This window comes from Cryptomeria japonica, chromosome 4 (assembly GCF_030272615.1).
Source record: "Cryptomeria japonica chromosome 4, Sugi_1.0, whole genome shotgun sequence".
NCBI lineage: Eukaryota > Viridiplantae > Streptophyta > Pinopsida > Cupressales > Cupressaceae > Cryptomeria > Cryptomeria japonica.
This window is the reverse complement of record NC_081408.1, coordinates 162,125,247-162,197,335: the sequence shown is the minus strand read 5'-3', so window position 1 is coordinate 162,197,335 and position 72,089 is coordinate 162,125,247. Positions and strand designations below refer to the sequence as shown.

General features: G+C 36.2%; 1 protein-coding gene and 1 long non-coding RNA gene across 8 annotated transcripts; both read right to left on the bottom strand.

The window, feature by feature from the left end:
• Positions 1–740: 740 nt before the first annotated feature.
• LOC131068548 (putative disease resistance protein At5g47280) lies at positions 741–5,367 on the bottom strand. Its single transcript, XM_058003754.2, has 5 exons — positions 3,992–5,367; positions 3,250–3,659; positions 2,597–2,952; positions 2,293–2,501; positions 741–2,156 (listed from the first exon to the last, which is right to left on the bottom strand). The coding sequence occupies exons 1-5, from the start codon at positions 4,674–4,676 to the stop codon at positions 1,318–1,320; spliced, it is 2,499 nt and encodes an 832-aa protein (XP_057859737.2). The 5' UTR covers positions 4,677–5,367; the 3' UTR covers positions 741–1,317.
• A 41,049-nt stretch (positions 5,368–46,416) lies between these two features.
• LOC131068549 (uncharacterized) lies at positions 46,417–51,918 on the bottom strand. 7 transcript variants are annotated; one of them, XR_009372272.1, is made up of 3 exons: positions 51,774–51,918; positions 50,573–51,695; positions 46,417–50,259 (listed from the first exon to the last, which is right to left on the bottom strand). It is a non-coding gene; the product is annotated as an uncharacterized LOC131068549 (long non-coding RNA). The 7 variants fall into 7 exon arrangements; XR_009372273.1 differs by lacking the exon at positions 51,774–51,918 and having other exon boundaries at positions 46,417–48,718; positions 48,807–50,259; positions 50,573–51,750; XR_009372274.1 differs by lacking the exon at positions 51,774–51,918 and having other exon boundaries at positions 46,417–48,897; positions 48,969–50,259; positions 50,573–51,750.
• Positions 51,919–72,089: the final 20,171 nt, after the last annotated feature.

The window sequence follows — 72,089 nt, the reverse complement described above, 5'->3', positions numbered from 1 at the left end:
CAATGTGGATCATCCTTAGTTCGGTTTAGAATGATCCACTTTCTATGCATTGAAACATGACAAATATTTGTCCTCTTGTTGAAGCTCTAAAAGATTGTGCCTAATCTCAAATACCTGGGTATGCTCACTATCCATTGCAGAAGGTTTTGTAATAAAGATTGATTATTTTGTAAATCAAAGGTTCTGCAACTCAAGCTTATTTTTGTAACTTTATCCATATCCTACTAAAAACTAATTAACAGAACTATGATGATTATGTAAAATCCAAATGACCAAATATTTAAAAATTGTTCAGATAGTTGAATGAAATTTTCATTATACACTTAAAACCAATGATTAACATCAAATAAATTTCAATCCAAAAGGAACATCAATATATCTTCCGAATGAGATGACACATAGCCAATCACTTGTTACCTGCAATTTGTCATAGGTCAGTTATTATTGGTCAACATATTGTGCACAAAATTGAATATTCAAGGAAAGGTTTTGTCTTCAAGTCATAAAACCAAGAATCTTAGTTGTCATAGTCTAGTTTGCAAAAATGGAGCTGATTTTATTGTTTGTTATTTCTCTTTTTGGATTAATGAAAATTAGAAAAGAAAGAAGTCATCAAGAGTTTTTAAGTTTTGCTGATAACTAATTCCATGAGTTTTTAACTACCTTCCTATTGTACTCACATATAACTTCTAAGCTAAAATATGTAGCAAAAATATTAATGAAAAACTCAACACCAAAACAACACAAACTTATAGCTTTTATATTATATAAAGATCACACATACAAATATTGTCTGTCGCAGTTCATTTGGCAAACCATAGCCCTGTTCTTCCTTTGTAAAGCCATTTAGATCCCTACTCCCATAGATGAAGTGACCTCCCGTGATTCTTAATAGTGTTTTACCAAGGGTGGAACTGGACACATCACACAGGACAAGACTCGAAGGTATGAGGTTTACCTGAACAGGACAAGACTCCAAGGTGAACAGACTAACAAGCAAACTACAGTTATTCGATAAAGCTTCACTGTCAAAGCCACATCACACAAACCAAACATGATAGAAAGTAGGTCTACTTCACTGTCATAGCCACATCATACACACTAAACCTGATAGGAAAATAGGTCTACTACCATGCTATGGATCTCGGGACACATACCTTTCTGCATTATAGACTATAGTATGTCTTACTATATAGTAGATAGCAACCAAAAAGCAAGAGAAACCTTGGGAATCCAATGGTCTTGCCAATTATTTATGTTATAACTATATAAGTTTAATATAATAATAGTACTAGTAGAAATATGGACTATTACTGCTCAATCATCAAGCCAATCCAAATTAAAGTTTTCTTCCACCACTTCAACTGTAAGACTTGGGATAGCAGATTTCTTGATGTACATCCATTCCTTTGCAATCTTTTCATCGCAGATAACAAGCTTTAAAGTTTTCAGATCTTGAAAAGATTTGGGCAGCTTCTTCATACGAGAACACTCTCTCATGTCTATCTCCTTCAAATTCGATAGCTTCCCCATACATTCTGGAAATTGGCTCAAACACTCGCACAACGAAATATCAAGATATTCCAGTTGCTTAAGTTTGCAGATAGATGCTGGGAGCTCTTTCAAACCTGGACATGCAGACAACCTCAACATTCTCAAAGAGGTGAGCTTACCAAAATCATCTGGTAACTTGAGGACAAGATGGCAGTTAGTGATTGAACACTTTTGAACAGTGGCCATGTTGAAAATGCCAAGGGGTAGCTCCTCTAAATCACTGCAGTGATCAAGGTTAACATCTTGCATTATGGGAAGATTTACGTTAGGCTTAATATTAAACATGGTTAAGTTTCCCAGCCCTTCACATAAACTCAAAGATAACTTCTCCAAGTTCGATGCTGTGGCTTTCTTGAGCTCTTGAAAAGGGGGCACAATCAACTTCTCCAAGCGTATACTCTTGAGCTTAATGGGTGAAGATAACGCAGCTACTCCATTTACTGTTGTCCTGTTTGAACCACAATTGATTATCAAGAGAACTTTCAGTTTCCTCATAGTTTTCATAAAACTGGGAAGAAAGTATTTGCTTGCATCAAAGACTAAAACCAAAGCTTCTACTTCAGGAAAATTCATCTTGGCCCACTGGCATTCGTCCATACTACCTGCATACATAAAGCACAACTAAGATATCAATCAAAACATTATATATGTTTTAGTAGTTACTTGGAAATGATTTCTCGTCACTAGACACACAAATGGTTTTTTCACAAGCAGACCCCGAACATCGATATGGCTTACCTGTGTTAATGGATACAATTCGTGCTTTGGATGTTTGATTACTTAGCTCTTCCCATTTTCCAGGTAAATTGTTCTCTCTTTTTGGCATGAACAACCTCTTGCAATTAACAATACTGTCTTGGCAAGCCAAATAAAGTGCCAAATCTCGCATTACATCATGCTGAAAAAAGTATAGCTCTGAGGCACTTCCATAAGAGATGGCTTGGCTCCTAGCAAAATTCACCCATGTTAGCTCAGAATAGGAAATAATGACAAATGAAAATCAATAATCTTGAGAACAACAAATACAAGCATAGGCAGCTACCCGAGATTGTTTGTCAAATTCAAGAGGCTTTTACTAGCAAGTTCCAATAAGATGACAAAGGCATCCTGCCACTCCAGCTTTCTCACATAGACCCAAATGTCCAACAATGCATCTGCAGAGACTTTTTTCCCCTTTGGAAATGCTCCCAAGTCTAGGAAGCATTCCCTTGCTTCTTCATCCAAGAAATCGATACTGGTTTCCAAACACCTGAAAACTCCATCTTTATGATAATCTGATATTGGTTCTGCTTTCGAAAGCTTGTTCTTTGCTCTCTCCCATATTGGCTGGGGCTCACCATGCAACGAACTCCCAATCACCTTCAGAGCAAGTGGTAGGCCTCTACATTCTGCTTGCACCTGTGATTCATTGGTCAGTAGAAATACGGGAAAAAAAATTGCTCTAATTCCAATCATATATGTCATGCTAGAAACACATGAGAAGATAAAAGCACGTTCACGAGTTCTATATATTATTTATGCAAGATGAATTACCATTTTTAAGGTGATCCTGCAAAGTTACTCTTGCATCATGTCTGGAAATTCTTTTATATTCCAGTGAATTAAATGACATAATAAAACGTCCACTGATGACCAAACTAAGTGAACGGGACTGCAAAGTGCTAACATGTATAAACCCTGTTTGAAATAGTATACCTGCTTTACTAGATTTTCATCTGCAGTAGTCGGGATTGAAGTCTGCCCAAATGCCCAGAAGCAGAAAAGAGATAGTGCATCATTCGGCTCTAGCAATGGCAATCGATAAAGTCGAGTAGACGAACTTTTCGGAACTATGGAATAATTCCTGGTTGTCAAAAGGGTTTTGCATCCTTCTGCTTCAAATAACAATTTGTCCAGATCTGCTCTAGACCAGACATCATCCAACACCAACAGAGTTGGCTTGGATTGCCTCGAGAGCTGCTCCTTTAGCTGTATATGAGCATCCTCAGCATTCTGAAATTCAGGTTTCCTACTTCGGATAATTTTTTCCCACATAGTCTCTAAAACGCCCTTTAAATTTGGTGATTGTGAAACTGTGATGAAAACCACATTGTTTCCGAAAAACTCTATATTCATAAACAAGAAGGATTCATATCAGTCTTCCCAGTACATGTATTAGAAGCCAAAAAAAAGCATCCTAAAACTTGATTAAAAGATTGGCAAAGATAACTTGAGAACAAGAACATAACAAAGCCCTGAAGAAAAAAGCTTTGGGCGTGATGCCAAAGTGACGCGCAAAGAATATTTGAGGCAATTATATGACTTCAGAAAACGAATTCTCTTTCCTAAATATAACCCAATATAATCTAGGTTTTCAGCATCATATGGGTTTCCAAGATTAAATTCCCTTATGAGGGAGAGAGTGTTAGCAAAATCAGATAATCCACAACCCAATCACCTTTAATTTCAGAATCATCACAAAGAGCCAACGACAGAGTTGTTTTCCCACCGCCTCCCATGCACTGCACACCAACGAGTGACACATCCTTCTCCAACAGAATTTCCTTCAAATTCCATATAGATTTCTCTAGTCCTACTAAAACTTTAGGCTTTTCTGGGCTACCCTCACAGCTTGGATTACAACTAGCAGTGTAATCAACATATCCTTCAGAACAATAAAGCATCCGAGCATTCACATGAGGGTCATTGGTAAGCTTGGATGCTTGTTTGAAAATTGTTTCATTCATCATCAACCTCAGGTCTGATGCTGATCCCACCAGCTTACTCTGTACATCACAAGCATCTTTCAGGTCTGCTGCAAGCTTCTTCATATCCAGCATTATAGCTGCTGGAATATAGTGGTGAATGTAGTCATTGATGTCCTTCTCCAGCTTAAGCATCTGAGAAGCATATCTCCACCTCAGGAACACATTCAAGGGACTTACATCCTCACATATTTTCACCAATTCGGTAGCTCTTTTAAGGTTGCCTAAAAATTTTTGGAATGAGGGATCCTTTGGCTGTTTGGGTGCTTGCGAATCAAGTACACAAATCTGCTTAACTAGAGGATTGAGCTCTTTGACAAGGGCATCCAATCTATCACACAAGCTTTTGCAGAATAAACTATCCATCATCCTCTCCATAGTGTTTCCAACTTTCTCTCTGTGTTGAGTTCCTACGCACTTATAGAAGCCGCCGATAAATTAAAATTGGAAGATGATTTGCCCCTTCTAAGCAACTGCAACGAAAGTGAATCCACCAATTATTCTTACAAATTGTCTGGTACATGCTGGAGCGATGTGATATAATTTAAAAGAAAGTTCACAGTGGGGCATCAGAAAGGTACATTCACACTAATTTGATTCTTGATTTCCAATTTCCTGGTTGTTTCCATAGTAGAAAAGTATTATCTACACAATTTCATGTGATCTGTCCAGTAACTTGCTTGACAACAGAAATAGCATAGAGATTCTGATCATCCATAAATTTCAAAGTAAGTTACCAAACTCGAAATTGTTGGGGAATTTCTATGATCTTTCTCCTGTTATTAAAAACAATCTTCATAGAAATCAGGCGTTATAAATATGAGTGCTACCTACAACTTTCGGGGCTGCTTCTGCTATATGGCCAAAGTAGACAAGCAACCGAAACAATGTCAATTATTTCTGCTGGACTTGGCCCGAAGTGACAAAGCTTACCTCTCACGATATGGCGTGCCTGAGAAACTGCACAAAGTTTTGGCGGTGATGTGACAATGCATTATGGATTCATGTCCCTGAAATGTCTCAGAAGTCAGGAAAAGCGGCTAAGATGGAAAGATATGATTTTTTTTTTCGTTGGACATGACAACAGCACCGGGACTAAAATAGTTTTGAAATATAGTGGACGGACGGTCACATGCGAAAGAAGTGGGGAGGAAGTTGCATTCCGACTCTGTATGGAGCCAGCAAAATGTCCCGTCTTGCTGGCGCATAGACAATTCCGTGAACTTGAAGGTCACGTGAACTTATTCGCATGGACAATTCCGTGAATTGAAGGTCACGTGAACTTATTTATAATTTCTGTAAAATAGTACTTTCGTAAACATAAGGTCTCTTGTTGTGGTTCATCAGAATTGAAAGGAAAGTTTTGGGAATTTTCTTTTTAACTAGGTAATGCAAAAACAAAACAAAGCTTTTAGAAGAAAATATAATTTTTTTTATAGTTCATAATTGTGTGGAGAGTTTTAGAAAATTTGAGTGCTTTTTCAATTGTTTTAAAATTTTCTAATAAAGGTTTCATAATTTTTTTAATCTATGAGTGCAACTTAATTGTTTATAGCTTTTGTTTTGGCTTCTAGGTAGTAACAACTCATGCATTAGGATCTATTATGTGTGCAAATGTCAAAAAATGGCCATTTCAAAGTGTCTTATGATACCTACTTAAAGATATCCCAATAAATGTACACTATGAGCAGCTCAAAAATGGTCAACACTTATGCACACATGTCCAAGTGGACATGTCCTATGTGTACGATTTAATGTCCAGCTTTTGTACAACACTGCACCAATAGTTGTATGATAAGTACCAATAATTGAGTGAAATATACCATTTGTTGTGAAAAGTAACCAATCATTTGATGCCACATCAATGGCACAAGTATTGGGGCTCTTTTGCACACCTATTGGTCTCACTTTTTGGGGGGGCTGTTTTAGACACCTTGGCAAAAAGCATGCTGATGTGGCATCATATTTGATGTTGTGGCCTTGAAACCTTAGTTATAAGCAGGGGACTTGCCAAGTAAGTTGCTTTAAAAAATTCGGAGTGATTTGAAATTTCCACGTAGGGCACGACTACTGGGTCCTCTCCCCTACTAGGGATAAATTGGGCAGCTATTAGTACATGTGAAATTTATTAATGGACTTTTAGTTATCATGTTAGTTTTTGTTTAAGTTAGTAATTGAGGGTTGAGTGAGAAAGAATGAATAGTAATTGGAAAACATGGGGTCACTAGAGTGAAATTAGTTTCAGAATTCAATTGTGATACAAAAAGCTCATATACAATTGAATCCAAGAACCAATTTCACTCTATTCTATGTATTGTGGAAATATCTTAGCATTGAAGGGGTAACTAATACTCTTCCCTTATTGATTTCGAATTAAATTTGATTGTCATATGAAATTTACTTAATTGTAATTTTTATTTTATTTTATTATAAACGATATTAAAACTATTAAGTTAGATGAATCAACAAGTTTAGTTTAAATTATAGGTACAATTTGAATTTATGTACTTAAAAGATGGCTAACTCCAGTCCTAGTTTCAGTGAACTTAGTAAAATAAGTAAAGTAGGAGTCTTAAAATAATTAAAATCGTTGAATATTAAAGTTGAAGGATAAAAGAGTATAACTATCTAAAAGAGTATAGTTATCTATTGGAATCAACTAAATAGCTTATTTAAAATATTTTGGAACGTCAAGAATCATTTAGAAAGAGCTTGGCTCACTAGACCCTTATTATCTAATTCATGAGATCTCCCAATAAAGTCAAGGCTTTTCATCCTAAAATGTTCTCTAAATTTAATTTTTTAAGTTTGAATAATATTTAATTGTTATGTCTTTGATTTTTTATTAATGTATTAAGTAGAGGCTAAATTTGGTGGTTAAACATATCTATCAAGTGGTTAAACATATCTATCAAGTTTTTTTCTTTTAATGAGACTTGAAAAGATATTGAAATCCTTAGAATAAATGTATGAATAAGTCTTTTTCTCTTTTTCTATATATATCTCTCTCACACACACTTCGTGTTTCTCCCTATCTATTTATGTATCTCTCTATCTTTATCTCTCCCTCAACCTCTTCCTCTTTATTTGTTTATATTTTTATCTCTATTTTTCTATTTTTATATATCCCTATATCTCTTTATATCTCTCCATCTAAAACTTTCCCCCTTCCCTCTATCTTCATCTCTACTTGTATCTTCTCTACTTGTATCTTCTATAATATATTATTTTATTGAAATAATAATTTAATATCCTTACGATATATTAATTTCAAATGAAGACATTAGGGTGATCTAGCCGTGCTCAAAATTAACAAGAGTAAAAGACTCAAAAACCTTTTTTAACAATGGAGGGGAAAAAAAGGATAGCGATCAAATTAAAACTCCAATGAAATGGACGTTTAGAAACTAAAACTACAAATTTAAGTGCTTTGGGGTCCGTGTTTAACAACTTTTTTATTGATTAAAAAATTATCTAAAATCAACCTATTTAAAAAACAAAAAATTTAGTGATCGGCGGGCACATCCACCTGAAAACACAAAAACGGCATAAATAATATTTTATTAAATTATAAATAATTTTTTTGAAATGTGGCGCTCAATTGTATCGTTTTCTTCTCCAATTATTAATATTTTTATTTGTTGTGGGTCCAGTTTTCTTGTCAATATAAATTATTTGAGATTTAGCATTTTTTTTGGTACGCAGCCAAATCGGATAAAATTAAGAAAACACTAAAATATATATTTAAATCACATCAAGAAGTTTATCCAAAATAATGATTAAAAAACAAGGCATTGGAAGTCACAATCTAGTGGAGGATGGGTAAAATAAAAATAATTTTACATCTTTAAAAGGTTTTGTCCCCAAGGTACGCTCCATAATGATTCCTTCCTATTCGTAGGTAATTCATTCAATTTTTTTTATCGTGGGGTGGGTATTACTCATAATCGTACTTTAATGTGTGAAGAGTATATTGAATGGTAATATGTATAGTAGTTGTAGTAATTCTTGTTTAATGTGAAGTTAGTTGAGAGGTTTGTATAAATACATCCCATGTGAGGATATTCCTCTACAAACATTATTCATAGAAATATGGGTTGCACAAGCATGAAGACTTTGATAGAATGGCTTCATGCACATTTATGTAAGCATCAATTTTAATAATTTTGTGAAAGTCAATGTATGATGCTTGTGGGCATGCTCTTTAGTCACGTTACACATTTTAAAAGTCTATATATCAATGTCAACAATAGCCTCGTCAATTCCTACAACTTTTTTCAATGTGTGCAGCCTGAACATGGGTGCACACACATATGCTCAAAATAAACCAATTCAATAGCATATGCATCAAATACATGTCAATGAGCACCATATGAGTATGATACCTATCACTCAAACATTCACATGTAATTTATACCATACACACACAATATCATCAACATTCACATGTAATTTATACCGTACACACACAATATCATCAACATTCACATGTAATTTATACCATACACACACAATATCATCAACATTCGCATGTAATTTATTCTATACACACACAATATCATCAACATTCTACTTGTTTTTTATATTAAAAGTGGCAAAAACAGGGTGCCAACCCTTTACACTAACAACCCACCAACAACATTAACATTAACAGCACAAAAACTAACAACAACTTAACAACAAATATCAAAAGCCATACTAGATAGCATAATGAAATGAAGTCTTAACAACATAAACCAAAAGGCCTAGAAAAATAAAACCAACCAACCAATGGCTATTTGAGCACATGTCTCCAATCATCAGTAAGGAACTTAAAGAGTTCCTTGTAATTCCCTTCCTTGTCAGCATCATTGCCCAAGACTTTTCTCAGCATCAGGCACAACGAAGTAGCAGAGTTGTGCATTACCTTCATACTGAACTTGGAGACGTTGGCCATCTTCTACTCTATCTCCAACACCTTCTTCCTTGAGGCCTCTAAATCCTCAGTTGTGGTCATACAATTGACACAATTGTGTTCGCTCTCCTCCTATCGACTATCAACCTCTTCCGACATTGCATCTTAGGTCAGGTCTAAGGGTTCATTCTGTTCAGAGTTGTCATTGGTTGGTCTACTCAAACTTTCCACCTTCCACATGTCGTCGTCGTCCTCATCTTCATCCTAAACTACATCCTCATTGTCGGTTACTTCCTCCTCCTCTGATTCTTCATCATAATCAACTAATATTTTGCCTCCAATTTTATTCACCATGTAGTCGACAGACCTATTCGAGTGCTTATGCTCTTACCATCATCTTTGACACCCTCCTCCTCCTCATCACTAACCACTTCTTGAATTATAATTTTGTGCTTTTTAGCTAGGGGTGAGGGACTCTAGCATTTCCTTTTCTTCTCCATGTCAGAGATAGAAGCCAAGAATTTATCTTTGGCCACCAAGTCCAGGGTGGGGTAAGTCAAGGAACTAGGGCAAGAAAGGGCTTTTAATAGCAAAATGAATTTGTTGTTGTTTCATTTTGATAGTCCCCGGGGAGTTAAGAATTGTAGTTGTGGGGAGAGGGTCAGAGCATGGGGCTTTAGAAATTGAGAGCAATCTAAGCGGGTAGAGGGCCATGTAAGGAAGTTAAGTAGCGGAAACAACTTCCTACGCTAACCTTGAGAGGAGGGTAATGCAAAACTTTTTCAGATCGTTACAACAGTTACAGAAAACAGAAATAGATATAATAGCATTCATACCACAACACAGTGATTTACGTGGGGAAAACCCTTTCGAGAGAAAAACCCCACCCTCCAAAAGCAGCTCAATATTTTATTCAGCAATCAAAAACAGATTACAACATACTTGCAGAGCAAGCTCTTCACAGGAGTACCACTAATCAGAGATTCAGAGGCAACTCAATAGCCATGAGACTCTTACACACAACCTCTATCTCACACACCTCATAAATAGGAGATACAATACAAGAAACCGTCAAACGGTATTACAAAACCATGGGCTAAAACCACCCAATAAGGTGTAGCCGACCTTATCTCCCTTCTATGACATGTTAAAGCACACATCAACACGTGTCGCTCCCTTTTACAGCTCATTTATGTATCCGATACAAATTATTTTTCCTATTTCAGGAGTACAAACTTCCGGAGGCCATAACTTGAGAACCGGGTGTCCGATTAACGAACCGTTTGAAGCGCCGGAAAGCTCGCGAAGTGCTCTATCACCTCGAACCCGCTTCGCCGGTTACGGCCACTTTTCAGGGCGTTTCGGAGCCTCTAAAGTCCCCAAAATTAAGTTTAAACATTTTATTGCACCCCTCCAAGATGAAAACTTTAATATCTTCAAAACTAGCTGTGACCTTGCGACGCAACTTTACCGGAATGCTTATCTAGCCAACCAGAAGCTTCAGGGAGAGTTTCGCACCATTTCGTGCTCAAATGAAAACTTACTATAAATAGTAACCTCACATAAATGCAAGGTTGAGACACCATTTTTCCCAACAAATCTCCCACTTGTCGAACACCTTGCATGAGCGGAAGGGAATGTCAACACAATGAATCAATTGCTAGGGGCCATAAGGCCCATAGACTCTGAACACCATCTGAACTTCTCTGTGCTCACAGCCTTAGTTAAAGCATCTGCAACATTCATCAAAGTTTCCACCTTAACCAGCTTCACCCTACCATCTTCGACCATATCTCTAACAAAATGATACTGAACATCAATATGTTTGGTCCGAGCATGAAATGTCGGGTTCTTAGCTAGGCTAATTGCACTCTGACTGTCACAGTAAATTGTCACTGTACCTTGTTTTATTCCAATATCTGAACACAGTCTCTTAAGCCAAATGGCCTCTTTACAAGCATGAGTAGCTACCATATACTCTGCTTCAGTAGTGGATAAAGCAACCACAGCCTGCCGCTTACTCATCCAACTAATTGCACCACCAAACAAAGTAAACACATAAGCACTGGTGGATCTTCTGCTATCAATATCACCTGCCCAATCTGAATCCACATAACCATGGATATCAAGGGAAGTTATGTCTCCAACTGAATTACCATGATAACACAAAGAATACTCTGAAGTACCCTTCAAATATATGAAGACTCTTTTGACTGCATCCCAATGAACTCTACCAGGATTAGACATATATCTAGAAAGTACTCCCACTGCTTGGGCAGTATCTGGTCTAGTACAGACCATAGCATACATCAAGCTTCCAACCGCACTCTGGTAAGGCACTCTGCTCATGTCTTCCATTTCCAATGGGGATGTAGGACAATCTGAAATAGATAGTTTCATTCCAACTGTAAAAGGAACACTCAATGGTCTACAATTCTGCATGTTGAACCTCTGTAACACTGAATTCACATACTTACTCTGGCCTAGCCATAGCTTTCTGTTCACCCTATCTCTTCTAATTTCCATCCCAAGAATGTGCTTTGCTGCACCAAGATCTTTCATTTCAAATTTAGCAGCGAGCTGAGACTTCAGTTCTGAAATCATACCTTTCCCTTTGCCAATGAATAACATATCATCAACATACAATGCAATGAATAAGAAATGATCACCATAAGATTTATAATAAACACAGTGATCTGATTTAGAACGTTCAAATCCCAAACTCAACACATATGTATCAAATTTCTGGTACCACATCCTAGGACTTTGTTTGAGGCCATACAAAGATTTCTTCAATTTACAGACCAAATTACTTTTGCCTTTCACCACATAGTGCTCCGGTTGTGTCATATAAATATCTTCCTCCAAATCACCATGAAGGAAAGCAGTTTTCACATCCATTTGCTCAACCTCTAAATCATAAGCAGTAGCAATAGAAAGCAAAAATCTAATGGACGTCATTTTTGCAACAGGAGAAAATATCTCACCGTAATCAACACCCTCAACCTGAGAGTAGCCTTTTGCAACCAACCTTGCTTTATACTTCTCAATGCTTCCATCTGAACCAATCTTTTTCTTGAACACCCATTTACAACCAACAGGTTTTCGTCCTTCAGGCAATGGTACAAGATCCCATGTATCATTCTTTTTCAAAGCTGCCATTTCTTCCTCCATAGCAATCTTCCAGGATTCTGCATCATTCATACCTAATGCCTCTTCTACAGATTTCGGTTCATCCACAATAGTATTCAGAGCAAAAATACATCTCCAATCATCAGGTGAATACCTTTTAGGTGGTTGTCTATGTCTTGTAGACCTTCGAACAAGCTGAGTTGGAGGTTCTTCCTCCTCTTCTGAAGATTCAGAGCTAGACGAGCTCTCCTCAAATTCTTGCCTATCTAGGGGTCTCGATTCAATTCTTTCAGGTGTAGAAGGAAGTTGAATCACATCTTCTTTTTTAGTCTGTTCTGGCTGCAATGTAACAGAAGGAGACTTAATTTCTCTAAAAATAACACTTCTACTGTGAATTACCTTTTGTGCAACAGGGTCCCAAAGCTTGTATCTTTTCACACCATAACTATACCCGATGAAGATACATTTCACAGCCTTGTTCTCTAACTTTGTTCGCTTCTCCTTTGGCACATGTGCATATGCCTCGCAACCAAAAACTCTAAGATGTCTCAATGAAGGCTTGTGACCTGACCATGCTTCCATAGGCGTTTTATCAACAAGAGCTGATGTAGGAGACCTGTTAATCAGGTAGCAAGCAGTGGCAACAGCTTCAGCCCAAAACTTTTGTTCGAGACCAGCACCACTCAACATACTCCTAGCCTTCTCCATCAGTGTCCTATTCATTCTTTCTGCAACTCCATTCTGCTGTGGAGAATACGGAGTTGTCTTCTGCCTGTTAATTCCACAGTCTTTACAGAATCTATCAAAATCATTAGAGCAAAACTCACCGCCATTATCAGTTCTCAAACATTTTATTTTCTTTCCAGTCTGCAACTCAACCATTGCTTTAAATTCTTTAAAACGACTAAAAACTTCAGATTTACTCTTTAGAAAATAAACCCATGTCCTTCTACTAAAATCATCAATAAATGAAACATAATATGTGGATTTTCCAATCGAAGAGACATCTACTGGACCAAACACATCAGAATGGATAAGATCCAAAACACCACAAGTTTTATGAGAACTCGAGTAAAACTGAACGCAGTTTTGTTTTCCATAAATGCAATGCTCACAGAAATCAAAGTCAAGGTTACAGTCATTCAAACCTTCAACAAGGTTTTTATTTTTCAAGGTCCTTAGACCCTTTTCTCCAATGTGGCCAAGTCTCTGGTGCCATAACATAGTCTTCTCTGCAGGTAACTTTGCTTCAGACGAAAGAGCACCCTTAGGTACCCAAAAACCATTTCCATCTGCTGAAGGTGAAACCTTCAAATCTTCCAGTGAAGTATCCGCAGATTTACTTTTTACAGAAGTGCTATTACACTCAATAGTGTATGCTTCAAGCTTATACAAAGTGCCAAACCTGACACCTCTAGCAACTACCATAGCACCCTTAATCATCTTACATCCTGCTTAAGAAAAGACTACCTGTACACCCGCATCTATCAGTTTGCTCACAGATAACAAGTTTCGTTTTAATCCAGGGATATGCAGCACACCATTAATCCTCTTTATTCTACCATCAGAAAACCTGATTCTAACTTTACCTCGACCAACAATGTCTAGATGTGAATCATCACCCAAGTACACCTTACCTCCATTAAATCCTTCATATTCAGAAAACCAATCTCTATTGGAAGTCATATGAAAAGATGCACCTGAGTCAATTAGCCAGGCATCATTACCTGCATGAGTCACCAAAGCCGCAATAAAGGCATCGCCATCTTCCTTGTCGGACTCAGAATCAGAATCGAACTTTTTCTTTTTCTTCTTCTTTTCTTCTTTGCAGTCCTTACGGATGTGACCCGGTTTACCGCAATTCCAGCAAATGACTTTGGACTTTCCAGGAGATTTCAATCTCCCTTTGGATTTGGACTTGCCACGCTTCTCATTCTTCTTGCCTTTCTCTTTAGGTCTTCCACGAACGGTTAGGGCTTCCTTTGAACTGATGGATACCTTCCTTCGCATCTCTTCACCGAGTAGGGCACCCACCACATCTTCAAATTTCAAAACAACAGAAGTACTACCGATAGCCATAACAAGAGAATCCCACGAATCAGGCAAAGAACAAAGCAAGATCTGACATTTCTCCTCCTCGTCCATCTTAACACCGACGGATACTAATTGAGCCACCAACATATTGAATGCTTCCAGGTGGTCTGCAATTCGTCCACCCTCTTCCATTTTCAAGGAATACAATTTCTTTCTTAAGAAAATTTGATTTAATAAAGATTTCACTTGATACATCTCACCAAGCTTAGTCCATAGCTTCTTTGCAGAGTTTTCTTCATGGACATTGATTAGAACAGAGTCTGCCAGGCACAGTCTGATTAGACTCTTGGCTTTTTGGTCCATAACATCATACTGAGCTACCGCAGTAGGATCTGAGGGCCTTTGGACATTCGCATCAACAGCATCCCAAAGATCTCGATCTATTAGCAGATCTTCCATCTTCAGCTTCCACATCTCAAAATTACTTCCATTAAATTTCTCCACCTCTATTCTCCCTGACGAACTCGCCATCTGAATATTCCTGCAACAAGATCGAAAAGTGTCTTCTGCACAAGCTCCCACTCAAATCTGGATTAGTTCAAAAAACCCAACTGCCCACAATTGAAACCAAAGGTGATCAGGCTCTGATACCACTTGTAAGGAAGTTAAGTAGCGGAAACAACTTCCTACGCTAACCTTGAGAGGAGGGTAATGCAAAACTTTTTCAGATCGTTACAACAGTTACAGAAAACAGAAATAGATATAATAGCATTCATACCACAACACAGTGATTTACGTGGGGAAAACCTTTTCGGGAGAAAAACCCCACCCTCCAAAAACAGCTCAATATTTTATTCAGCAATCAAAAACAGATTACAACATACTTGCAGAGCAAGCTCTTCACAGGAGTACCACTAATCAGAGATTCAGAGGCAACTCAATAGCCATGAGACTCTTACACACAACCTCTATCTCACACACCTCATAAATAGGAGATACAATACAAGAAACCGTCAAACGGTATTACAAAACCATGGGCTAAAACCACCCAATAAGGTGTAGCCGACCTTATCTCCCTTCTATGACATGTTAAAGCACACATCAACACGTGTCACTCCCTTTTACAACTCATTTATGTATCCGATACAAATTATTTTTCCTATTTCAGGAGTACAAACTTCCGGAGGCCATAACTTGAGAACTGGGTGTCCGATTGACGAACCGTTTGAAGCGCCGGAAAGCTCGCGAAGTGCTCTATCACCTCGTAACCCGCTTCGCCGGTTACGGCCACTTTTCAGGGCGTTTCGGAGCCTCTAAAGTCCCCAAAATTAAGTTTAAACATTTTATTGCACCCCTCTAAGACGAAAACTTTAATATCTTCAAAACTAGCTGTGACCTTGCGACGCAACTTTACCGGAATGCTTATCTAGCCAACCAGAAGCTTCAGGGAGAGTTTCGCACCATTTCGTGCTCAAATGAAAACTTACTATAAATAGTAACCTCACATAAATGCAAGGTTGAGACACTATTTTTCCCAACAGGCCATGTGGAAGTGGTACAAGCAAAAAATTAGGCCTTGGTGGAGGGAAATAGGTTTCTTGCTTTGATGTTTAGATAAGTCCAAAGCGTCATGAACAAAAATTTCAAGAGAAGTTAGCAAAAAAAACAAGAGAAAGAAGGTCATGTTTCCCCCCATAGTAACCCTCTTATCTACCCAAGACTTATCAAACTAAATAGGTAGATTTTCATAATAGTCATTTATGCATTTGATAAACAGAGCCACCTCTCCTTTATAGATATGCCAAACAATATTATTCCTTTTGAACTCAGCATGATTGTTGGGCTCAATCCTAACCCTGTCCCCACCCATGGAAGTGATTACAATAATACAAAGAACGAAAAACTTAGCTCATTCTATTCCCCACAGTTTGCAATTAGCTGGTAAAACAAATTTCATAGCCTTAACATTAAAGGCCTTTGTTAAAAATCTACCAACAGTAAGGTAATGATTAAACAATGCTCGCCATAGACCCCAAACATGCCAACCCTTTCCCTCTAAATCAACAGGGAGATTATAGTGGGATTTTCTTCCATGGGGAATAACAATATTTAAGGCAACCATTAAAGAAACATTATATTTTTTTTCTAATAGTCATTTTAATAGCCTATCAGCATGCAAAATGATGATATCTCAAATTCATTAGGATGTCCTTTGGGGTGGTCACGTGAGCTACCCATGCATAGACCTGACACCTCAACATCATAACCCCTTTTCTATAAGGGTGATCCCACCCATCAATCCAACTTGACATATTGTATCATGGACTAGGTTTCTAACTCATCTCAGTAGACATCATCCACTAGGCAATAAGCTCCTTGTGCCCATGGTAACACCCTTTCTTACAAGTGGGCCATGAGAAGGGTGTCCACATCAACTCAAAAGTTTCCACCTCCCCATAGTCCTACCCACTACCATGAGGGTCCCACCCTATTTTCCTCTTGGACCTATCACACACCTAGTTATTAATCCATGTAGTACCCCTACTCATTTGAACTCATATTTTACTATTGGTCTTTTTCAGTGGATACATTACCATGATTTGTTATTCAAATTTATATGACATTATTCCATGCTTTATCTAAATATGAGATGCATGATTTATTTACAATATTTATGTACTTGTGATTTATGGCATTGTATGGATTATTGCTATGTACTGACACTTTATTTATGCAATGTACGTTGTGTGTCTGCGAATGTATTGGATGCAAGGGGACGATTTTCCTTCACTCATTTCAGTGAGACAGGGAACGTCGCGATTCTCCTTCATCGGTGTGTATGCTGTATTTTCTATATTGTATATGTGCATGTGTGGTTCAGTGATGCAGGATATTGCAGGTACAAGTACCGAGTAGGTACGGGGTATCGTCTCCACCTGGCTACATAGGTCTGAGCGTGCCTTATATTTTTCGATGGAAGTGGAGGAGATAGTAGTTGACCCTATTTTTATTTAGTTACACTCGGGTGAGTGTCGTCAGTTAGTCATTCCGTCAATTTGTTCGGTCTTCATATTTTGTTGTTTGACCTTTATGAGAAGTCGCTTGATGCTTGCTTAGTTTGTGTGTTTTGTGTTTTTAATTATTGCATGTTATTGGTAATTGTTACGTTTATTTCGTCTATAAGAGTAAAAAGTAGTTTTATATTTCGGAAGAAAACAAAGGGTTAAGTGATCTAGTGACTTAACGTTGTTTACAAATATATGAGTTTCTTATGCATGTCAATTCAATAATTGCAACTTGATCGTTTGAATATATATAGGTTATATACACGAGGGTGACTGTTAATTATGTGCAGTTGTTTTAAATAATGCTTAAGTGATTGGATTATCATTAGATAATATCGTCAATTCGAACTATTATGTTTTCGAATATGCATGAATATAAATTAGAATTATATATATCATATTTATTATACTTTGTACATTAGATTTAATAAATCGAAGGTGTAATATATAGATATAATTCAATTATTATATATTAAAAAAAAAGGGGGGCTATTAAGAAATCATTAATAAGTTTATTGTTGAAATATTTATGAAAAGTCATTAATTCTAAATATTGGAAACCAAAATATATATATTTGCATATATAATTGAGGATTAATGTTTAAATGTTTATATTAATGAAAGTCATTAATTAAATATTAAACATATAATAATGGAAATTAAAATCAAATAAATTAGAAATAATTTGCGGGGTTATAAGGAGGGTTATTAAAGCAAATAAGAGGGTGGTTGATGGTAATATCGACCACCCCCTTATTTAAAAGGAGGGGTTGGTATTACCACCGACCACCCCTCTCGCTTTTCATTATACTAAACCCGCCCACTCCTCCTTTGCGATGGAACCTGCTCCACGATGAACATGGACCGCTTCTTCCAAGGCATAGCCCACGTGCTAAATGCATGTACCGCTAGTTAAGGATAGGTTAATAGTTAACGAGGAGATCATGAGTAGTCCTGGCAGAGTGAGCTTTATACTCGCCCATGACAACTCCCTCAAATCGCAAAGGAAGATGTCGACTGTTACATAGTCCACAACCTTTGGTTGATAACAGCAGAAGGAAATGAATGAGAGGGCACGTGTGCCATGAAAATAGGAAAATCAACGATAGGGAGAGATGTGTAATCGACACATGCACTCCAAACTGCAATAACATGTTAGACATGTAGACTTAAGGATAGGATAAACTGTTAGAATAATTAAAGACTTGAAATAAAGTCAAGTTGAAACTCAATGTATTTCATAGAGGACTCATCATCAATCACCATCATCGAGCCTATGAGTGGGGAGAAGTCATAGGGAATTTTAGGATAAATAGAGGTGGGAGGAAGGAAGAAGAACACATTCATTCGCTTCCAAGGAAGGACGGAAGACTCAAGAGGAAAGAATAGAATAGAGGAAAGAATAGAATAGAGGAGAAAAATAGAATAGGATAGAGAGATAGAGAGGATACTTTTGAAGTATCCAAGAGAGTTAGATTTGAGATAGAGTTTGGAGTATATTGGAGATAGGTTCGCAAGCAAGGCGCGTTACTATTTGGCGGAAGGGCGTTGAGGTCTTGCAAATCGGTCAAGATTACAAGAGGTCAGAAATTTTCTTTAGTGTTGGCTTATTATTATTTACGGAAGTTTTTGTTATAAGTTGTGAGTATGATCTTGCTTATGTTATGGTTATGGAAAGGTATTATTATTCGTTTGGAAGAGATGAATGAAAATCATTGAGTGTAGATGTAATTAAGTTAATTGCTATAATAGTCTAAATGATTGGTTATTTTGCAATTTAGGAACATATTGCACACTTTTTGTTATATAGAAGGAAATTCTTGCTTGTGTTTTCAGAATCTAGGGTTTTAGGACTTTTTAGTCATTTCTCTAGATAAGGTTGGAGAGTAATAGCTTCCTATTGAAAACATTACAGAGATGGTGCGTGTCAAACAGACAGCTTGGAAATCCATAACTGGGTATGCCCATTATCTGAAAGTCAAGAAAGATTCCCTGACGCCTATCAAGCCTGTCTTGGATGACGTCCCTTCTAAAGTGAACCCAGCTCCTAAAGAGAGCAAAGTGATAGGAAAAGACCCTATTCAATATCCAACAAAAGAAATTACTACTGTAAAAGTAGAAGAGCCTGAGCTAGAGTGCTCACCAGTGAGGCCGATAGTCATAAGTTCTGACTCGTCGGAGGAGTATACCCCCTTAGGCGATAATGAATCCGTGGGGTATTTTCCCCTGAGTGAAAGCGAATTTGAAGGTTATACTCCTTTAGATCCTATAGAGTCTGACGAATGCACTTCCCCGTCTTCTCCGGAAGAGTGATGTAACGTGATGTATCCCTTCTAATGTCAAGAAATAAAGATATCATCCTTTCTTTTATAAGTTGAGTAATGTACTATGTCTTCTTGTAAGACTTCTATGAAGAAATAAATATAAATATTTTGATCTAAATTATGGTATAATCTTGAATACAGTGGAATTGAAAATTATCGAGGTTGCCATAATATAATGTTGCTTCCCTATAATAGTTAATAAGAGTAATTGACCTCTTAATCATGTTATAAGGTTTTAAATTCTGAGTTTATACCATCTAAACTATCCTAAGTGTCTTGGGTTAAATTATCTCTTTTCTCTACCAAATGGCAACATTTATTCTTACTGCAAGTTATTTATGTATTTGGATGTTTTACGAAAAGATTGCCTTGTTTAAATGGTGGTTGTAGTCAAGTCTAAATTTCGTCGTAGTTCAGATTAAGTTGTCATAAGTGTCCAATGTTTCTTAGTCAGGTGTAGATTGTATAACCTTATTGATATGAGTCATTGCGTGTTTTGTCCACATGGTCAATCTATGGTTAGTGAATTTTTGTTTCCTTCACCTGTGGTATGTCAGGATAAGGTATGGTTGTCTGTGTCGTGATAGAGTTCTCATAGAGAGACCTATCCTGTAGTGTCCTATGAGAGAGAGAGTAGCTTTCGAGCGGGGGCCGTGCCCGAAGTGGATGACAGGATAATCCGTTGGAAGTTAGTTAAGAAACTGATAACCTAATAATTGATTAGGGGAGGGTAGAATAAATGTTAAATAAAATAATGTGCCTCGTACATAGGTGAGTGCTAGTACAGGGCTCATAATGTAGCGAGAAGGCCTGGAATGGCAAACTTACCACCTTGTCTTCATGAAAGGATTGGTAGGGTCCACATGAGACTTAGTTGGAACCGAAGGTTCGGGAGAGGTTACCAGGATAACCCAGAATGGAGGCTGGGACCTATGGAGGCTGTACCATGGTATCCATCTTAAGCTATGCGATGACACTCTCTCCTTAGAGTCACTAATGTTTTGTGAGTTGAGTCACATGGATGTTTGTGGAGTCTTGTAGTCCTTTCGTACTTGTCTTATTTTGCCTTCTTGAGGGTTATCTACTACCTCCTAGCATGGTGGGGTGGTTCCATTTCGGAATCACATGGTTGGGTGGTAGTGTCACTTCCCATTGGATGTTCTGGAATGTATCTTCAGACGAGGAAGGACTTCGTTGTTGTTCTTGGTTCGTGGTTCATGAACCAACTCTTGTTCGTGATCATTGTGTAGTTGAAACCTTGAGGTCTTTGTATCAATCTTTTATGTAATCTTGATTTTGTAACATTCTAATTCATGGTATTTTTGTATACAAGCATTTATGGATATTGTAAAAAGGAATCATTGGTATGTATGTTAATTCGGTTGCTTTAATTTGTTGTATATATAAAATGGATGCATTGAAGTGCTTTGATTCTTTCATTATGGAATTCAGATATATGTGTAGTTGATATCTTTAAACTATTAATGTTTTCATTTAGCTGGACATCTGGATTAACCCTAGTGTAAATATAATCTACGAATTAATCTTCGTTGGGGACCCTTAGGAAACCATGTGTTAGTCTTCCGTTGTGTCGATAAACAAGCTATTGATATGATTACGCATTTAACCTTTAAAAAAAAAATTGATTACACACTTTAGTTGCCTAGTCGTATATTTTCCTTTAGGGTTTCTAGCGGGGCATTACATTTGGTATCAGAGCCCAAGTTTCAACATTGGGTACTCTGGGTTTGAAGTGTGCCTATTCAACTTGACCTTTTATTTAGGTCTTAACATTTGTGTTTCCCTTGTTTATCCTTGTTGTAGATCTTAATCATTTTCTCTTTTGTAGTGCTCGGTCATGGCTAGGAGAGCTAGGGGAGGTGGTCGTATAGGTGGTCACAATAGAGGCTGAGGTGGAGGCATAGGTGGAGGACGGGGTCGTGGTTCTGATCATCACAGTCCTTCACCACCACCTACTCATGTGAGTGTTGAGCCAGAATAGTCTATTCACCAGGATTCACAACATGCAGAAGAACAGGTTCCTGAAAGGGAAGAGCTGAGACAAATGTTTCAGGAGGTTCTTGCTAGGTTAGGCCCCGGGCCTGAGGTAGTTCAGCCAGTTCCAGAGGAGAGAGAGAGGGAAAGATCACCCAGAAGGAGAGAGATTGCAGTTAATGAAGATCTAGCTTCTTTGGGTCACATAAAGGACTTGATGAGGTCCAACCCTCCTTTCTTTAATGGTTTGGGTACCAGTCTCGAAGTAGAGACTTGGCTTATCGATCTGGATCGGTGTTTTGCTATGTTCCCATATAGTAGCAACACCAAGGTGAGATGTGCTATTATGCGTCTTGAAAACTTCGCTTCGATCTGGTGGAGACTGGAGGAGGAAATGATCGGTGTGTGCATTAACACCGTGACATGGGAGCTATTTCTGGAGAGATTCAGGGCACGGTTTCTCTCACCCCAGTGGAGACAGACTCGGGCAAATGAGTTCCATGCACTACGACAGTATGGTATGACAGTAGACCAGTATGAGCACAGATTCTATGAGCTCAAGCAGTATGCTGGGATTGGTAATGATGAGGCTATGCTTGTACAACACTTCTTGAGGGGCTTGAATGACCGCATAAGTGGAGGTGTTAGGGTGTTCGAGCCAACTTCAGTGGAGACAACCGTGGCAAAGGCCAGATTGGTAAAGCTAAACCTTAGCCGTGCACTTGGTGGTCAAACGGGTGTGCAGATAGGGAGTGCACCTTCCAGTGGGAATAGAGCTCGTGGAAATTAGTTCCGGTCAGCTGCACCGTTTAGGTCTCCTCAGATACCCACTAAGGGAGAACAGCAGTAACAGCAACCGTCAAAATCGAAACAGTTCCAGGGCCAGAAGGGTGGCAATGCTTAGTTTAAGAAAAACAAAAATTGGTAGAGGGGCAGACAGGGCCCTACAGGGCAATCCTCGCAAAGTGCATCTCACGCTCCTAGCCAGAGAAGTTTTCAGCAATCCAGTGGTCGAACAGGTAATAGAGGAGCTTGCTTTTCTTGTGGGCAGTATGGTCACAGAGCTGCGTAGTGTCCTCAATGTTTCCACAACACAGGTAGTCAATGGCCAGCAACATCAGAGCCTACAGTAGGAGATGCCGGGAGATCTCACAGAGTGTTCATAGCGGTGGATAACCGCCAAGCTGATCATCAGGGTACAGTTATGGAGGCAGCAAGTATGTTGCATGGAATCCCTATCTGTGTACTTGTTGATTCTGGTGCTTCAAATTCCTTAATTTCTTCGTCTATTGTGGAGCGGTGCAGACTTGTGTCAGCTAAGCAGGTGGATAGGTGGCAAGTAGAGTTGGCTACAGGGGTCTGTGTTTCTGTAGATGCCCTTGTTCCTAGTTGTGAGTTGAATCTAGGAGCCATAGTTACTTCCATTGACCTTCGAGTCATTCCTTTGGGTTCTTATGGAGTTGTGTTGGGGATGGATTGGCTATCTTCTCATAATGCTCACGTAGATTGTCACAAGCAGATAGTGGAGTGTTTAGATGACCTTGGTAAGGAAGTGAAAATTGTTGGAGTTCAGAGACCAATATCCTTACGTATGATCTCCGCTATGCAACTTAAGCGGTGCATGCGTAGAGGGTGTCATCTTTTTGCAGTTACTCTTGAGGACATGGATGAGTCAAAGAGTCGAGAAATTGCTCTTGATAGTCACCTTATTCTTCAAGAGTATGTTGATGTATTTCCGTTGGATATTCCTGGTATGCCTCCAAAGAGAGACATAGACTTTCAAATTGATTTGGTTCCTGGTGCAGAACCTATTTCGAGAGCTCCATATTAGATGACCACTCAGGATTTGAGTGAGTTGAAGTTGCAACTAGAAGAATTGTTAGCCAAGGGATTCATTCGTCCTAGTGTTTCTCCTTGGGATGTGCCTGTTATCTTCGTTAAGAAGAAGGATGGTTCTCTTCGGTTATGCATTGATTATCGACAGCTGAATAAAGTAACCATCCGGAATCGATATCCATTGCCTCGTATTGATGATCTTTTCGATCAAGTAAAGGGAGCCAAGGTGTTCTCTAAGATTGACCTGAAATCTGGATATCATCAGTTGCGCATTCAGGATGCAGATATTCATAAGACAACGTTTCGTACTCGTTATGGTCACTATGAGTTCACAGTAGTGCCATTTGGGTTGACAAACGCGCCTTCAGTTTTCATGAGCCTCATGAATGGGGTTTTTCGCACCTACCTTGATCATTTTGTCCTTGTGTTCTTGGATGACATATTGATTTATTCTAGAACTATGGAAGAACATGAAGCTCACTTACAACAAGTATTGCAGTGCTTGAGGGAAAATCAACTCTATGCTAATTTGGCAAACTGTGACTTCTTCCAGTCTGAGGTGAACTATCTTGGTCATATAGTTTCAAGGGAGGGTGTGTCTATGGATCCTTCAAAGATCCAAGCCATTGTTGATTGGCTAGTGCCAACCAATGTTTCAAAAGTTCGGAGTTTTATGGGTCTGGCCGAATATTACCGTCACTTTGTTCAAGGCTTTTCCCAGATAAGACACTCGATCACTTCTCTTCAGAGGAAAGGGAAGAAGTTTGTTTGGTCAGAACAGTGTGAGTTAGCTTTTCATACCTTGAAGAAACTCCTTGTCAGTGCTCCGATTTTGGCAGTTCCTGATCCATCTAGAGATTTTATAGTATGCATAGATGCCTCTTTGGAAGGTATAGGTGCAGTGCTTATGCAAGATGGACGGGTGGTTGCTTATGAGTCTCGCAAACTTAAGAACCATGAGTTGAACTATCCAGTTCACGATTTAGAGTTGGTAGTTGTAGTTCATGCTTTGGTTAGATGGTAACATTTTCTGTTAGGACGTCAATTTGAACTACATAGTGATCACCGTAGTCTGCAGTATATTTTCACACAACCGAATTTGAATGCTCAATAGCGGAGATGGATGGAATTCCTCTGCGAGTATGATTTTGAGGTTTGATATATTCAGGGAAAAGAGAACGTAGTGGTAGATGCTTTGAGTCGTAGGTGGCATGAAGTTTCGACATTGTCCCTTGGAGTTGACTTGAGAGAGAGGATTCTCAGAGTTCTTCCTCAAGATACTTGGTATCTTGATGTTAGAACCATGATAGAGTCCAGAAGGCCTTTAGAGGGAAGATATTCTAGATATAATCTTAAGGCAGATGGACTTCTTCGTCACCATGGGCAGATCTATGTACCTTCTTTGGAGGGTCTTCGCATCTTGATCATGATTGAGGCCCATCATGCACCTTATTCGGCACATCCAGGTGTCAAGAAGATGCACGCAGATCTTAGACAAATTTATCATTGGGCAGGCATGAAACGTGACATTGCTGATTTTGTGTCGAAGTGTTTAGAGTGCCAGTGGGTGAAGGCAGAGCATCAGCACCTGGTAGGGCTTCTACAGCCTAATTTGATACCGAATTGAAAATGGGATATCATTTCCATGGATTTCATTGTTGGGTTGCCTGTCTCTTCGCGTCGTCATGATGCCATCATGGTCATAGTTGACAGATTAACTAAGGTTGCTCATTTTGTTCCTATTCGAGCTTCCTATGCAGCAGTAGTGGTGGCACGAGTTTTTTTGGAAGAAGTAGTGAGATTGCACGGGGTTCCGAGGCAGATCATCTCTGATAGAGATCATGTCTTTACCTTAGCATTATGGACCTCACTTCAGCATGCTTTGGGGACTCAGTTGAACTTTAGTTTAGCTTATCACCCAGAGACAGATGGTCAGACAGAGAGAGTGAATCAGGTTTTGGAGGACATGCTTCGCATGTATGTTATGGACCAGCAGTTGCATTGGGAGGATTATATCTATCTAGTGGAGTTTGCTTATAACAATGGATATCATAGCTCCATAGGTATGTCCCCCTTTCAGGCATTATATGGGCGTCCTTGCTGTACTCCTTTGAGTTGGGATAGGCTAGAGGATAGGGTGCTTATAGGCCCGGATATTCTTCGGGAGATGGAGTAGTAGGTTGAACGAATTCATGAGCATTTGGTAGCTGCACAGGATAGGCAAAAGAGGTATGCAGATGCTCATAGGGTAGATCGTCAATTTTTTGTTGGCGACCGTGTGTTTCTAAGAGTGCATCCGCGGAAGAGTCTGATACGTTATGGAAAGGGTTCTAAGTTGGCGCCTCGGTTTGTTGGGCCTTTTAAGATTCTTAAGAGGATAGGTCATGTTACCTACCGTCTTGCCTTGCCACTGAGTCTATCCCGCATCCATGATGTCTTTCATGTTTCAGTTCTTTGACCTTATCACCCTGATGTGATGCATGTTCTTGATTGCAACTCTTTGCAAGTCGAGGATGGGCAGCTTTCCATGGAGCCCGTGCGCATTCTTCAGCATCGGGATTTCATCCACATGGGTCGCACCATCGACCAGGTAAGGGTCCTATGGGACCCAAATAATGAGACCTTGACGACTTGGGAGGATGCAACGAAGATGAGAGAGTTATATTCTTATTTGTTTTAGGCTTCTAGAAGTAAGCCTAGTTTTGGGGGGGAGAATGTAGTACCCATACTTGTTTGAACTCATATTTTACTATTGTTCTTTTTCAGTGGATACATTACCATGATTTGTTATTCAGACTTCTATGACATTATTCCATGCTTTATCTAAATATGAGATGCATGATTTATTTACAGTATTTCTGTACATGTGATTTATGGCATTGTATGGATTATTGCTATGTACTGACACTTTATTTATGCAATGTACGTTGTGTGTCTGCGAGTGTATTGGATGCAAGGGGACGATTTTCCTTCATTCATTTTGGTGAGACAGGGAACGTCGCGATTCTCCTTCATCGGTGTGTATGTTGTATTTTCTATATTGTATATGTGCATGTGTGGTTCGGTGATGCAGGATATTGCAGGTACAAGTACCAGGTAGGTACGGGGTATCGTCTCCACCTGGCTACACAGGTTTGAGCATGCCTTATATTTTCCGATGGAAGCGAAGGAGATAGTAGTTGACCCTATTTTTATTCAGTTACACTCGGGTGAGTGTCGTCAGTTAGTCGTTCCGTCAATTTGTTCGGTCTTCATATTTTGTTGTTTGACCTTTATGAGAAGTCGCTTGATGCTTGCTTAGTTTGTGTGTTTTGTGTTTTTAATTATTGCATGTTATTGGTAATTGTTACATTTATTTCATCTATAAGAGTAAAAAGTAGTTTTATATTTGGGAAGAAAACAAAGGGTTAAGTGATCTAGTGACTTAACGTTGTTTACAAATATATGAGTTTCTTATGCATGTCAGTTTGATAATTGCGACTTGATCGTTTGAATATATATAGGTTATATACACGAGGGTGACTGTTAATTATGTGCAGTTGTTTTAAATAATGCTTAAGTGATTGGATTATCATTAGATAATATCATCAATTCGAACTATTATGTTTTCGAATATGCATGAATATAAATTAGAATTATATATATCATATTTATTATACTTTGTACATTAGATTTAATAAATCGAACGTGTAATATATAGATATAATTCAATTATTATATATTGAAAAAAAGGGGCTATTAAGAAATCATTAATAAGTTTATTGTTGAAATATTTATGAAAAGTCATTAATTCTAAATATTGGAAACCAAAATATATATTTGCATATATAATTGAGGATTAATTTTTAAATGTTTATATTAATAAAAGTCATTAATTAAATATTAAACATATAATAATAGAAATTAAAATCAAATAAATTAGAAATAATTTGCAGGGTTACAAGGAGGGTTATTAAAGAAAATAAGAGGGTGGCCGATGGTAATATCGACTACCCCCTTATTTAACAGGAGGGGTTGGTATTACCACTGACCACCCCTCTCGCTTTTCATTATACTAAACCCGCCCACTCCTCCTTTGCGATGGAACCTGCTCCACGATGAACATGGACCGCTTCTTCCAAGGCATAGCCCATGTGCTAAATGCATGTACCGCTAGTTAAGGATAGGTCAATAGTTAACAAGGAGATCATGAGTAGTCCTGGCAGCGTGAGCTTTATACTCGCCCATGAAAACTCCCTATGTCCGCAAAGGAAGACGTCAACTGTTACATAGTCCACAACCTTTGGTTGATAACAACAAAACGAAATGAATGAGAGGGCACGTGTGCCATGAAAATAGGAAAATCAACGATATGGAGAGATGCGTAATCGACACATGCACTCCAAACTACAATAACATGTTAGACATGTAGACTTAAGGATAGGATAAACTGTTAGAATAATTAAAGACTTGAGATAAAGTCAAGTTGAAACTCAACGTATTTCATAGAGGACTCCTCATCAACCACTATCATCAAGCCTATGAGTGGGGAGAAGTCATAGGGAATTTTAGGATAAATAGAGGTGGGAGGAAGGAAGAAGAACACATTCATTCGCTTCCAAGGAAGGACGAAAGACTCAAGAGGAAAGAATAGAATAGATGAGAAAATTAGAATAGGATAGAGAGATAGAGAGGATACTTTGGAAGTATCAAAGAGAGTTAGATTTGAGATAGAGTTGGGACTATATTCGAGATAGGTCCGCAAGCAAGGCACGTTACTATTTGGCAGAAGGGCGTTGAGGTCTTGCAAACCGGTCAAGATTACAAGAGGTCAGAAATTTTCTTTAGTGTTGGCTTATTATTATTTACAGAAGTTTTTGTTATAAGTTGTGAGTATGATCTTGTTTATGTTATGGTTATGGAAAGGTATTATTATTCGTTTGGAAGAGATGAATGAAAATCATTGAGTGGTAGATGTAATTAAGTTAATTGCTATAATAGTCTAAATGATTGGTTATTTTGCAATTTAGGAACATATTGCACACTTTTTGTTATATAGAAGGAAATTCTTGATTGTGTTTTCAGAACCTAGGGTTTTAGGACTTTTTAGTCATTTCTCTAGATAAGGTTGGAGAGTAATAGCTTCCTGTTGAAAACATTATAGAGATGGTGCATGTTAAACAAACAGCTCGGAAATCCATAGTTGGGTATGCCCATTATCTGAAAGTCAAGAAAGATTCCCTGACGCCTGTCAAGCCTGTCTTGGATGACATCCCTTCTGAAGTGAACCCAACTCCTGAAGAGAGCAAAGTGATAGGAAAAGACCCTATTCAATATCCAACAAAAGAAATCACTACTGTAAAAGGAGAAGAGTCTGAGCTAGAGTGCTCGCCAGTGAGGTCGATAGTCATAAGTTCTGACTCGTCGAAGGAGTATACCCCCTTAAGCGATAATGAATCCATGGGGTATTTTCCCCTGAGTGAAAGCGAATTTGAAGGTTATACTTCTTTAGATCCTATAGAGTCTGACGAATGCACTTCCCCGTCTTCTCCAGAAGAGTGATGTAACGTGATGTATCCCTTCTAATGTCAAGAAATAAAGATATCATCCTTTCTTTTATAAGTTGAGTAATGTACTATGTCTTGTTGTAAGACTTCTATGAAGAAATAAATATAAATATTTTGATCCTAAATTATTGTATAATCTTGAATAAAGTGGAATTGAAAATTATCGAGGTTGCCATAATATAATGTTGCTTCCCTATAATAGTTAATAAGAGTAATTGACCTCTTAATCATGTTATAAGGTTTTAAATTCTGAGTTTATACTGTCTAAACTATCCTAAGTGTCTTGGGTTAAATTATCTCTTTTCTCTACAAAATGGCAACGTTTATTCTTACTGCAAGTTATTTATGTATTTGGATGTTTTACGAAAAGATTGCCTTGTTTAAATGGTGGTTGCAGTCAAGTCTAAATTTCATTGTAGTTCGGATTAAGTTGTCATAAGTGTCCAATGTTTCTTAGTCAGGTGTAGATTGTATAACCTTATTGACATGAGCCATTGCGTGTGTTTTGACCACATGGTCAATCTATGGTTAGTGAATTTTCGTTTCCTTCACTTGTGGTATTTTAGGATTAGGTATGGTTGTCTGTGTCGCCATAGAGTTCTCATAGGGAGACCTATCATATAGTGTCCTATGAGAGAGAGTGGCTTTCGAGCGAGGGTCGTGCCCGAAGTGGATGACAGGATAACCTGTCGAAAGTTAGTTAAGAAAGTGATAACCTAATAATTGATTAGGGGAGGCTAGAATAGATGTTAAATAAAATAATGTGCCTTGTACATAGGTGAGTGCTAGTACAGGGCTCATAATGTAGCGAGAAGGCCTGGAATGGCAAACTTACCACCTTGTCTTCATGAAAGGATTGGTAGGGTCTGCATGAGACTTAGTTGGAACCGGAGGTTCGGGAGAGGTTACCAGGATAACCCAGGATGGGGGCCGGGACCTATGGAGGTTGTACCATGGTATCCATCTTAAGCTATGCGATGACACTCTCTCCTTAGAGTCACTAGTGTTTTGTGAGTTGAGTCACATGGATGTTTGCGGAGTCTTGTAGACCTTTCGTACTTGTCTTATTTTGCTTGCTTGAGGGTTATCTACTACCTCCTAGCACGGTGGGGTGGTTCCATTTCAGAATCACATGGTTGGGTGGTAGTGTTACTTCCCATCGGATGTTCTGGAATGTATCTTTAGGCAAGGAAGGACTTCGCTAATGTTCTTGGTTTGTGGTTCATTTACCAGCTCTTGTTCGTGATCATTGTGTAGTTGAAACTTTGAGGTCTTTGTATCAATCTTTTATGTAATCTTGATTTTGTAACATTCTAATTCATGGTATTTTTGTATACAAGCATTTATGGATATTGTAAAAAGGAATCAATGGTATGTATGTTAATTCAGTTGCTTTAATCTGTTGTATATATAAAATGGATGCATTGAAGTACTTTGATTCTTTCATTATGGAATTCAGATGTATGTGTAGTTGATATCTTTAAACTATTAATGTTTTCATTTAGTTGAACATCTGGATTAACCCTAGTATAAATATAATCTACGAATTAATCTTCGTTGGGGACCCTTAGGAAACCATGTGTTAGTCTTCCGTTGTGTCGATAAACAAGCTATTGATATGATTACGCATTTAATCTTAAAAAAAAAAAATTGATTACACACTTTAGTTGCCTAGTTGTATTGTTTCCTTTAGGGTTTCTAGCGGGGCATTACAATCCACCTCAAGTTACTTAACCACCTCAACTCCACGTCCCTCATATGGCTACCTGTTCTATTAGGAACACCACTATCATGTTTAGCCTTTGAGCGATTTAAATCTATTTCCCACCCAAATAATTTAAATTTTCTACCTTTATTTCCCATCCTTTATGCCAAAAAGAGAGAACAAAGAGTGACACCAAGACTTTCACATTGATTTGGTTCCTGGTGCAGAACCTATTTCGAGAGCTCCATATCGGATGACTACTCAGGAGTTGAGTGAGTTGAAGTTGCAGCTAGAGGAATTGTTGGCCAAGGGATTCATTCGTCCCAGTGTTTCTCCTTGGGGTGCGCCTGTTATCTTCGTTAAGAAGAAGGATGGTTCTCTTCGATTATGCATTGATTACCGACAGCTAAATAAGGTAACCATCCAGAATCGATATCCATTGCCTCATATAGATGATCTCTTCGATCAGGTTAAGGGAGCCAAGGTGTTCTCTAAGATTGATCTGAAATCTGGATACCATCAGTTGCGCATTCAGGATGTAGATATTCATAAGACAACATTTCACACTTGTTATGGACACTATGAGTTCACAGTGGTGCCATTTGGGTTGACGAACGCGCCATCAGTTTTCATGAGCCTCATGAATGGAGTTTTTCGCACCTATCTTGATCATTTTGTACTTGTGTTCTTGGATGACATACTAATTTATTCTAGAACTATGGAAGAACATGAGGGTCACTTACGTCAGGTATTGCAATGCTTGAAGGAGAATCAGCTTTATGCCAATTTGGCGAAGTGTGACTTTTTCCAGTTTGAGGTGAACTATCTTGGTCATGTAGTTTCGGGAGAAGGTGTATCCATGGATCCTTCAAATATCCAAGCCATTATTGATTGGCCAGCGCCGACCAATGTTTCAGAAGTTCAGAGTTTTATGGGTTTGGCCGGATATTACCGTCACTTTGTTCAAGGCTTTTCCCGGATAGGACACCTGATTACTTCTCTTCAGAGGAAAGGAAAGAAGTTTGTTTGGTCAGAACAGTGTGAGACAACTTTTAGGACCTTGAAGAAACTCCTTGTCAGTGCTCCGATTTTGGCAGTTCCTGATCCATCTAGAGATTTTGTGGTATGCACAGATGCCTCTTTGGAAGGTATAGGTGCAGTGCTTATGCAGGATGGACGAGTGGTTGCTTATGAGTCTCGCAAACTCAAGAACCATGAGTTGAACTATCCAGTTCACAATTTAGAGTTGGCAGCTGTAGTTCATGCTTTGGTTAGATGGCGGCATTTCTTGTTAGGGCGTCGGTTTGAGCTGCATAATGATCACCGTAGTTTACAGTATATATTCACGCAGCCAAACTTGAATGCTCGATAGCGGAGATGGATGGAATTTCTCTGTGAGTATGATTTTGAGGTTCGTTGTATTCAGGGGAAAGAGAAAGTAGTGGCAGACGCTTTGAGTCATAGGCGGCATGAAGTTTACGCATTGTCTCTTGGAGTAGACTTGAGAGAGAGAATTCTTGGAGTTCTTCCTCATGACACTTGGTATCAAGATGTTAGAGCTATGATAGAGTCTAGAAGGCCTTTAGAGGGTAGATTTTCTGGATATAACCTTGAGGCAAATGGACTTCTTCGTCATCATGGATAGATCTATGTACCTCCTTTGGAGGGTCTTCACATCTTGATCATGAATGAGGCCCATCGTGCACATTATTCGGCACATTCAGGTGTCAAGAAGATGAACGCAGATCTTACTTTATCATTGGGCTAGAATGAAACACGACATTGCTGATTTTGTGTCGAAGTGTCTAGAGTGTCAGCGAGTGAAGGCAGAGCATCAGCACCCAATAGGGCTTTTACAGCCTAATCTAGTACCGGATTGGAAATGGGATATCATTTCCATGGATTTCATTGTTGGTTTTCCTGTATCTTCGCGTCGTCATGATTCCATCATGGTTATAGTTGACAGATTGACTAAGGTTGCTCATTTTGTTCCCATTCGAGCTTCCTACACAGCAGCAGTGGTGGCACGAGTCTTCTTAGAAGAAGTAGTGAGATTGCATGGGATTCTGAGGCGGATCATCTCTGATAGAGATCCTGTCTTTACCTCAGCATTGTGGACCTCACTTCAGCATGCTTTGGGGACTCAGTTGAACTTTAGTTCAGCTTATCATCTAGAGACAGATGGTCAGACAGAGAGAGTGAATCAGGTTTTGGAGGACATGCTTCGCATGTATGTTATGGACCAGCAGTCACGTTGGGAGGATTATATCTATCTAGTGGAGTTTGCTTATAACAATGGATATCATAGCTCCATAGGTATGTCCCCCTTTCAGGCATTGTATGGTCGTCCTTGCCGCACTCCTTTGAGTTGGGATCGGCTAGAGGACAGGGTGCTTATAGGCCCGGATATTCTTCGTGAGATGGAGTAGCAGGTTGAGTGGATTCGTGAGCATTTGGTAGTTGCACAGGATAGGCAGAAGAAGTATGCAGATGCTCATAGGGTAGATCATCAGTTTTCTGTTGGCGACTGTGTGTTTTTGAGAGTGCGTCCGTGAAAGAGTCCAATCCATTATGGAAAGGGTTCTAAGTTGGCGCCTCGGTTTGTTGGCCCTTTTGAGATACTTGAGAGGATAGGACCTATTGCCTACTGTCTTGCCTTGCCACCGAGTCTATCCTGCATCCACAATGTCTTTCATGTTTCAGTACTTTGACCTTATCATCCTGATGTGACACGTGTTCTTGATTGGAACTCTTTGCAGGTCGAGGATGGGCAGCTTTCCATGGAGCCCGTGCACATTCTTCAACGTCGGGATTTGACCCTCAAGGGTCGAACCATTGACCAGGTAAGGGTCCTATGGGACCCAAATGGTGAGACCTCGGCGACTTGGGAGGATGCAGCGAAGATGAGAGAGCTGTATTCTTATTTGTTTTAGGCTTCCAGGAGTAAGCCTAGTTTTGGGGGGGAGAATGTAGTACCTCTCCTCGTTGGAACTCATTAGACTCATACTTTATTATTATTTGCTTTCAGTGGATACATTACCATGATGTGGTTTCCAGACTTATATGACATTATTTCATGTTTTATCTGGATATGAGATGCATAATTTATTTGCAGTATTTCAATACTTATGATTTATGACATTTTATGGATTATTGCTATGTACTGACATTTTACTTTATTTATGCAATGTGGGATTATATGTTGCGTGTATGTGAGTGTATTGGATGCAAGGGGACGATTTTCCTTCACTCATTTCAGTGAGACAGGGAACGTCGCGATTCTCCTTCATCGGTGTGTATGTCATGTTTTCTATATCATATATATGCATGTGTGGTTCGGTGATGCAGGATTTTGCAGGTACAAGTATCGGGTAGGTACGGGGTATCGTCTCCACCTGCCTTCACGGGTCTGAGCGTGCCTTATATTTTCCGATGGAAGTGAAGGAGATAGTAGTTGACCCTATTTTATTCAGTAACACTCATTTGAGTGTTGTCATTTGGTCGTCTTGTCAGTTGTTCGACCTTCGTATTTTGTCGTTTAATCTTTTATGAGTCTTTGCTTTGATTTGCTCAGTTGTGTGTTTAGTGGTTTTAATTAATTAATTAAATTTATAGAGTTATCTCATAATTGGTATTTTTGGAATAATATATTTTATGCATGGAGAATATAAATTTAATTAATTAAAAGAAATTAGTAAATTAATTTGCAAGCTGCAAGAAATTAGAAATATATTTTATTTAAGTTTTAGTGGAAAATAAATTAGATTAATTTCATTTATTGTTTCCTAGAATTATAATAAATAAAAGAACAAAAGAATAAATAAATAAATAAATGAATAAAAGAATTAGTTAGAATTAAAAGTTTTGCATTAATTTCTTTATTTAGAAAATTAATTAATTAATTTGCATGAGAAGATAAAAGAAAAGAAAAGAATAATTATTTTTAATTATTGCATGTTAAATTATCTTTTGTTAGAAAATTAGAAAATAAAATAAAATTGTTTTTTATTACTAAATTTAGGTTTTTGGGAAAAAAGAGATTCAACCTAGATTTTTAGTTTAAAAGGGGATAGGTCTTCATTTTAGGGGTACACAGGAAACAGGTCAAGGATTTAGGTGAAGAAATTTATTGGGAGCTTGTGGAAAAGATTAGGGCTCTTCTACAGAATTCTTCCAGGAAAGCTATACCAGGTTGGGTGGCTTCTTTGATTGTTGATTTTAGAAAATAATTCTATTTCTTCCTTTTTTTTCTCTGAATAATGTGTGTGTAAATTATTGTCAAATCCAAAACCCTCATCTAGTGAATTCGAGTTTTGTTTGAAAATTCATGCCTGATGTGTATTTCTTGTTTATGGGAAGAATGTAATTTTGGGAAAATTAGGAAAATTATTATAGAAAATTTGTCAAGTTTTTATGATGCATGGAAATTGCACGATTTAGGAGAAAGGGTATTTACCTGAGAAAATTATCCTCTCTTGTTTGATTTGTCTGATAGTTTTTCAAATAATGGTACCTATGTGGGAATTGTTGATCACTTAAGGAATAAATTTAATTTTGAATTAAATTTATGAGAGTATCTAATTTTTTTAAAAAATGTTTGAATAAAATTTTGTAAAAGAATTTTATTGAATTTGGGTATTTATGTTTATGTTGTTGAAACAGTTTTGATAAACTGTAATTTTATTTTTTGTGGTTTTAAAAAAAAATTAATTATAAAAAAAATTATAAAAAAAAATTAAATTATAACAAAAAGTGGGGAGGCTATGCCTCTACCCACGTAGCTACCTTCGGTAGTGGTTGTTCCCAAGGGTAGCATTGGCTACCTATGGTAGCACCACTACCTTGGGTAGCCCATCATAGTTAGTAAAAAAAAAAATATTTTTAATTTTTTTATTATTTATTTGTTATTTAGTTTTTTTTTTAAATAAAAATATATATAAATAATAAATAAATACTAATAAAATAATTATTAATGTGTTAATATAAATATATATATATATATATATATATATATATATATATATATATATATATATATATATATATATAGTTGTTTAATTTTTTTTTATTTGTTAATTTAAAAAATTTTGTTATAAATATTGCACTTAATCTTTTAAAAAAATTTGATCACACCTTTAGTTGCCTTGTTGTATTGTTTTCCTCTAGGGTTTCCAGTGGGGCATTACATACTTAACCACCTCAACTCCATGTCCCTCATATGGTTACCTGTTCTATTAGGAACACCACTATCATGTCTAGCCTTTGAGCGATTTAAATCTATTTCCCACCCAAATAATTTAAATTTTCTACCTTTATTTCCCATCCTTTATGCCAAAAAGAGAGAACAACGAGTGACACCAAGAATCCAAACATTCTATTTTTTCATCATTCAATCTTGTTGATTGGATTTTCTCTCTTGTATAAGGAGTCTTCAGACATTTGTGGGTAGACACTCCCTTGATCTCTAGCATCTAAGGTTGCCAACCCCTAGGCCCAAAGTTGTCATGGCATCCACAACATTGTTACCTTCCTTGATAGTGTGTCTTATTTCAAAAGTGTCAAGTCCAAGGGGAAATTATTGAACATTGATAATCCCATCTATGTTCCATCTTATCATTTTATTGCCTTTGATATAATCCACTATAAGCTTTGAATCACCCTTAATATCCAAAACTCAAATGCCAATTGAGAGGTCAATTTTTACCCCCCAAACAAGAGCCATCCCCTCAGCCTAGTTACTAGAACCCTCCTCTAGACTACCTATGTAAGTTGCCACCAAGGCACCCGTGCTGGATTAAATAACTCCTCATGCAGTTACCAAGCCCTGCCTTGTTGCCCCATCAAAGTTCATCTTGTGTCATCTTGATTGTGGGGGGTGCCATTGAGTATTCATTCTCTCAATCATTTTAGTGTTGTCAAATCTGGCATAGGAGTTAAGTAGGTTCCAATTCTTGGCCATTTAATCATCAAACTGTGAGGGGGGTAAGAAAGGCATTTCCATCTACATACAAATATGTTATCTTTCAGGAGTTTGTCAAAGCTGATAAACACCTCTCCCATAGATCTTTCCTCCTCTCTAAAAATCCTATCTTTCTTTCCTTCTAGATAGTCTAGCATAAGTGAGGCGGTATTTGTCTCTAGAGTTCTCCCACTAGGTGATGTTGAGAAGGGCACATCTAATCATCATAAGGGGTTGGGGGGTTGTATTCATGGAACAACTCACATCCAACTTTTGTAAAACCCGACGCCACAAATCATGAGCAAATTGGCAGTGTAAAAAAATATGGGGGATGGATTCTTCCTCTTTCTTGCAAAGGATGCATCTGTTAAGGAATTGAAATCCACGCTTAATAAGATTATCCATAGTGAGAATATTATTATGCATAACCGTCCACCAAAAGAAGTTGATCTTAGGTATGAGTTGAGGGTTCCAAACTTTCCTCCATAATCACATATGTGAGTCCTCCTTTATCAGTAGATTGTAAGTCGATTTAACTGAGAAGTCACCCTTCAAACTTTTGGTCTAGACCATCTTATCCTTCCTTGAAAAAAGTGGGATTCTAATTCGCTACAAGAGTTGTTGAAGCATGGAAGTTGACTGAAGTAAAAGTGGTTGATTTTGACAACGCCACACCAAGTCTTTCCAAGCTTTTTGTGGTGAAATGTAGTCTATCACTCGAGCTTCAAAAAGGACCCGAGCCGTTTCCTTGATGTATCTGAAATTGGGATGAGTAAACATGGGCATGTCTCCTAGCCATTTGTCCTTATAGAAGCAAATCATTTGTACATCACCAATTTCCACTTTGTGACCACTCACAATTAGATTTCTACTTTTGATAATATTATTTCAAATTCTAGACCCACTAGGGAGTCCAGTTAAGGAAAGGGTTGTAAACATTTTAGAGTTAAGGTACTTAGCACTCATAAAAAGACTCCATTCTTATTTGTGCAGTGAAAGATTTCATCTGATTTTGGATAAAAGGGCCTTTTTGAGTAAGTTGATTCTTCTTAATCCAAGCCCTCCAAAATTCTTAGGGAAACATACCCTATCCCAATTGATTAGAAATATTCGCTTCTTCTCCTCTATCCCTATCCACAAGAATTATTTTTGGGAAATTTGCAATTTCCCTATTCTAGTTAGCAACTTACCTTTCCACCCTGCAAGATTTTGTTGAAGTCTTTCCAAGATAGAGTTCCAATACGAGTTAGCAACCTCCTTAATCGTTAAGGGTAGGCCCAAGTAGACTCTTGGGAGGGCCACACCATGACAGCCTAAAATATGTATGATCTTGCACTAAAGTCCATCTCTTGTGTGGAAGAAGTATATGTTTCTCTTATCATAATTTATGTGTTGTCCCGATGCTTTGGCATATTGGTTCAAAAACAATTTCCGCATTTTGGCCTCCACAACTGAGGTTGCTCCAAATAAGATGACCTATGATCCACAAATTGCTGCAAAACTGAAGGTGGGATAGTTGAAGTTGCCTTAACACCTTGAAAAAAGCCATTTTCCACCATATTTAAGAAGTTTCTACCTAAAACTTCAACCACCATTATGAAAAGGTAAGGGGAAAGTGGGTCTCCTTGCCTAAGCCGATTTTTAGCTTCAAAGAAGCCCTTGGGGACTCCATTGACCAAAACAGAGTATTTCACAGTTGTTACACATTCCTTGATCAGATCTAATAGGTTGTTTTGAAACCATATCTTCCTTAGTACTTTGAAAATAAAATCCCATATCACCCTATCATAAGCCTTGGAAATGTCAAGCTTGAGGACAATTGGACTGGAAGGTGACATATATCCATTGAGTGAATGATCTCATGTGTTGAAATTGCAGCATCTAGAATTTGTCTACCTGGGACAAACCCTTTCCGATTCTTGTTAAGCATTTTATCAAGCATTGGTTTAATCCCATTGACGAAGACTTTAGAAAAGATCTTATAAACTGTGTTATATAGATTGATAGGTCTAAAGTCTAAAAGTCGCAAGGGGTCCAAGACTTTAGGAATTAGAGCAATATATGAATTATTCAATTTTTTTAAGATCTTGCCAGTGCAAAAGAAGTCCCTAGCATCCATAGTTAAGTCATACCCAACAATATCCCAAAATTCCTAGAAAAAGGCCAGAGGAAAACCATATGATCCAGGTGCTTTAAAAGAACCCATAGAGAATGGAGTAGACTTAACTCCCTCCACAGTTACAGGTGTCATGACTTGAGCATTGTCATTCTGACTCAAAGTCGTAGGCACACATTGTAATAGTTGATCATCTAAAGCTGGATTATGATCAATTCCCCCATCTTTGTACGCATTGTAAAAGTAGCTAGAAGTCAATTCTTGTAGCTAAAGGTCATCTAAGACAATATTATTCATCTAATCCACTAGGGATTGAATTGTGTTCCTCTTTTTGTGTTTCAGAGTTGATCTGTGGAAGAATGCAAAATTCATGTCACGTTCTTTCAGCCATTGGACCCAAGACTTCTATTTCCAGTAAATTTCTTCCCTCTTCAAATTCTCCTTATATTCACCTCTTCTAGCTTCCTCCTCCTTGTGGGTGGTTTCAAACCGATCACCATTAGCAAATTGTAATTGCATCGCTGTTAATTTTGGTGTCAATCTCCTTTTCTTTTTAAAAATATCTCCAAATGTGAATTTGTTTCATCCTTTGACTTTGTTCCTTATGATATTCAGAATCCGAGACACCCTAAACATAGCAAAGCCTTGGACCAACGTATTCCACCAACTTTGAATACAATTTCTAAACTTTGGGTGTGAGGACCACATAATTTCATAACAAAAGGGGATGGGTCCTCTTGCTGATTTATCTACTCATTCCAGAAGAAGTGGGTTGTGATTAGAAACTATTCTAGGAAGGGATCTGGGGGTAAGGTTGTAGCCTAAATCCCAATTGGAGGAAGCCAAAAACCTGTCTAGCTTAACTTATACGAGATTGTCCCTTTTCCTATGGTTGGACCAAGTAAAAAGTTGTCCCCTTAATTCAATATTAAGAATGCCCGTTGAGTTGATGAAATCAAACAGATCCGACATACTATCGAAATAGTCCACCAACCCTCCCAGTTTCTCCAAAGGAAATAGAGGCATATTAAAGTCTCCAGCAATCAACCAGTGGTCATCCGAAGCATACAAAATTTGAGTAGAAATATCCTCCCAAATAAACATACAAAATTTGAGTAGAAATATCCTCCCAAATAATTTTCCTGCCCAAACAGGTGTTTGGAGCATAAATATTCACCAAAAACCATGAGGCATGGGAGATGTAAGCCTTATACACAAATGATTAGTAGAGATTAAAAGGAGGCTCCCCTTGATACTTTGAGGGTCCCACATAGTGACAACACCGCTAGAGGCTCCAGTAGTGTCACCAGTGAAAACGTAAGAAGTCAACAACTTTTTGAAAGGTAGCAACAATCATCTTAACTTCTTGAAGTAGCAAAATGTCAATTTTCTTCTCTAGAAGGCAAATCCTTAAGGGATATTGTTTTTTAGAGCTATTAAGGCCTCTTATATTCCAGGTTAGAAACTTCATTTACAAATTTTGGATGCAGATTCCAAAGTTCACTACCTTCCATTGGCAATTTCTCTTGCAACTTCCTTTTGCCTTGTTAATCTCTAAGATGGTCAACCAAATTTTGAATCCACCCCCACATCTATCTTCTTGTTTTTTGGTTTCCTCTTTTGAGTTGTCCACTCCTTATCCTCAGGTTGAGCATATGAGATCTTAGTTGGCAACATTAGTTCACTAGAGGAGGAACCACGTAAAAAGGTCTTTCTCACCAAGGGAGAACTCGAGAGTTTTGGGGAAAGCACCTGTTTATGAGCCATAAGATTCAAGGAGAGCATACAATTCCCCAATCAACTTGGAGCTAAAGGGTGCTAGGATTTCACTCTCTTCAAAATGAACTTCAATGACAAGATTACACATATTACCCTTCACTTGGGGTTTGGCAACTTTAGTTGGGGTCTCCATAATTTTAAGAACCCCCTCTATGAAAGGGTGGTCATTGCTAAAATTCTCCCCGATAGGATTATTAGCTTGGTTTCCTCCCCCTTGGGAGAATCTATTGCATCTTGTGAAGTTTCCCCTTTAGGAACACATTTCTCTTTCATGTTTTGAGGCTTCTTAGGAGGGGCTTTACATTCAGAGATCAGATGACCAAACTCAAAACAATTCTGGCAGAAAAGCATAGCATTTTCATAAATAATAGCTTGAGTCCAACTTCCTATCGTAGATTACAAAGAAATAAAGTTAGGGAGGGTTTTATTAATGTCTACATTCACATAGAAGCACACAAATACTAACCTAGTCTTAGATTTAGTCACCTCGTCAATAGGCATGTAGTGACCAAATGTGTTACTTGATCCATTTAAATATCTATTCATCTCAAAACTCGAGTGGGAGACTTGGGAGGCGAACCTGCATAGGTGCAATTTTATTCAGATTTGCAACATGATCAAAACTCGACTTCTATTTGTAGATTGACAAATGATGTTTTTCATAGGCTCATGGTCCTTGAGTAAGAATCACAATGAGATCTTTAGTTGTAAATTTAAATAGAAAGTGCCCGCCCCGCCCCCCCAAGTATGACACTAGTTGTCACACTCCCCTTGAGTTTCCATTTGGCTACAACCCAACTTCGAACCATATTAATGGATGGTCAAAAGGAGAAAAACTTGCCAACCAAAGCGAAGCTCATGGTTGAGACAATGCGGTCCATTACAAAGTCTAGCAACATAATAGTCATTCCCATCTTCTATTTGTAGGTAACTCGGGGTTACTTCAAGAATATTGTAAATCACAGACTCCCCTATGAGCACATTTTCCACCCATTGGGTTTCAGGATTTCCTTTAGAGGTGCATGCTATGCTCTAGATACTCCAAATTCTTAGTCATCATAGAACTATCATCATCATCACACTTGGGTTGACCATCAAGTTGGGAGACAATTGCATGTCCTACCTTTTTACACTGTGGGGACGATGGTAGAATCGACTAAGCCCCAACAAGTACCAATGAAGCCCTTGAAGTAGGAACCTCATAACATGACACAAGAGTGTCATTGGGATTGACATGAGGCGCATGAGGAGGGACAAGGTCCCCTTCCGAAGAAGGTTCCATGTGTAGTGAATTCAAACTTTGCAGAGCGGGAATTTAAAGCGAGGAAAGTATTATATCAACATTGTACTTGTTATGCTAGCTAACATTTTTTATATAAATATTATATTGTACACTATATAAGGCAAAGTAGACATTTCCTAGAAGCATAGTTACTCTAAGATAATTGTAGTTTCTACCTCGAAGGCTTCTCTAGTAGATCACATGGATGTTTCTCTAGGTTGTCTTATTCTAAGAGTCTACTCTTTGCCAAATTCCATACAACTCATGTGATTTACACCATTAATCAATGAAGAATAAGATTATGTGATGGTTGAAAAATGCATGCCCTATAATTTTGGCACTACAAATTGTTCCTATTTTAGTGCTCATTCTTGTAGTATGTTTTTAGGAGTCATCATAGTCCATGCTTAGTCTTAGATTAGATATACCAAGTGTTATGTGTGTTTGTGTGATTATGTTCTTTCTCATTTTTAAAATTTTTTTTTGGTATAATGTGATCATTTTATGATGTTTTAAATTTGGTTCTTTTAAGACTAAAATGTTGTTGCATAGATATTCTATGCAATTACAATTTCATCTTGTGACAATAAAGTCATGAGAGCACTATCCCCAAACTACAACACAATTATGCTAAGGTTTATTTAGTGTGATTTCATCCTATCTAAATGTGTGTCTTTTGTGCTTATAATTTATCATTTTAGGGCTTTGTTTTAGCTAGTTATAATTATTTACTATTAGTTCCATTATTTAATTAATAAGATTTGCTTTTCTTGTAAATATTAAAATACCAAATACAGTATGTATATATTATCTATTCTAATCAGACGATATTGTTAAGATAGTCTAGTTAAAACATTAGAGATAGTATTAAATTGTTTCATCACTATTTAAATAGTTTAATTGATATCAGTTTCATTTTGGTGACTCTAGCATACTTTTCATAGAAACCTTCTCCTTGTTGGGTCTTAAAATATGCTTTATCTTGATTTATGAGTTTCACTACACAATTAGATTCCTCTATCCATGTTCATTATAGTTTGTGCTTAACTTATTACAAGTTGCGGGGAATATTATTTATCATCACATCCTTTTGTTGCAAGGTGTGCACCCTTGGTCTCCTTGTGTTGTGCAACACAACGCTCGGGTTTGTGACATGGCTTAACCGCCTCTCGTGGACTCTATAAGTCTATTGGTTGTATTAGGCATTAATAGGTCGATCTTTTGGTGCAATGGCAATCGTACTTCTAACAAATGGTATTAAATCTTGGGTCACAAGTTTAAACCCCCTCGTTTGTGCTGGGGGGGATTGTTGCAAGGTGTGCACCCTTGGTCTCCTTGTGTTGTGCAATGCAATTCTTGAGTTTGTGACATGGCTTAGTTGCCTCATGTGGATTCTATAAGTCTAGTGGTTGTATCTGGCATTAACAAGTCAATTTTTTGGTGCAACGACACCATACTTCTAACACCTTTCACATGAGACCTTTGATCAAGTTCAATTGAGATCAATTCTCAATCATCACATACACAAATTCCTATGTCCATGCCTACCCCTACTATGCATATCCATAATTATACTATAGTCACTACATAGTCCATTTCCCCTACTAGTACAAGAGCTTCTTCCAACCATACTCAAGGGTTTTATATCAACCTACATATAGTTATGCACCACCCTCTTAGAGTCTTCCCTTCACTTACTTAACTTGACCATCCATTTCTTTATAGCCCTTGCATTTGTAGCCCTTACAACTACTACTACCATTTCCAATGGCACCTTTTTAGCTCCTCATATGACTTAACCTTTATTAATCAACTCATGCAAAATATTGAGACTATTCAAAATTAGATGGCTACTCTTTTTTTAATTTCCTAAATAATAACTATTATGAAATTTTTGTATAACCAACTATCCTTAGAAATAGAGGCTACAACTTTACACCCCAACTTGAGTAAACCCTCATAATCATGTATCCACTTTATGGTTGGACCTATAGTGACTTTTTCTTGATGATAAAATTTACCAAAATATTTGCTTAATACCTTAAGGAAACCACCCTATAATGGTTTTATTCCTTTCTATGTCATTATATTCTTTCATTTGATGAGATTCTTGATCCCTTGTGAACATTAGCCTACAACTAAGCTCCACTAACCTTTTTCATTATTAACAAATTCTAATGAAAAAGTCACAACTTTATTCTTTTGTACCACTCTTTATCTCACATCTCTTACCCACTTCTAGACTTTAATTTTTAGTACATATTTTTTAGAATTATAACTAGGAACATCTAAGACAAAATATTCTAGCACTCTTTCCATCCACATTTATGCATTTCTCTTTGATACTATGCGTAGATAGTTAACCCATTTGAGGCACTTCCTTCAATTATCTCACATGTTCCCATAGATCCATTCTACATCATACTCTTTTACATATAAATATTAAATAACTTATCTTCTACTAAAACTACATCCATGTCCCCTTGTGAAAGACTTATTAATCATTTTAGAAAGTGAAATCATGTAGAATTTAAATCAAATTTGTTTGGATTATTGGAGGATTGATCACAACTAATTCTCAATCATTTTCCAACTACCAACCCTTGATAAGTAGTGTCATGACATTCCAATATTGTGTCATGCCATTTTAGTTTCATTTATTGCTTTTTGAAGGCTCTAAAGGTTTAGAATCAAATTTGTTGAGAAATAATGATTAGAATTAAAGAACAAAAATATTAGAGATTGCTAAATTTATTTGGATCTAAGATCTAGTACACTTGAGTTCCTATTATTCATTTCTACTCAAGTCTTGTAATCAAATTTAATACAACATATATCACATTCATGTTCTAATTCTTATTGTAGCTCACACCTAGCCTATGTTTCTGTATATTGAGTTGGTCATCCTTGCATAAAATAACAACAAAATAAAAGATCTTGAGAATAACACGTAAAAGCATAAGCAAGTGCCTACGATTACTTGACAAACTCAAGAGGCTTTTAGTAGAAAGTTTAAATGAGATGAAAAAGGCATTCAACAACTCCAACTTTTACACATAGACCCGGATGTCAAACTTGATGCATCTGTATAGACCTTTTTGTCCTCCAAAAATCCTCCAAAATTGAAGAAGCATTTACTTATTGTTTCATCTAAGAATTCAATGCTAGTTTACAAGCATTTGAGAATCCCATCTTTATGCTAATTTGATACATGTTCCACTTTTGAAAGCTTGTTCTTTGCTCTCTCCTATACTTGGTGGGATTCATGATGCAAGAAACTCCCAATCACCTTTAGAGCAAGTGGCAAGCCTTAACATTGTGCTTGCACTTTTGATCCATTGATCAATAGAAATATGGTGAGAATGTTTACTCTAACCCAATCAAAATGTCATGCTCACAATGTGATTCTCTTATGTGACTAGATAAAGACCCATTCCCTATTTGTATATATGAGGTGGTCCCATAATAATGTGTCTTACTTTTTGATCAAAGTAGGATAATGAAATCAACATTAAAAACCAATTTTTCACTTTCTAACACCTATAATAACTAAACCGTTAAGAATTTGAAGATGATACAAACTAGTGATTTTTGTGATGATTATAAATACATTTTTTTTTAAATTAAAAAAATATTTTATATTTTTTAGGTAATTTTTTATAAATCTTAGTATTTTTAAAAACTAACATTATTTAAAAAAAAAAACAACTTCATTTATAGGAAGAATAAAATTATAAAGTTTTCATCATAGATTTTTTACATTAACATCTAGTGCACAAATATTTTTTCATAATTTTTTGTTACATATTTTTTTATAAATTTTTGAAGTGAGATTAATTATAATTTAGACAAAAGTTAGTTCCATATATAATAACTTTTTTGCACATATCATTATGTAAGTATCTAACTCTTAGAATTAACTTTCAAAAATTATAACAAACATTATGTTTTCTTTAATATCATGTTTTTGAAAAGCATATAATAAATATAAGTCCATTAGGAAAAAATAATAAATTTAAAACACTAAGACAAATATTATTAGAAAAATCTCAAAGAAATATACATCTACTAATATAGATATTCTTGTTTGCAAACAAAAAATTAATTTTGATATATATGTTGAAAAAATTCTGTTGTGAAAAATATAGAACTAAAAAAAATGTTAATACTAATTCTAAAATTAAAATTCAATAAAATATTTAATTAAAATTATTAAAATAAACATACATTTAATTTGATATATATGTTAAAAAAATGTGTTGTGGAATAATATATAACTAAAAATAACGTTAATACTAATTCTAAAATTAACATTCAATAAAATATTTAATTAAAATTATTAAAATACTCATGCTTTGGATAATAGAGTTAATTTTTTCTATAGGTAGTAAGTTATGCAATATTAATAATTTATTTATTTATATCATCTTTAAATTCTTAAGGGTTCATAATTACAATTAACACAAATTAAAAATATTAATTTTAAACATTCCACTTACATCAAAAGGGGTGACACATTATTATGGAATCAACTGACTCCAACATCTTGAACATTACTTGTAACTTAACATCATTGCTAGTGACAAAACATCCTCCAACACCTAAACTTGCACTTGTGTAACCCCAATATCCACAAAAATATAAATCCTTTCTCCTCAACAAATCCTTCTAATATACTCATTCACAAAGTGTTGAGACTTAAGCTAAAACCAATAACCACAAAAATATAAATCTTTTCTTTCCAATAAATCCTTACAATCCCTCGAGCTCATTAAGAACCATACAAATCAATGTCCCATTGACAACTCCTCCAATATTGAAATATATCACAAAATTTGATAGTTTTAGATTTGATTGAATACAACCCATCCCCACCTACCCTTGGCCTTTTTTTTCTCTTGATCACATGATATGCTAGGTACCTTTTATTCAACTTGCAATCTTGAAATTTTGCATAATGACAAATATACGTTACTTTTTTTTTTTGGATGATGCTTTCACAAAAATAAAAAATCACTTCACCCTAGTCAAGATTAAAAAAATAATATGATAATAAAAATTTACATCTACAAAAGTATTGGAAAGAACACAAAATATATTATGAAAAAATTGTTTAATTATATAAGAATCTATGTATCAATAATCTAACATTTATAATAATTTTTTATGATAGTTGCTGTTAATTGCTGTTATAGTGCTGTTTCTGTGCTATGATTTTTATGATTTTTAATAGTTCTGCTACGTAAAAGATCAGTGCCCTTGTTCTCTCTGACTGCTTTATTAATAAAAAACAATCCAACATTTATAAACTAACATTAATGCTTTACCACTAACTATCTATATAATGAAGTATTTGTAAAAATTAAGCCAAATAAATTAATATGTATAAAGAACTTTACCTGATTCAGCAGAACTCAGAATCCCTGGTTGTGAAAAACGGTTTTGTATCCTTCAGCTTCAAATCACAATATGCCCAGACATCATCTAGCACCACCAGAGTTGGCTTGGATTGCTCATTAAGAACACCAGATGCTGATGTATATGGGCATCTTCTGTACTCTGAAATTCAGGTTTTCTAATTGAGATGATTTTTTCCCACATTGTCTGTTAAATGCCCTCTAAATTTGGAGATTGTGAAACAGTGATGATAACCACAATGCTTCCCAAAATCCCTATATTCATAAGCAAGAAGGGTTCTCATCAGTCTTCCCAGAATATGGATTAGAAGCCAAAAAACAGCATCCAAAAACTTGATAAAAATGGTTCTTATCAGTCATCCCAAAACTTGAATTAGAAGTCAAGAACTTGCATCTGAAAACTAAACAAATAGAAATGAAAAGATCAATTAAAAACTATGTATTTGGGAATAAATCCAGAATATGACGGAGTATAATCAGGGTTTCAAGTATTAAATGAGTTTCCAAGATTAAACTCCCTTGTGAGGGAAAATCTATCAGGAAAGAGGAGATTCCATCACCCAATTACCTTTAACTTCATAATCATCACAGAAACCGAATGACAGTTCTTTTCCCACTGCCTCCCATGCTCTGTACACCAACAAGGGACTCCTTCTGGAACAGGGTTTCCTTCAAACTCCATATAGGTTTAGTCCTACTAGAGCTTTAGGGTTTTCTGGGCTACTTTTACAGTTTGAATACAACTGTTATCAGACATCCCTCAGACCAATGAAGCTTGAGAGTATTCTCATATGGATCTATTGGAAAATTGAATCATTTGTCACCAAGCACAGATCTGCTGCTGATTCCACTAGCATACTCTATACAGTAATAAACCCTCACAATCTTTCAAGTCTGTAACAAGATTCTTCATATCCAGCAACATAGCTGCTGAAAAATGGTGGAGAATGTAGCCATTGATGCCCTTCTCCAGCTTAAGCACCTGAGAAGCATATCCCCAATTCATAAACACATTCAAGGGACTCACATTCTCACATTTTTCCACCGATTCGGTAGCTTTGAAAAGGGTTCCTAAAAGTTTCTGGAATGTGTGATTCTGCTGGTTCATGGGTTCTTGCAAATCAAGCACACAGATCTTCTGAAATAAAGGATTGGGGGTTTTGACAAGAGTATCTAATCTATTATACAAGTTCCTGCGGAATAAATTATCCCTTGTCCTCTCAATGTGTTTCAATGTAGGTTGTTTCCATACATACTTATAGAAAGCTGCAAATTATAGATGACAAATTTGAAGATGATTCACCATTTCTCTGCAACTGCAACGAACATGCTCAGCCTGATATTATTGACAAATTGTCAGGTATTTACCTACAGGGAAGTGATATAATTAACAGAAGTTCACCAGTGGGGCACAAGGAAGGTACATTTACAACTTCCCGCGTCGTTGGAATCTTTGATTTTCTGGCTGCTTCCACTGTAGAAAGGTACAAACTAGACAATTTCATGTGATCTGCCCTGTAACCAACTTCAAAACATTAATGGCGACTAACTCTGATCACCCATAAACTTCAAAACAAGTTACCAACCTGGAATCTGCTGGGTAATTTCTGTGATATTTCTTCTGCACTAAAAAGCGTCTTCATGGAAGTTGGGTATTACCAAAAAGTGCCACTTCTGAAGTTTCTGTTATGGCCAATAAGATAAGCAAGCAAAACAATATTAATTATATCAGCTGGAATCGGTATGAAGTAGATAGCTTACCTCTCACGATGAGATTATGCCTAATACGTTTGTGGTGATACGACAGCCCATACAAATCGACACGAATTTATGTGAGGAAGAGATTTCAAAAGTCAAGCAAAGCGGCTGAGATCAAAATATCTGTAATTGTGGGACACAGAAAACCTACCTGACAACTAAAAAGTGCACCGCTACAAAGCTCTTGAAATAGGTAGGAAACAGGAAAGAAGTAGTTTGATATTGAAACGAATTGAATTTGAAGGTCTAAAGGGGACGGCAATAATCAGGCTTGGAATTTGACGGCCACCCTTACCTGTCAAATGAATTTTTTGTGTCGGTTTGATTGTTTTGATGACTTTCATTTGTCGTTTTTAGAAAAATATTAAGTGTCAAAAAAATTAATTTATGACAAAATCTTATGATAAGTTTCTAAATATACGTTACTTTTTTTTTTTGGATGATGCTTTCACAAAAATAAAAAATCACTTCACCCTAGTCAAGATTAAAAAAATAATATGATAATAAAAATTTACATCTACAAAAGTATTGGAAAGAACACAAAATATATTATGAAAAAATTGTTTAATTATATAAGAATCTACGTATTAACAATCCAACATTTATAATAGTTTTTGATGATAGCTGTTGTTAATTGCTGTTATAGTGCTGTTTCTGCGCTATGATTTTCATGATTTTTAATAATTCTGCTATGTAAAAGATCAGTGTCCTTGTTCTCACTGATTTATTAATAAAAAACAATCCAACATTTATAAACTAACATTAATGCTTTACCACTAACTATCTATATAATGAAGTATTTGTAAAAATTAAGCCAAATAAATTAATATGTATAAAGAACTTTACCTGTTTCAGGAGAACTCAGAATCCCTTGTTGTGAAAAAAGGTTTTGTATCCTTCAGCTTCAAATCACAATATGCCCAGAAATCATCTAGCACCACCAGAGTTGGCTTGGATTGTTCATTAAGAATACCAGATGCTGATGTATATGGGCATCTTCTGTACTCTGAAATTCAGGTTTTCTAATTGAGATGATTTTTTCCCACATTGTCTGTTAAATGCCCTTTAAATTTGGAGATTGTGAAACAGTGATGATAACCACAATGCTTCCCAAAATCCCTATATTCATAAACAAGAAGGGTTCTCATCAGTCTTCCCAGAATATGGATTAGAAGCCAAAAAACAGCATCCAAAAACTTGATAAAAATGGTTCTTATCAGTCATCCCAAAACTTGAATTAAAAGTCAAGAACTTGCATCTGAAAACTAAACAAATAGAAATGAAAAGATCAATTAAAAACTATGTATTTGGGAATAAATCCAGAATATGACGGAGTATAATCAGGGTTTCAAGTATTAAATGAGTTTCCAAGATTAAACTCCCTTGTGAGGGAAAATCTATCAGGAAAGAGAGGATTCCATCACCCAATTACCTTTAACTTCATAATCATCACAGAAACCGAATGACAGTTCTTTTCCCACTGCCTCCCATGCTCTGTACACCAACAAGGGACTCCTTCTGGAACAGGGTTTCCTTCAAACTCCATATAGGTTTAGTCCTACTAAAGCTTTAGGGTTTTCTGGGCTACTTTTACAGTTTGAATACAACTGTTATCAGACATCCCTCAGACCAATGAAGCTTGAGAGTATTCTCATATGGATCTATTGGAAAATTGAATCATTTGTCACCAAGCACAGATCTGCTGCTGATTCCACTAGCATACTCTATACAGTAATAAACCCTCACAATCTTTCAAGTCTGTAACAAGATTCTTCATATCCAGCAACATAGCTGCTGAAAAATGGTGGAGAATGTAGCCATTGATGCACTTCTCCAGCTTAAGCACCTGAGAAGCATATCCCCAATTCATAAACACATTCAAGGGGCTCACATTCTCACATTTTTTCACCGATTCGGTAGCTTTGGAAAGGGTTCCTAAAAGTTTCTGGAATGTGTGATTCTGTTGGTTCATGGGTTCTTGCAAATCAAGCACACAGATCTTCTGAAATAAAGGATTGGGAGTTTTGACAAGAGTATCTAATCTATTACACAAGTTCCTGCGGAATAAATTACCCCTTGTCCTCTCCATTTGTTTCAATGTAGGTTGTGTTCATACATACTTATAGAAAGCCGCAAATTATAGATGACAAATTTGTAGACGATTCACCATTTCTCTGCAACTGCAACGAACATTCTCAGCCCGATATTATTGACAAATTGTCAGGTATTTACCTACAGGGAAGTGATATAATTAACAGAAGTTCACCAGTGGGGCACAAGGAAGGTACATTTACAACTTCCCGCGTCGTTGGAATCTTTGATTTTCTGGTTCCTTCCACTGTTGAAAGGTACAAACTAGACAATTTCATGTGATCTGCCCTGTAACCAACTTCAAAACATTGATGGCAACGAACTCTGATCACCCATAAACTTCAAATTTCAAAACAAGTTACCCTCCTGGAATCTGCTGGGTAATTTCTGTGATATTTCTTCTGCACTAAAAAGCGTCTTCATGGAAGTTGGGTATCACCAAAAAAGTGCCACTTCTGTTGTTTCTGTTATGGCCAATTAGATAAGCAAACAAAAAAATATTAATTATATCAGCTGAAATCGGTATGAAGTAGGTAGCTTACCTCTCACGATGAGATGATGCCTAATACGTTTGCGGTGATACGACAGCTCATACAAATCGACATGAATTTATGTGAGGAAGAGATTTCAAAAGTCAAGCAAAGCGGCTGATATCAAAATATCTGTAATTGTGGGACACAGAAAACCTACTTGACAACTAAAAAGTGCACCGCGACAAAGCTCTTGAAATAGGTAGGAAACAGGAAAGAAGTAGTTTGATATTGAAACGAATTGAATTTGAAGGTCCAAAGGGGACGGCAATAATCAGGCCTGGAATTTGACGGCCACCCTTACCTGTCAAATGAATTTTTTGTGACGGTTTGATTGTTTTGATGACTTTCATTTGCCGTTTTTAGAAAAATATCAAGTATCAAAAAAATTAATTTATGACAATATCTTATGATAAGTTTCTAAATTTATATTGAAGACAATCTTACTAAAAATATGTAAATTTTTCTTTTTACTAAGTTTCTAAATTCATATAAAATATACAAACTATTCTAAAAAGTCATATTAAAATATTTTAAAATTGATTCAATTATGACAAGTTTCCAAATTCATATAAGAAAATAGAAACTATTCTAAAAAGTCATGTTAAAATATTTTCAAAATTAGAAACAATAATATCTTACCATTTTAAAATATTCTAAATAAATTTGTATTTTTATTAAAAACATTCTAAAATAATATATATCAATATTATGAATTATAATACTATATAATATATATCAATATTATGAATTATAATACTATATAATATATATCAATATTATGAATTATAATAGTATATAATATATATTATCTATTATAAATTTTTATGGTTTATTAATTATTTGAAATGTCATATATACGTCTTTAGAAAAATATAGCATGTCAATACATACGGTCTAATAATTTTTTAAGCTGTTATTTTTTAGGAAAGGATTCTAAATAGTCTCCTATCATTATTTTCCCTCTAAAATGTTTGGTGAAATTCATCTCAACTCTTTTCTGATTGCCAAGTGGCAGATGCAATTCCTAAGTTGGTGGGGCAATTTCTAGTTGTTCGGATCCAAGAACACTAAGAGGGGGGGTGAATCAGTGTTATGCCAGAATGAACAGTTTTTAACTTTCTAGACCATGCATATATATATCGGTAAACAAATAAGCATATAACAAGAAGCAAATAAACCATCAACATAAATGTATACCATAACACACAAAGTTTATACGTGGAAAACCTCAATGAGGAAAAACCACGGTGGGATTTGTGACCCACAATATCAGTTCACTAGCCATATGAAAAGATATAACATATATTAAGGCCCTGCTCTTGCAGGAAGATACACTGCCTAGAGCATACTGCTCATCACTAAAGAGTCTCACTGACTACAAGCTTTCTGCCAAAGTAAATTACTGAAAATGAACTCAAGAATGCATCTGCTATGCTAAATAGAGTTTTGGTTCTGGTTCTACTCTGTACCGGTTCATAAACTCTGAACTGCTACCAGTATCACTTCTCCTCCAAGAATGTTTTCCAAGCTATCTACAGATCATTGTATGATATAGCATTCGCATACAAAATGATCTTCATACATATATTTCACATCATACAATTATGCTATATTCTCCTATATCCACACATATCATATATCTTTCTCTCTTCAAAATAACCTAGCAGACTGACCTATATGCCTATTACAAATGATATGTCTTATGTTGGCTTACAATACATTTACAAAAATGTCAGCCTTGACAATAATAATTACAAAATGATTTAAGTAAATCCTCCTTGATGTCGGCTTTCAAAGAAGTGTTGATATCGGTGTCGGTGTAGCCCTAAATGCTCCAAAGTGGGTATCTACTAGTATATGCTTCCTAGTGTCGGTTTATGACTTCCATCATATCTTGTTGCCATCAATGACAACAAAATGAATCAAATGAGTATCAATTGCCAACACTAGCCCCACCCCATTTTCACCCGCTTAAAAATGGAAGCCTAAAAAGTAGGAGCTTCTATTTTTTAGGAGCAGATTCCAAATAATCCTATAGCCCCCCCCAAATATCTCCATGGGACCGCCTCTTCCTTAAAAATTGAGCTTAAGCCCCTCCCATGGGACCCCTGCCTTAGCTTATTTTGGCTAGCAATCGTTGCTCAATTTTTTAGAATCAATTTGTGGAGTTGGTGGCCCCATGAATGTCAAAATTTGTTGCTTATAAAATACGCAACGATCTTGCATTATTAAAAGAAATCTTTAATGCTAATTGGTCACATAAATTTTGGAGAAAAAATTAAAAACAAATAAAAAGAAGAAAAAAATAAATGGAAAGCAAGTGTCAATCTTCCCAATAAGCAGTTGATGCTTATTTTCAGCCCCCCCTTTTTTCCAAGATTTTTTTTAGTTTTAAGTAGTTGTTGCTCCACTTAAATAAGAAAATATTTCAATTTATCCTTTCCTCTTAATCAAAAATTTGCATGGGAACACTTTAGCTACTTAGCTTTAAGAAAAAATTGTGCTTTAGTGATGCGGAGCCTTATGTCAACTTCTTTATCTCACTCAAATTACTTGGCACAAATACACTTTAGCCAACCAATACTAGGTTCCTCAACCCTTCACACCTTGCACTTACAAACCTTCACCAAATCGCCCAAATGGGGTTTCCAACTTCAATGGGTTAACCAAACATGACTGAGGGGTTCAACACACCTATGACACCCTGACACAAGATTCCACATACCCAAGTTGACCGGTTCAATTCCCAATACACCAAAACAACACTTAATCGGTTTGTTCCTACTAGCCCTTCAAACCGGTATTTTCACATTAACTCAAAACTTTCCCAAACCACTTGGAAAACAAAACACACTTTCAGATACCCATTTGCAAATTTCACAACATACATAAATTTCAGATATGGTTGTTTTGGACCAATACCCAGTTTCAATACCCTGTCCTGCTAGGATTAGGTCAAATTAACCCACTTTTCCAAAGGAATGCCCTTTGGATCACAAAGTTTCAGACCTTCACGCCAAAAAAAAGTCTTAGAAAATGTTTCAAAACAAAAGATTTTCAGGGTTTTAGGTGGTGCCATGCCCATTCACCTATTCAAATACAAAACCCTCACTTTTAGGAACCCAAACCTAGGGCTTTCCTAATCTCTCACTTCCGGTCACTTCTAGACCCAACCAAAGGATCCAAAACCTTCTATCTAGAGATTAGAAAATTGCCCCAAAATCGCCAAAATCGGCGAGTCTGATCCTGAGATTTGCTCGCCGAGTCTTTGGAGCTCGGACTCAAGCTCAGTCGAATCTGGTGAGCAAACTCGCCAGACTCGCCGAGTTTGGCATAAACTCACCAAACTCGGGGAGTCCCGTGCCTGGGACTTAGTCGGCGGCAAGGCCCAAAAAAAGCCAAAAAAAAAAATTTCTAAAGTTTTTTGAAATTCTTTTTTTTTTTTATGTTATTTATCCTCCAACCCTAAAAGTGAACTTCATTTCATTCATTTGGAAAAATAGGGGGAGAAAAGTGAGTTGTGAAGAAAAACAAGGGTGCATTGAAGAAAAACCAACAAGGAGGAAGCTCAAGATTTCTTTCATTTATCACATTGGGGCTGCATTGTGTTTGGATTTGGTGCATCAAGAGTTGGATAGGAAGAGTTTGCAACTCATTTCAAGCTTGTTTTAGAAGGTAAGATTATTTTTTTGAAGATTTTTTTGTTTCTTGTATGCAAAATTCCATTTTCTATTCATTTATTTTGAAAGTTTTATGTTAAAATTTTTTTTGTTAAAAAGATACAATTTTTTTTTAAAATTTGTTTTACAAACCCTACCTTAGTTTTTTGGAATGTATGTATTAATTTTATTTTGTATTTGTAATGTTTTATTGCAAAAAACTTCACTTTATTATTTGCCTCAACTTCAAGTTTCACAAAACTATCCTACAATGTCTACTTCAGCTTCTAGACCCCCATTAGAAAGGACCCTACTTCGAAATATCATGAGGATTTTCCAGGGCATGGAAAGGGGCGAACAAAATGTACATTTTGCAAAACAATATTCCATGGAGGTATATATAGACTAAAATACCATATTTCAGGTGCGCGTGGACATGATGTCGAACCATGCCTAAAAGCACTCCCTGAGGTTGTACGTGATTGTTATGTAATGGTTGAGGAAATTGAAAGGAATTAGAAGCAAAAGGAGGATCGAGCGGCCATTGGGGAGAGGCAAATTTAGGAAGAGGGACATGATTAGGTTGTGTTGGAGGCCCTTCTTCCTTACCTCCATATTTTCCCACTCAGTTTGCTACTGCTGGTGTTGGTGCTTCCGCTTCTACTTCTATAAGTGGCGGTGCCACTGCCACTTCTCATGTTCCTAGCACTAGTAGTTGTAGTAGGAGTGTTAGCATTGGACCTAGGATTCGTAAATCTAGGTTGGATACCTTCTTTGTGCCTCGCACTACTCCTGGGTCCCAACAGTCGCTTGAGAGCATGGGTTGGAACAAGGAGGTCCATGATACCGCTAAATGGCAGTTGGCAGGTTTTGGGTCTACGACAATGTTCCATTCTTTACAGCCAGGTGAATGTTTTATGTTTGATTGTTTTAATTTATGTACTTTGATTCTTCATTTTATTTTTTCTCGTACATACTACATACTACATAGTACATACTTAACTTATATCATTGCATTTATTTGTGACATGTCTCCTTATTGGCAAGAAATGGTTGATGCCCTTACCATATGCGAGGCGGGGTTCAAAGCCCCTTATGAGTCTAATTTGAAGGGACCCATTTTGACTCAATTGGTGAATGATGTGAAGAAGGAATTAGGTGAACAACGCCAGATATTGAGCGCTAAAGGTTGCACCATCATGACTGATGGTTGGATGAATAGGAGAAATAGAACTCTCCTTAATTTTCTTGTTTCTTTCGCAGGTGATTGATTAATTTTAGTTTCATTTAGTCTTTAATATTCTTTTTTTATTTAATGGTTTATTGAATGATCATTGATCTTGTTTTATTTTTTTATTTCAGGGGGCACCATTTTCATCAAGTCCATTGATGCCTCCGCCCATTGCAACAATGCCACCTACTTATGTGAGCAGATAGAGGAGGTGATTGATGAGGTGGGTGAGGAGAACGTGGTACATGTGGTGACCAACAATGCAACAAATTATGTTGTTGCAGGTAAACTTTTGATTACAAACTAATTTTATTTGCAAATTAATTACTATGTTGTAACTTCATTAATTACAATGCAACAAATTATGTTGCTACAGGTAGACTATTGATGGAGAGGCACCCATCTATAGTTTGGACTCTATGTGTTGCCCATTGCATTGACCTCATGTTGGAGGATATTGGAAAGCTCCCATGGGTCAAGAGATGTGTAGAAAGGGTGAGAAATGTGTGCAAATTTGTATATAATCATTCATGGGTGTTGGCTCTTATGAGACAATACACAAAGCAAAAGGAGTTAGCTCGTCCAAGAATCACAAGATTTGCCACAAACTTCATGCAGTCCATGCTTCACTATAAGTCATCCTTGAGACGTATGATTGTTGGTGAGGAGTGATCTTCCTCATCCTATGCTACCACCCCTGCAGGGAAAGATATGGCCAACTGCATTTTTGATGCATGAGACTTTTGGGTCCCTTGTGATGAGATAGTGAAGGTAATTTTTTATAAATTCTACAATTTAACTTTTTGTTTTATAACTTATTATATATATTCTCTTATTTTCTCATTTTTTAAATTACACAATATTTTCAATTTTGCAGTTTGTTAAGCCCTTGGTGGTTTTGTTGTGAGTTGCGAATGGAGAAAAGCCTGCAATGGGCTACATATATGAGGGCATGGATAGGGCGAAGGAGGGCATCAAATCCATCTATGAAGGAGATGAGAGCAAGTATGGTCCCATTTGGGAGATCATTGATAGGAGATGGCATCATAAGCTTCATAGGTCCATCCATGCAATAGCCTATTATCTGAATCTGACATTCCATTTTATCCCTTCTTTCAAGGTTGATGTGGAGGTCCTTAATGGGCTATACTCGATCATGGAGAAGATGGCACATGTTGGTACTTCTCAAATAGATCTTATTTGAGAGCTACAGTTGTTCTCAAATGTATAAGGGTTGTTAGAGTATTCGGGTATTTACTTGATTAATTAAATATTATTTGTTTAATTATTTAAGTTCCCTTTATCTCTTTTACACTTAAGCTAACTTTAGGTGCATATAATTAATTATTTTAATTAATTATTATGTACAAACCTAGGTTTTCCCTTTTAAGGTTTCTTGACCTATTAAAGGTTGAGTTCTTTCTTTTCATTGTATGAAGAAGGATTATTATTGACAATACATTTTGGAAATTATTGAGCTCTCATCTTTTAGAGCATATTTTTCCTGTGTATTCTTTCCTTCTATGAATTGCTTCATTGCTTCTCCTTGTAACAGGTTTTTCAGCTTGCAGAGATTATTTGGGCTCCTGTGGTGTTGTATTTTCTCAACTCCTATATGGTATCAGAGCTGGACCTCATGGTGTTGGTATTTTTTTCCAATTTTGCTATTTGACTGTGTTTTTTTGCAGTCAAAGTGAGGTCTCTTTTTTGCACTCCAGGAGACGTAGAATGAGCATCCGACCTCCGTTTTTTGAAAACTTTATATTTTCAGAAAGCGTGTGTTGTGTACTTTCCAGAAATATGAGTTTCATTTCCAGATTCTACTCCATGCATATTTTATTTAGTTTTTTTCTTTTCAGCACTCTGGTGGATATCGTGGTTGTTTCAAGTCCTGTGATCTCTTTTTTGAGTAGGGTGTCTCTGTTTTGATTCTCGTTTCTTTTTCCAGTCTTCTTATCATTGTAGCTTGTATTTATGCAAATGCACTGAGATAAAGTGCCATCATGCATTGTTTACTTGGAATCTTGCATATCTTGTGTCTTGTTGTACATGCATTATTGATCAAGTGCCATGAGGGGGTTGATGTTTGCCTGTTGTTTGCCATCTTCCTTTGTCCAGTGAGTGTTCCTTCCACGACATTAGCCTCATGATGATGTGTCTCAACACCTTTGATGTTCTTGGTTCTTCGTCATGCAGTTGTTTTTGGCTGTCCTTTTCAATGTTCCTGTCCCTCTCCTACTTTCGCATTATGGGGAGGTTTATCCTATTGATTCTACTGCTTCCATGGTTCGATTGATCAGCTCTTTAGGCTTTGGTTTCTCATGCCATCTATATCTTTGATTTTAGTTGTTTTTGCCTTGTTTGCCTCCTGATTCGAGTAGTGTCATTTGAGGGCACTCATGCAGATTACAGTCTTCTCTACCTGGTCATGTTCTAGTTCAGTGGATGTTCTTCAGATCAGCAATTATTCTTTGACAGAGTTTGCAGGTTCTTCATGCTTCAGTGATATTCTTTTTATCTCTTTTTGGAGTAGAATTTTGTTCCCATGTGGTTTTTTCTATTTCTCCAGTTCATAGAGATTTCATTGTATTTGGGTACCTGATCAGGCCTTGTTGCCGGGACCCATCTTTATTGCTTTCAGTAGCTGTTCTAGGTTTTAGCTTCTCCCTAAGTCTAGCTTAAGGGGGGGTGTTAGAGTATTCGGGTATTTACTTGATTAATTAAATATTATTTGTTTAATTATTTAAGTTCCCTTTATCTCTTTTACACTTAAGCTAACTTTAGGTGCATATAATTAATTATTTTAATTAATTATTATGTGCAAACCTAGGTTTTCCCTTTTAGGGTTTCTTGACCTATTAAAGGTTGAGTTCTTTCTTTTCATTGTATGAAGAAGGATTATTATTGACAATACATTTTGGAGATTATTGAGCTCTCATCTTTTGGAGCATATTTTTCCTATGTATTCTTTCCTTCTCTGATTTGCTTCATTGCTTCTCCTTGTAACAGGTTTTTCAGCTTGCAGAGATTATTTGGGCTCCTACGGTGTTGTATTTTCTCAACTCCTATAAGACCTTCTCTCATCATTGCCAAAGACGGTAGGACAACTATGATGCCAGGTAAAAATAAATTGTAAGGCTTAATTTTAGTTTTATTGTATATTGTTAAATGAGTTTATGAGTGAGACTGATTTTATTTATTTTTCTCATTTCAAACTCAAATAATTGGTGGAGCTTTTTTGGCCCAATGACACCAAGTATTCAAAATTTGGCCATTCGCATCTTGAGCCAACCATGCAGCGCATCTGGTTGTGAGCGCAATTGGAGTATGTTTGAGCACATACACTCCAAGACGCGCAATAGATTATCTGTGGAGAAGATGAATGATCTCATCTTTGTTCACTACAACCTCTGCCTTAGAATGAGAAAGAATGCATTAGCTGACATCTCTCTTATCATTCTAGATGATGTTGATCTTGATGCAGAGTGGGCCACTGAGACAGATCCTGCGGCTGTCTTTAGTGATGATGACACTGATTGGATTGACCAGGTAGATATAGAGGCTAAGGTTGTAGCCATGGCAGAGGAGGAGTAGAGAGCATGAGAAAAGACAGGAGATTTAGAGACAAATACTGATAGTCACACAGATGTTCCTGATGTTGGTGAGCATGGCATGGTGTCACAGGGAGGGGCTATGGTTGTTGAATCATCCAGGACCTACCTTTGATGCCTTTGCAGGGGGTTGAGGCTAGAGGGTGCACGCTCCTCTGAGACATAGGCTTGTAGTTGTATTTACCTTTGGTATTTGTGTGGAACATTTGATGATGATCATATGATGACATGCATTTTTTATTCCATGAGTTTTTTAATATTGTATATATTTGACAATATTTATATATCTATGTTTGTAATTTTCTTTAGCTACAATTTGCGTTTATGCTTATGTGATTGATGTATACTTGTGTATGTAATCAAATGAGTTGAGTTTGATGATGTTATTGTGTCTTTAAGGTGTATTCAATAAAGGATGCATGAAACAAGTTTTAAATCTTTTAAAATCTCTAAATTCCTTGAGTTTTTCACTTTCCCAAGTCTAGCCGAGTTTGAAGACAAGTCTAACTCCGAGTCCCGAGTCCGAGTCCAAGTCGACCTTGCCAAGTTTGAGCCGAGTCCGAGTCCAAGTCGACCTTGCCAAGTTTGAGCCGAGTCCGAGTCCCATTTCTTTGCTTCTATCCAACCTACATACACACAATCCACCATAAAAATATTACCCTTATTAAATGAAATCCTTCAGACCTTCATATGGCACCAGTTACTCATTAAGCCAACTTGTGACTCTCCACCCATAAGGCACTCTCCTTACATGTTCTTGATCTTCCCTGCATTCTCAATAGAAAAAACACTTATAGTACACATTGTAGACTCATCCTACAAGCTACAAAAGTTACATAAAGTAGGATGAGTCAATTTCACATTTTGACTCTCAAAACCCTTCAAATTGTCACCTACAACAGTATTTAGGACAGTCAATATAAATGGATCAAATTTGAGTGTAAAACCTTCAATAACAACACCAAATGAATGTATTAACCCTAATCCATATTCATATGCCTGTGATCAATCCATAATGAAGAAAGAAAGAGAAACCTCAGTCCCAAATAAAAGAAAATTTAACAAGCTTTTGCAGGAAACCGTGAGATTTTATTATCGATTTGTCACTCTTACATTTCAATCTGTGTCTCTCTCATGCTTTTGGAATTCAAATCAATGTTTAAATACATTTACTCTCATGATAAGTGGAAACCAACTCTTAACCACCCATACAACAACCTTTTAGGCGTTACATCCCTAATTTGTTGTCAACTTGACACTTTTAGTTGTCAATTGACAAGTTTTGATCTTTCTTGTTACATGACTCAACTTAATCAACCTATTACATCAATATTGTCATATGAGACCTTATGAAACTCAAAATTCTTATTAAACTCCTATTCTACCCATTGAACCCCATTACATGCTCATTTTGACATTATTTGCCCACAGGACAACTTTTGACAACTTATTAAAAAATGACTCAATACATGAACAATATGACTTCAAATGGCATTATTAGCCATGATTACAATATCAAATTGTCATTTTAACATCATAGACCTAATATCTCATAAATCTTCATTATGGCTTCATGGTGGCCAATCTTGTCTTAGGTGATCCTGCACCATTTAGCAGCCACATGAGGACATGGGGTTAGTTTCATTGCATTCAATGGAGGTATAAGGGTGGGTTGGGAATAAAAATCCAAGGATTATGTCTTGCTTCAAAATGGATTATTAGAGCTGCTAAAGGGGACGAACCATGAAAAATACTTGTTCCTAATATAATTTTGAAGTTGTAGTAAATAAAAATGGCAATTTGTCGATTGATCTAATAAAATTATTATGACCCATTTCTTCAAAATTAAGGTCTCTTTTTCCGTTCAATCCATTTGGAAGGCTTGACAACATTTTGCCAATTTCTTCAGTGGAATGACCTTTCCTTGTAGCATGATTTCAATTTTACACCATCATATATTTGGTGGAATAAAGTTGTTCAGTACCATAACCAGTCGCTAACAATTTACTTTCCTAAACATGTGTTTTATTTGTATAAGGAAAGTGTTTGACATTTTAAAGATATTTGGAACTTTAATACCTTTTGAATGAACTCCCCAGTTGAGTATCAAGATTTAGTTTGGATTGAATGAAAAGTATAAAGTATTTCCTATATTTTTGCAATCATTAGTTCCAGCTGAGTTGTCTATTAAAATTTGTACTTCAGAAAATTGCAATATCTTCAAAGACTAGAAGTGGTTTGCCTCGTCTCATTTTAATCATCCTCCAGTTAAGATAATCTATTTGAATTCCTTACATCATTAATAAATCCTTCCTAGTCTTAATCATACATGGAAGTGCAGATTTAGTGCTAAAAGATGGACCAAAATGAGTGCAAAAATATAAACATCTAAAGTATATTTGGGGATTTTCCTTTCATTAAAATCATTGGAGTGATATCTTTAATAATTTTCTTTTATTTTTCATCATAAATGGAACTAGAAAGAAGCTCTCTTTAGCTTTGGTTTGCATGATGATGTCATGGCTGATTCTATTAGATAAGTTATTTTGAGACACATTTGAAATGCTAGGTGTATTGCGATGTTTTCAAGCAATTATTTTTCAGGAAATTGGTATTCTAATACTTTAACATAGTTTTTCAGGTTGCCTTTTTGTTGTCACAACTTCTAGATTTATCCAAGAAAAATGCTTCAACCATTGCACAACTTCAACAAATTCAAGATCAGGCATATCAACTTTAGAATAGTTGCAATATGAACCTTTGCAAAGTGTTTCATCATGTTTCTTCTTTGTAGTGCATGTTGGCATGTTATAATTGTTCTTAGTTTGCAAGTGTTTTGTCATGTCCCTTCAAGCACTACCACTTGTTGGTTCGTTGTATTTGTTCTTAATTTGTAGGTTCTATTTGCTACTCATGTGATATAGTTTTATGTATTTCTCTTTCAGCTACAACAATGGTAGTTGATATTCTTTGTAATTCTTCTTTCATTCAATAAATAACTTTTTTTTAAGGTCGTATGCATATATTTATAATTTGTCTCCCTCTTATGTAAATTATCACTATCATAAACATGAGGTTTGTGTAGTTTGTCAGAATTTTATGGGAAGTATGTGCAAAAAATATTTTACTTGTGGAAAAATAAAGAGTTTTTAGTGGCAACTATGTATCTTTTAATAGGATAAAAGTTTTGAGAAATTTGTATGTTTATTAATAATTATGTTTTTAAATTTTAGTATATGTTTAATTAGGGGTTATATTTGATTGTATGTATGATACTGTTATTCATTTAATTGTCAATTTTTTATTTTATTTTATTTTTATAAATGAGGCTATAAATAATATTGAAATTTTTAAGGTTGATACATCAACAATTCTTGTGAATCAAAAGTAATTTGTCTCTAAGTTTAAATGTGTAGGTGCAATATAGACATATATGGTTAAAAATTATTGTAATTCCAACTCTAGTTAAAGTTTGAGGAAAAGAGAGAAAGGTAGATAAAATTTCTTAATCCCAACCTCATCCCTTATGATATTGAAGTCTTGCACTAAGAAAGACTTGATCCCTGGTACGCTCATTAAGAACCTTTCAACTTCACCAATTTTAAAATTTGAAATTATATTATTAAAAAATATGAAGAGCTTTTAGACATCCAAAAATTATCACCAATTAACTATACTAATTTTTTAGCAAATTAATTAACTAATTTATAGTTATTATCATTTCCTCTCATATTTAAATCCAATCCTTATTCATTTAATCTTGGTCATTAAATATATATGGATCAAAATTTGATTTTACCGTCATCTAACATGTGTCCCCTCTCTTCCCATGCTCCTACATGAGTGAGAATGCCACCTTATCCCATTCTTTTCTCACACATGTGATTATGCACTCTTAGAAGTATTTTGACTTTCACCTCAACCCTCTCATACTTCCTCTTGCTCCTCCCATTAGTGTATATATTATTTCATGCATATTATGTAAATGGATATTTTTGCATAGCATTGAGCCTACTTAGTAGGAGTTAGCTCACCACCTTTTGCAAGCCTTAAGATGTTAATTGATCACTAGTATTAGTTAGTGGGAGTCAACAACTTAATCTTGTCTACTATTCCTGATGGTGGTTTCTTCCCTCTCTCCTATATGTACACGTATTTTGTGGGTTAATATTATCATTGTTGGTATCTATTTTCATATAATTTTTTTTCTTGCATATTCTATGCTTTTTGATAACTTGGAAGGGCATATGATTGCCAAAATTTTGTTATATGATTGATGTTGACAATCAATCCAATATATCTCGAAAAATATCACATGGTATTAGAGTTAACCTGGAATTTGGTTGGTAGTTTGATAGTTTTAATTGGTTTATTTTTTTCAAAATGTTAGTTGCATGTAATTATAAGGCTTGAAGGAAACTCAAAACCAATATAAGAGATAAATGCACAATTTATTGAAACATTTAAAATAACAACATCAACAAGAGGGAAGGAGAGCCATTAAAGAAGTTAGCCCCTAGTCATATAACAAGTCCATGTGAGGGACACAAAGGAGAGCCATGAAAGAAGTTAGCCCCTAGTCATATAACAAGTGTTCACGTGAGTGACAAAACCTTGGGCAGGCTACCATTGACAACTTAACTTCAGCCACCTCTCCAATTTTCACTTAAAAGGAAGATTTTAATTTATAAGTGCAAAGTATTTAATCAACATACACAAATATTACATTTTTTGTATCTTTTGGTTGGCTACTTGAACTTTAGTGCCGTTTTTAAAAATCAATATTTTTTTATGCCCAATCTATTGGAAATAGCATCGCACTGAAATCATAAAGTTCCATTTTTCTCTTCTTTTATACATGCCTATGCACTAAATATATGAATTTCTGAAATTCGGGGGTGCTCGCAATGTTGAATCAAAGGGGTGTTTTGTTTCATGTCATGTGCACTTTCAATTTTTGTTTCTATATTTTATTTTTTGTATTTCCTTTCTATACATGGATTCAAATCAGATTGTCACACCTTTAACACCATTTATTATCATGATTGGAAAATATTGTGCACCTTGTTCTAAAAAACAAAGGGATTTATAGGGTAACAATTTAGGCACTAAGAAATAATTTTCTAGTAAGGAAGCTAAAGAGAAATGATATATCAAATGTGATCAAGGCTTTGAATTAATGTGCCTTGATGTGTCTTCTAAATTCCTATTTCATATTTAGAATCCTTGAACACATCTAATGAAGTTTAGATTATTTAAAAAAAACTATTTTGGAAGATGGATAAATGAAGAGCCATGAGTTAGAGAATGAGCTTATAAGTTTGAGCTGCATTTCTTTTGACACCCTAGATAAATTCTTCACCAAATTTAAATAATTAAGATTTTAGTTGAAATAATGTGGAATAGTTAGAAAAAAAAGGTTCAACTAATTATTTCTTTTCTCTCCAAATTAGTTCTTCATTAGTCTATGCTTGTATCTACCTTCTATACTATCAAAAGGACTTTTCAAGCCACATTAAAAGTGTCTTCTCTAGATAAATTCATTACCAACTTTACTAGGGATTAGGATAAGTTAATATAGATGGTCAAATTTAAGCCTTCAAAATCTCAAGCCCTCATTGTTAGGAACAAAAAACAAGAAGCCTCAAACAATAAAGGGTAATAGTAAAATGCCCAGAAGGAGAAAGAGACTAAGAAAGATAAAAAATTTGAACCTCCAAAATCAACATTAAAACTTCTTCAAACCAATGGAAACCTAAGAAATAAAAAGTTAAAAATTCTTATTGCAAGATATTTGGGCATGATGAACATAAATATATGAAGAAGAAAATTGACCACGACTTACATATCCTTGAGAAGAACAACATATGGGTCTCTAAATCTATCTAATAATATTAATTAAATCAAGAATTTACTAAGGCAAAGGAAAGCATGATAAAGATAAATTTAAGGGCAAGGCTTTAGTTATTAGTGCATCATCATTTGCTCGAAGCATCATCATTAGCTCCAACTTGGACCATTGATTTAGGTACATCCTACCATGTGGGTTTTTCACAAGTTGATTTCTATTCCTTATAGCCTCAAATAATGTCTTCTATCACTTCGAGTGATGACACTTCAATAATAGTTGCAAGAAGAGGTTTTATTGAAGTTGAAAAGGAACAACCATAAATTTTGTAAGTTTACCTTCTCTTTCATCTAATCTCCTATCAATGTATTAGATAATAAAATAAGACATGACATGATAGTTCACTTTTCTATAGACTTAACAGAGATTAGAAAGTTGCATAACAACATTTTGTTAGTTTTGGTAAGGGTAGATCACCAAGCTAGGTTATAAACCATCTCTCACTTTACACCTTATGTTTCTCCTATAATATTTCTTACTCATTCATATAGAGTTGGCAAATTATGGCATGCATAATTTGGATATGTTAACTACTTGTACCTTGAGAAACTAAATTATGAGGATATAGCCACAAATTTTCCTAGAGTTAGATATTTTGAAGGTATTTGCGAGGGTTGTACTCTTGCGAAGAATCTTGAAGAGAAACTTGACAAATACAAATCATAGAGGGTTTTACAAATTTTGGAACTTGTTCACATGATGTATTAGGGGCTCCCTGTTGGATATTGGCTGACATGTTGTCATTGATGTCAATATATGTGGAGAGATTGTTATACATTCTTTGTGTGTTTTGATGTTGCAGTCAGATTGGATGAGTTGGTTTAGTGTAAAGACAAACATAATTTCAAAATAACATAATTCACAAAATACACATAATTAAGAATATATCATTTTCACGTGTCTAGATAAACAAGGTTAGAGACAAGAAATTACATTTCAACATATGAAGTCAAATTACATAAGCTGACAACAAGATAAACATAAGGAAACATATACCTTTACACTAAACCACAAGGTCGAAAACAATAAATGTATAAGGACCAAATCATGACGAATGCCCTGACATAAACCCCTGACATCTCTTCGTCGAATACATCACGAGTGAGAACATTGATAGAGTGTGTTTCTACCCTACCATGAAGTAGTTACACTTCCTTAGAATCTTTCATGACACAAAAGATACCTAGCCTAGCATGAGGAAGACTAGTAATGTGATACTAGCAAGAGAAATAGAATATTGTGTAGTGTGACATACATACATCTAATACTAAAGCATGAACCCAAGACATACAAGATGCATATAAAATACATAGGAAGATAGAAGCAACACTCCTTGATTGACTATCTAAAAATCATACAAAATTAGAGTCTCATCTCAATCACAACTGATCCACAAGGTACACATAACATGATTTTATCACAACATTAATAAAGCATCAGAAGGTATATAAAAGCACCTCAAAAATGTACATGAATGTTCACATAAACACAAGAGAACATAAGTGCATATAAGAGTATACAAGAGCAACAATCCTTGCACTTGATACCTTATTAAGGATCTCATTATCAAGTAGATCTCAACTAGTCTAAAGTCATTTCAAGTTCACGGTTCCATCTCAATCACATTTATTCGAAGAGGTAACATGACATGTATTTATCCCTACACTGAGAAATACAAAAAATGCATAAAGCATACATAAACGTATAGAAACTACATAGGAATTAATAGCATACAAGTACACATGAGGCATACAAATACCCTTGATCTTTTAAAAAAAAATGACGAATTTTTTTATTAATCCAACCTCCATATATAGGTTTGAGAGTTGCTAAGTTGTCTTGTTTATCTCCCATGCACTCCTATAGTATAAAGTCATTTCAATTTGAGTTTTCAAAAATTTAAAGGTGCCTAAAGGTGCTACCTAGAATTAGAATAAAGTGAGTCATACTTTGGAAGACCAAGGCATTTATGGTGAGGCAATAGACAAGTCCATCAGAGTGTAAGCAAAAGAAAATAAGGCATGTAAAATTGAGCAAGTGCATGGTGCCAAGGATCACTAGGATTGTAAGATATGCATAGAATGACTAGTAAAACTTCATCAAAATTTTATGCAAAATAATGCTATTATAAATTTCAAGGTAGGATTTAGTAGGTTACATTAACATTTGGAAGAGAATTTAGATACCATCATGCAATAGCATCTATGAAAGGTAATAAGGAATATCTTTCTATTGTCATATCATGCAAATCAATAGGGGTATCGATAAGCTGTGTTTCAAGATATAAGTTTGGGTAATCATACAATTAAATCAAGAAGAGCGAAAGAGATCAAAACCCACAATGGTAGTTGCAGTTTTATAAAATTGCGACCCTAGAAATTTATGATTGCATTAGGATCCTCACGCATGCAAAGTCAAATCCTCTAGCTTGATTGGAGACCGCAGAGTGCTCAGCTTATGAAAACTGCTTCTTCCTTGGCCTCCACATCACTCTGTTCACACTTTGCCCTAAAGACAAGAGTAGGACAGGGGTGTGGCACCCCTATCCCCACCCCTATCCCCCTTGGACAGGGGCGTGGTGCCCCTATCCTTGCCCTATTTTTGGGTAGGACCTTTCTAGTGCAAGCATTGTGGGTTGTGCAGTGAGTGAGAAATCTCTACGATGTTGGCCCGTGACAAAATTCAAATCCTTCAAACATGTATTTAAGAGGCATTCATCCTCTCATTTTCATAAGTTGGATAGGTCGAAGTTGGATGTGTTCAAGCGATCAATAATTCAAGCATTCTTTTCCAGCATTGAGCATTCTCAAGTCTCCCTTCAAGGCTAGGTTTTGCATTCAAGTCAAGGATTCAATCATTGAAGAGAAGATTGCTTTCAACATTCAATTTCACACAAGAATTTCTATCAACATTACTACTACAACCTCCCTTGAGGTGATTTACAATTCAGTCTTTCATTTACATATACTTGCATGTACTTTCTTTCATTACTTGGTTAATTCCAAAACCGGGGTTTGACCTAAAGGAAAACCCCCAATCCCAAAACATTTCCCTCTCTTTAGTGTGTGTAGGTGGCAAGTGCGCAACTGTACTTTTAGATTTGAGCTTCATTTGCAGAGGCAGAAAAACCCTTTTTGTTTTGCGGATTGTTTGGAGTACCATGTACATTCCTACCATGGTCCAGACAACTTTTTGTCAAATTTTCAAGGCGACTTTGTCTTGACATTTTACTACCAAATCTAGGTGCACAACTTCATCCCATATTCAGATCTCAAGTTATAATCGATTCTTTGTCAATTTTGCACTACATAATTTAATCAATTTCCTTTCTAAATCAAATAAAAGGGAATAAAGGGGATCATCATAACATCCTTAATTCATTCAAAATTCAATCTATCATCTTTGTTTGGAGATTCGATCTAGTGAATTACCCCTTATCTCCCTAATGTAATGGTGAAAAGTGCTTGGATGATAATCAATAGTGAAACTCTCATCTCTCTTTGAGGGAAAGGGTTAGTTTTTCTTTTGATCTATCACTCATCATTTTACCACCATCACATTTTGGTGAACTCAACATCTTGCATGCTATCCTTTGAATAAAATTGCATATTTTTCATTTACAAGTTTCAAGTTTATGCAAACTTAGTGGTTAATTCATTAAAAACCCTAGTTTTTAAATTTAAAATTGAACTTGTGATTTGTAAAAAATGCTTGTGTTTGTCTTAGATCTAAAAATTGTCGTGTTTGTCAAATTCAATTTCCTCATTGTCTTGTTCAATTTGCAATTAAAATTTACAAAATCAAGAGGTTACTTGTTAAAACCCTAATTTTCAAAAATCATATTGAACTTGTGCAAAAATTGGATTTCAACTTAATTTTCAGATTTTTGATTATTCTTAGATTTGTCTTCAATCCCATAATTCAAATTTCCAATTTCCCCCCCTTTTTCCCAGAATTCAAATTTGAAAATAAAGTGGTTAGGTCATCAAACCCTAATTTTTATAATTAATTAGATTTTTGGTGAATTTCAAATCAATTTTATTTACATTCAGATTCTTAAACATTTTCCAAGGTGTCCCTATCCATTAGGCTTGACCCTTTTCAAAAATTGCACTACAATTCCTCTTTTTCTCCCAAACCCTAATAGGGTCCTATTTTCACCTTTGTGCCTTCATTTCGCCCATCTAGAGATCGTAAAATTCACCAATTTTTTGGGGTTAGCTTTAATATCATCATAATATCCATCCTTGAAAATTCCAAAAATAGTTGGTCGGACCATGTGCGTTCCTGCCACGGTCCCCGGTTTTTTTCCCGAAATTTTGGGAGATTGTTATGACTGTATTTATTAGCCTAAATCTGAAAGATTGGCTGATTTTATTGATTTTTGAACCCTCTAGAATCGGAAATACCTTCTAAATTCAACATTTCAACTTTCAAGAAATTTTTTAAAATTAAGAGGTTAATTATAGTCTCCCTTGATTTAAAAAAAATCTAATTATAAAATTAAGTGGTATTCCCTTGGCGCTAATTTTAAAATTCTAATTTCCTTTCATTTTTGGAAATTGTGTCATCTTGTTCCTCCAACAAAGTTCAAATTGTGCAATCATTAGTTCCTTACATTTTGCATTTCTCAATTTTTGCAAGCTTTGGCCTACAATTCAAAATTCAAATTTTCCCTCTAGTGCATGAGTTTTACCACTATTAGTCCTACCTATTCTATCCCCGTTAGATGAAGCATAGAATTAAGGCTTCCCAAGGTTTAATTATTGAGGAGATGGAGCCTAATTTGGGTGAATTCTTTAATGAGGATCATGCTAATTCTTTCCATCCTAATCATGTGCCTATTTACCCCATTGATGGATCCCATGATGAAGAAGAGGCTTTAACTAGGGTTTCTTTAGATCAACTTTCCACATTGGACAATCAATTTGATAGCTTTCAATAATGGATGTCCCAAGAATACCCTAATAGTGAAGCTCTTCCATTAATTCAAGGTCTTAAGTGCATGCTTCAAAGTGATAAGAATGGAATTGATATATTGTGTGGCATTGCACATATTGTTGATTATAATGTCATGTCTATGAAGAGTTATGTCAAAACCCTAGGTTACTCACAACCTTCAACACAAGTCAATTTCTCTATTCCTTTGATCAATCCTATGACTAGTATTCCTATTTTCACATGTAACATCATGGCTACTTCAACTCAAAATGTCATTCCTACAACCATAGGTCATGGGGGCAATCCCTCTTCTTCATTTAATCCTCCATCATTACCTATGTCTTCCATAAGTGTTCCTACTATTCCTCATCAAATCCGTGTGACACAAGGGAGAAATTCCTTCAACAACTTTATTCCTCCTTTAACTATCCCTTTTTCTACCCAATCGTCACCAATGCCTACTTATCATAGTGTCCCACCACCTTATTCTTAGTCCATTCCTTCTTTCAAAAACATCACACCACCTTCTCAATCACCTATGTCTAACATCAATTCTTCCACCGAAATGACAATCAACAATCTTGCCCAAACTGTGTCTTCCTTACAACAAAAACTAGCTTCCATGAGTCAATCCAAGTTTAGTGTGCCCACCTTTGATGTTGCGAGCCCACTTTCTCTTGATATTGTTAAAACCGTGCCACCTAAACATGTTGAGATCCCTCAATTGGAACTCTATAATGGAAAAGGTGATCCTCTTACGCATGTCAAAACATTTCAAACCTTGTGTACCGATTTTGCTTATGATCAATGATTGCTTGCAAAATTGTTTACAAGAACACTAAGAGATAAGGCCTTACAATGGTATTTCTCTCTGCCTTCTTATTCTATCACTTCCTTTAAACAATTGGCAAATTCTTTCATCCAATAATTTCAAAATAACACTGGTCCTAAAATCACTTTGACTGATTTAATGTA

Excerpts from the sequence above, each read along its gene's own strand:
- LOC131068548 (XM_058003754.2), bottom strand. The coding sequence starts at position 4,676 with ATGGAGAGGATGATGGATAGTTTATTCTGCAAAAGCTTGTGTGATAGA. Across the intron at positions 3,660-3,991 it reads TGATGATTCTGAAATTAAAG|AGTTTTTCGGAAACAATGTG; the intron begins GTGATTGGGTTG and ends TTATGAATATAG. Across the intron at positions 2,953-3,249 it reads ATGAAAATCTAGTAAAGCAG|GTGCAAGCAGAATGTAGAGG; the intron begins GTATACTATTTC and ends AATGAATCACAG.